This window comes from Cornus florida, unplaced genomic scaffold (assembly GCF_030987335.1).
Source record: "Cornus florida cultivar Cherokee Brave unplaced genomic scaffold, ASM3098733v1 CherokeeBrave_3.0.0_Hap2_Chr10, whole genome shotgun sequence".
Lineage (NCBI taxonomy): Eukaryota > Viridiplantae > Streptophyta > Magnoliopsida > Cornales > Cornaceae > Cornus > Cornus florida.
This window is the reverse complement of record NW_026775580.1, coordinates 60,366,369-60,427,316: the sequence shown is the minus strand read 5'-3', so window position 1 is coordinate 60,427,316 and position 60,948 is coordinate 60,366,369. Positions and strand designations below refer to the sequence as shown.

At 33.9% G+C, this 60,948-nt stretch overlaps 4 protein-coding genes across 4 annotated transcripts; 3 read left to right on the top strand and 1 right to left on the bottom strand.

Moving 5' to 3' along the window:
• Nucleotides 1–747: 747 nt before the first annotated feature.
• Nucleotides 748–7,391, top strand: LOC132276002 (serine/threonine-protein kinase PEPKR2). The gene is made up of 4 exons (XM_059777244.1): nt 748–986; nt 1,118–2,001; nt 5,259–5,555; nt 6,666–7,391. Exons 2-4 carry the CDS (start codon nt 1,239–1,241, stop codon nt 7,007–7,009), a joined length of 1,404 nt encoding a protein of 467 aa, XP_059633227.1. The 5' UTR covers nt 748–986; nt 1,118–1,238; the 3' UTR covers nt 7,010–7,391.
• Nucleotides 7,392–8,517: 1,126 nt separating this feature from the next.
• On the bottom strand, nt 8,518–12,906 carry LOC132276003 (bet1-like protein At4g14600). The gene is made up of 4 exons (XM_059777245.1): nt 12,688–12,906; nt 12,297–12,420; nt 9,793–9,849; nt 8,518–8,928 (listed from the first exon to the last, which is right to left on the bottom strand). The coding sequence occupies exons 1-4, from the start codon at nt 12,741–12,743 to the stop codon at nt 8,767–8,769; spliced, it is 399 nt and encodes a 132-aa protein (XP_059633228.1). The 5' UTR covers nt 12,744–12,906; the 3' UTR covers nt 8,518–8,766.
• Nucleotides 12,907–16,919: 4,013 nt separating this feature from the next.
• Nucleotides 16,920–19,242, top strand: LOC132278888 (uncharacterized). The gene is made up of 6 exons (XM_059780789.1): nt 16,920–17,395; nt 17,532–17,630; nt 17,737–17,778; nt 17,972–18,101; nt 18,835–18,936; nt 19,029–19,242. Exons 1-6 carry the CDS (start codon nt 17,165–17,167, stop codon nt 19,121–19,123), a joined length of 699 nt encoding a protein of 232 aa, XP_059636772.1. The 5' UTR covers nt 16,920–17,164; the 3' UTR covers nt 19,124–19,242.
• Nucleotides 19,243–21,549: 2,307 nt separating this feature from the next.
• Nucleotides 21,550–28,906, top strand: LOC132278637 (GEM-like protein 1). Its single transcript, XM_059780474.1, has 4 exons — nt 21,550–22,045; nt 22,190–22,291; nt 23,794–24,065; nt 28,438–28,906. The coding sequence occupies exons 1-4, from the start codon at nt 21,757–21,759 to the stop codon at nt 28,618–28,620; spliced, it is 846 nt and encodes a 281-aa protein (XP_059636457.1). The 5' UTR covers nt 21,550–21,756; the 3' UTR covers nt 28,621–28,906.
• Nucleotides 28,907–60,948: the final 32,042 nt, after the last annotated feature.

Genomic DNA, 60,948 nt, shown 5'->3' with positions numbered 1-60,948 from the left:
CATCCAAATTTCTTCCATTTTTCCAAATGAAACATTCCTAAAAAATAATATTTTTAGCAAAAAATTTTGAGATACAGGCCATCATTTTCTTAATTATTACTGTACATGTTTTTGAGGGTAAAATTGTAATTTGAACCACTTTTAGACTTTCTTATTTACATATTTAGCAAATATGCTGAGCATATTCAACACTTAAAATTTAGACAAAATCAAACAAATTTGAAAATTATTAAATTGAATACTTAAAATATTACTTATTTTTAAGTTTTATAAAACAACATTTTAAACAAATAAAATTGCCGAATGATTTTTATTACTAATTAATGAGACAAAAAAAATTAAAAAATAGATCTTAACCGAAGCAGAGTCGAGAATCAAAACGAGAACAAAAGTGTGAGAGCAACATAATTAAATTAAGCCGTGAGACTTTAAGCAAAAGCACTCACGGAATGTAAAAATATTACACATCTATCGAGAAAGATCGTGTGATTTAAAGATATATATGGATAATTTTATTTTTTAATTTTCTTTTACTTGAAAATGTTGAATTTTCGTTTATTTTCGCTCTCTCATAGCATCATAGAAAAGAGACTTTATTCTCATAACAGCTTGTTGGACAGTAATTATTAATTATCGGAATTAAAAAAAAAAAAAAAATACCAATCGGTGCAATTATTGGCAACGTAACAACGTTACTCATTATATTGGCTAAAAGTTATATATATATATATTAAATAGACACGTCTGTAATTGATAAACCCCATCCCATATTACAGTTCACATACACTACGATATTCAGCACATTTTTTTTATTCCTCGATTTGCATTTTTCCCTAGGCTGGACATTGGAGATTTCTAGGGTTTCTGATTTGGTCTTCGCTTTCTCTCTCCGTCGGCTACATTCGTCAATCAATCTTTTTGTTCACATTACGCTATTATCGTGCTTCAATATCTGTACAATTCGCGCAACTTTGTGCACTGTAGAGGTTCGATCTTTTGCCCTAATTTTCATACAGTTATTTGATTGTTTAATTATTTGTAGATCATCGATCGTTTAATATAGCTTTCAGTTCTTGATTTATATGTTGATCATGTAGTATATGTGGATCAATTTCAGGTTTAAAGAAAAAAAGGCAAATTTTAGAAGTGCAGTACAGAACGTAATTGGTTGATCGGTTGCTTTTTGATAAATTAGGGTTGGGTTAGTCTAAAATTGTGCATTTTGGATAGTAGAATTGATGAGGAGGAAAAGAAAAGGAAGTGAAATTTTGTGCCCAAACCAAAAAGAAATCTTACATTCAATCCATGATTCACGATCTTCGTTGACGAACTTGAAGTCTCATTATTCCTTAGAGGATTTTGCGAGATTGAAGAAGAGGTGTAAAGAACATGTAGTTGGTGAGGAGGATGTTGGATCATGTAAATCCAGGCTCAATGGGATTGCCGCAACAGCTCCTGCGTGTGGAACCTCGTCCTTGGTTTTGCCAGGGAGAGGTTTGAAGAGGAAGATAGGGTGTATTGATGCCGCCACGCAGATGGGTAGGAAGAATAAGATTGAGGATGACTATGTTTCCGGTGCCACCCTTGGGAAAGGTAAATTTGGGTCGGTTTGGTTGTGCCGGAGTAGGGTTAGCAGAATGGAATTAGCCTGTAAGACTCTGCGTAAAGGAGAGGAGACTGTTCACCGTGAGGTGGAAATCATGCAGCACCTGTCAGGCCATCCTGGTATTGTGACACTAGAGGCGGTGTACGAGGATTCAGAATGTTTTCATCTTGTGATGGAGTTGTGTTCGGGTGGACGGTTGATTGATCAGATGGGTAAAGTGGGTCGATATTCAGAGCATCGGGCTGCTAATATATTCAAGGAATTGATGTTGGTGATCAAGTATTGCCATGACATGGGGGTTGTACATAGGGATGTAAAGCCCGAGAATATTCTTCTCACTGCTTCGGGGAAAATAAAGCTTGCTGACTTTGGCTTAGCTATGAGGGTTGCAAATGGTAAAAATCTGTCATCTGTCTTCAACCATATTATGAATTTTTCTCATCTTTGATATCCTCAATACTTTTTAGAAGCATATTAAAGTTCATGCTAAAGTTGGTTTATATACTAAATGCGTCTATGCAGTGAGTATTTGCTTCCTACCTTCCCATCGTAGGTGGTTATGTATTGTTTTTGGCATCATGAATAGTTTCTATTCTTGGCTTCAAATTAATTTGGTGTTGTTCATTCATATAATTATTTTTTTGTGCTTTTGGTTGTATCTTTGTAATGTTGCTTTTCACGGTTTCTGTCTTTCTGACTTTATGTCTGTCTGATGTTGGGTAATGCATTTATGTTTTTTTCAATTAGGAGAAGTATCCTGTCCATTTTTTTTTTCTGAGGAACTAGCAATACAATGTTTTACTATCTTGTGGATAAAAGTTATTTCAAGTAGAAGTGTCTTCCATTATATACGGAAGAGCAAGTAGAAATGCAAAGTTTTATGACAATGTGGGTATAAACTTCCAGTATGTTTGTTGGTGATTTTCCTTGACTGATTCTTAATTATCCAAGTAGTTGGGAAAAAGGCTTTGTTGAGAGTTGAGTTGATTTTATGTTGAAATAAATTTGAAATAGCTTGCGGATCTTTTTTATTATATTCTCAAATTCAATCCATCATTTAAGAAGCTATAATTCTTCAAATAAGTGTGTTACTGGAGAAGTTGTGTCCCCTTCTCTTACCATGCTGTTTTATACCACATTATGTGACAGAAGAAAACTTTTCATAATTTCTTCTATCTGTATATCCATGATGGTATTAGGGTGGGGCACACCAGAGATAAAGATGATAGCAGGATATCCTCTCTCTCTCTCTCTCTCTCAAACACACCCATTCCCAGCATCTTCTATCCTTTTAACTTGGGAAAGTGTAACAATTGGTCTGGTCTACCCCTAAATTCTCATTTCATTACCCCTAAAAATTTGGAATCGTCTTGTCCTGATATTCAAGATCCTCATTTCCTAGTTTTTTTTTTTTTTTCTTTTCTTTTCTTTTCTTTTTGTTCTCTCTTCTTTTTTGTTGTTTGGAAGAGGCAAAGATGGAATTTTAAGGCTCATGTGAGTTGGAGCCTTGGAGGGTTGAAGTTTCAGAAGGTTCTAGTTAGCTTAAGAAAATGAATCTGACTTCTATAGTTTGGGCTTATAAGGGATTTAGTAGGAAGAGAGTCCAAATTTCATCCAAGTAATAAATCTTAAGAAAACTGTTTAAGTGCCACTGCTGATTGAGATGGTAAAAACTCTTGAATGTTATGTGACTTATGTTTGACAATATGGGTTTCGAGTGAGAAAGAAAAGTCCATTTGCGTACATAAAGCTAGATTTTGGGTCTGTACCCAATCCACTACTAACAGCACCTCAATTTGATGGGACGTGGGCCACTTGTAATGGCATATGGTCTTTGTCCTGGTTTTATAGATAGTTATTGGTCGCTCGACTCCCTCCTTTGAATCAGGCTTCCACTATTAAGTTAAGGCTGTAAAAATTAGAAGTTGCAGCATCAATGAAGGCAATTTGCAATGCCTTGCATACTGTTTGGTGCACCATTTAACGGGAGAAGAAAGTAGAAAATAAAGATGAGAAGAAAGGAGAGCATAAAAAGGAAATTGCTTGATATTTCATTACTCACGGAACCTCAATTTGATGGGCTATGGCCTGCACCGTTTGCGTATGGCCTATGTCCTGGTCCAAAGAGTTGTATTAGGTCTTCATTCAATCAGGCTTCCACTATTTAGTTAAATCTGTAAAAACTAGTAGAAGTTTCCGCACCAAGAAAGTCAAATTTAAGTGCCTTACACACTGTATGGTTCAGAATTTAATGGGATAAGTGAGTAGGAAATAATGATTAGAAGGAAAGAGAGCATAAAATGGAAAAGGCTTGATACTTTCATCAGTTTGTTGGGTTTGTTCCTTGTACGACCATCCTGTACTTCTCCTAGACTCCAAATAACCTCAGTTGTGAGGTGATTATTTTCGTCATTTAGTGAACCTGGAGAGATGTTTCTTCTCTGAATTACTCTACTCCCCGTAGTTTATCTCCTTTTTGGACAAACCATATGGTGGAATTGAGAGCTTGAAACATTTTATCTTCTTTTTTCTCATCTCTGTGAGATGGTGTGTTAAAAAACCAGAAAGTGGCTTAGTTTGTAAGGATTTATTATTAGGCTGGGTTATCTACAAAAAACAATTTGGTATTCCATTGCCCCCATTAACTGCTATTGATGGTTCTCTTTGGAACTAAACAACAACTGACCTTCAGACTTTATGAATTTAAGTACATGCATATTGTGTAATGACCAGCTATAAAGTTGATAAAGGTAATGTTGCTACGTATACTTCAGGAAGTAAACATTTTCTTTTCAAAATTTGAAGTTTGGTGCAATTTGTCTGAGTGTGTATGCATTTTGTGCATGCACTTGAATACTTGCGTCAGTCTTTTAGTTCAACAATTGAATTTGTTAAACAAATATTTGTCATCATTCTTTTAGTGTTTATTGCTTGATAGTTTATTTTGAATGATACAAGTGTTGTAGGCAACGTATAATTTGCTTCCAAATTGTAGCATTTCCAATGGCTGATTGTGTTTGTTTTTCAACCTACTCCTCTTCTTTGTATTCATCTTCTCTACCCCATTTGATAAAAGTTTTGAGAATTTTTACTATAATATAGATAATCCTTTTAGTTTCCTAATTTATGTTGAAATAAGTAATGTTTGTTAAAATGTTTTGAACAAACTTCAGATATTTATTGAATTTGAAGAACAAATTTGGCCTCTAAGCAACTTATTGTCACAATGGGCCAGTTCTAAACTCAAAACGATTAGTCACTTGTGGGGTTTCCAACCCCCATTTATTAACCCAAAGACTGCCTGTACGCATCCAATGTGTGACAAAACATATCTATGCAGCTGTGACAAGCTCAGCTGGTCAGATCCTCGCATCCTCGCAAGGGGGATGTACATAATATTTCCCGACCCACATGGTCCCAATGGACCAAATTTACACCCAAAAGGACAAGTCACTTGTGGGTTTCCAACACCATTTATCAACTACTTCCCGATGTGAGACAGAACACGTCTATGTGTCCGTAACAATCTGCTTGCATTATGCATACTCTGGGGTTTTCAATTGGAATTATGACCCTTCTCTTCTCGAGGATCTATGTTATGTTCCTTTTGTTTGTAAGTTATTTTGTTTCTGATTTATGAAACTGATTGCAGGTCAGAAGCTGGCTGGTTTGGCTGGAAGTCCGGCTTATGTTGCACCAGAGGTTCTGTTAGGAGATTACTCTGAGAAGGTTGACATCTGGAGTGCTGGCATCCTCCTACATGCTCTCTTGGTTGGTGTTCTCCCATTTCAAGGAGACTCACTTGAAGCAGTTTTTGAGGCAATAAAAAATGTGAAGCTAGATGTCCACACAGGGATTTGGGAGTCTGTATCTAAACCTGCCCGGGATTTGATTCAACGAATGCTCACAAGAGATGTTGCTGGAAGGATAGCAGCAGACGAAGTATTAAGTAAGCTTCTGATGCTAGTCAAATCTCTTAAATGATTTTCAAACTGGGTGCGACTTTACTTTGATTTGGATACTACTTGCTTTCTTTTCACATAATCGAGTAATTTGTGAAATAATTATGAAAATTTAAATCTGTGTTTATTTAATCCGAATATGTCCAAGGTGATGAATATGCTTTTAATATTTCCTTGCCCACCTACTCATCTGTGATCCATTTTTTATTTTTAAATAGGGAGAATTGTACAAAACCCGACTCAACTTTCTTCGATTGGCAAAAAAAAAAAAAAAACCCTTCAATTAACGGAAAACTAACGAGGGGGTTACGGAAGTAAATGGTCGTTAATGGAAATATGAAAATTACTAAAATACCTATGTCCTGTTAACGATGTTGTTTTGGTGTATTTCTTAATCTCGACCAATGTGAAATTGTCTGGTTGGCTAATAGTTTTTATTTGTCAAAAACGACATCGTTTTTTAATTTTCATTTTTTTACCTCACCATTGTTCTCACATCATGCCTAGTCTTAATCTCACAAAAACAATAAACCCTTTATTATCTCCATCGTCGTCAAACTCAAAACACACGATCGATGACAAAACAAGCTGAGTTTTTGGTTAGTTGAGAGGGCAAGGTTTTTTGTTTTTTTGTGCCAATTGAAAAAATTTGAAAGGGGTTTTGTGCAATTCGCCCTTTTAAACTTCTGAATGCTATCAATGTCGATTCTTACTATTCACTAAAGTTTTTTTACCATGTTAGGGCTAATATTTCTGTAATTTAATGGCTGCATCGACAGCCCCCTTTCTCAGACTTGGGTTGAAAATGTGATGTGGCCATTATTGGTGCAGAAATAGTGAAGTGTGCAAGTGTGTGTGTGTGTGTGTTTTGGAGTAATCTCTTGAATTTTAATTATTATAATAATTATTAGTATTATTATTTTCCGAAAGTTCAATCAAACACACACCAACTATATATTTTTGTTCCCAACGGGGCTCGAACACTCAACCTACCCAAAGGAAAAATTACCATAATCATTAACATAGAACTCCAATTTGTTTTTAAGTTTACTGGTCCTACTCTACTCAATCGACATTGAAATTTGCTGTTGTTTCAGGACATCCATGGATTTTATTCCATACCGAGCGCACACTAAAGACACTGTCTATTAAGTCGAAGTTGAAGAATCAATCAGGACCATCCTCCCAGCTGCCAGCTCCTTTAAACACGATGGAATCGGTTGGAAACAGGATAGACAGTCGTTCTCTGCATGAAGGCCCAAGTTCAGTTTTATCACCTGATGATTTGGGTTGCGAGTCAGAAGAGCAGGATGACTGTGGATTGGTTGATGCCCTTGCTGTGGCAATTTCACAAGTGAGGATTTCTGAACCGAAGAGGAGCAGGCTGTGTGCTCGTACTAGCCCAATACGGGAGTTTTCTGATCTTTGCAAAGCTTTCTGATCCTACTACATTATGAGATCTGACCGACTGACAATTTCCAACGTCTCCGCGCGTTTTTAAGTTGGGGATCGAAATTAATCTGCCCTCTGCCCTCTGCCCTCTGCCCTCTGCCCTATTCAACTGTCGAATGATAAGTCACTGCTGATGCCTTAACCCAAGATGGAAGCTAGTTCCTTAATGTACAGAAAGAAGATGGAAGCTAGTTCCTTACTGTACAGAAAGAATTAGATGCTGACATTCAGTGTTTATTTGGTTTAATCGTCATGCAGTTTTAACCTAATAATTGTCATAATCGCATAAACTTAACAAATTGATGTACAAAATATGTAAATAGGATGTGCTGGCTGCGTAACATGAGTTGATTCATTGTTGCCTTGTTAAATTCAGTGTTGCTTCATTCTCTCTTAAAATTCCACAATAGGTTAAAATCTGAAAGAATGTGTGCCTTTTGGGATTATGATTCTTTTGCGTGATGGATGATCTCAAGCTAGAGATTGTAGTCTTTAGACTCGATAGCTCAGGCTCAGTTCGGGTTTCTAATGAATTTTAAGAGTGTGTTCAAATTAAGCTTGTATTCACAATCCGGATCGGTTCCATTCGGTAGCTTGTGAAGGATAAATTTACTGAAAAGCTTTTAAGCATGTCCATGCGTTAGACAATAATCTAGACATGATTTTTTATTATTATTTTTTTATTTTGGTGTATAATTTTCTCAAACCTCATTCACGGTCTGGCAAAAGTCAAACCTTGAAGTTTAATGATCAATTTGGCTATAAGCTTGGAGTGCAACTCAAAAAGGACCTGCACCGAGTTAAGAAATCCGGAATTATCTACATCTCCACATGAAGCCCAGACGAGGAACATGAATATGCTCTTCCATCCAGACAGCATTGTAATGTGCTCTTCCTGGAAGGATGCTTGGAGCACACAGGTTTAACCCCCAGTATGCTCGACGCAGATGGCAGTGGTGACCACCCATCCCGAAACAACATCCACAATACCCCTCTTTGAGCTAAGGCAAGGTTGGTCAGGTAGAAACCTCATTAACATCTGAAAGGAGGAAGAAAATCCCCTCTTGTGAACAGTACATTCTGTTCCGTCCAGTTCAGATCTACGTTACAAAAAGTTGGGATCTTTACTAAACATTCCAACCTTTTCTGTAACAAATTGGGCGCAACACGTCCTAGTGGTCCACTGGAAAGAATTTGGGTCCCAAAAAGTGGCTGAACAACTTATGATTAGCAAGCTGTGAAATTAATAAATATTTTTGCAATTTTTCTCTTCATCACAGTCAGCTACAGCGCTTTAATACCCCCAAGAGTTGCACTACCAAGCCACAGCTTGAATGCCATGTGCATATTCATTTGCCAATGCCATGAGCCAAAATTGTACAAACTAACAAGCAAACCTAAATATGAATGGGACATTTCTTTATAAAGACCATAACTCACAACGTAATTACCCAATATATATATATATATATATATATATATATATATATATATATATTCACAAAGTAGACATCAACATTACTCACAAGGTAAACATTCTTTTTCTGCGCAAAATTAAATGAAGAAAACTAAAATCAGACTTTAAAAAGACGTCATTACAACTTATAAAGCCATGGGGCTGGCTTTACAATAGATTAGAAATTCTCAGAAGACTAAAAATGCACTTTTGGTGTGGCAGCAAGACTGCCAGTTCTCATCTTCTCGAAAATTTGGATACTTCTGGTGTGGCAGCAAGACTGCTGGTTCTCATCTTCTCGAAAATTTGGACCACATGTAGACCACAAAAAAACATAGTAGTGCGAAACCAATCACATGGATCACATGGCTTGATCCCTGCTGGATGATGCTCTTATTCAATTTTCTCATGTTGTTCTTCACCCCTGCTTGAGCTTTGATCAGCGTCGTTTGCTGTTACAAACAACAAAACATAAAAGATCAGTACAGAGTCATTCCTTTTCCTTGGGATGAAAACAAAGTGCCATGTTCATCTGTTCTTAGGATCAACTGATTACTTGTAAAGTACCGTAACCTAGAAAAAAATAATCTACACATGCATAAAAACAAGACTCGTTAAACGAATGTATACAATGGGCCAAACAAATTGTTAGTTACTTCTCAAAAACTCAAGAAATAAATTGATCACTGCTGCAAAATGAAATTACTGCCACTCTAAATTTGAAGAATACAAAAAAAGCCCTTTATTGTTAATTCAGATTTTTAAAAAATAAAATAAAAAAAGCACTTTAACAAGGCAAAATGAAATTCAAACATGACTTTCCACTAGTTGGGCCCAGTTAGGAGACTCCCTCTTCCTGATCAATAATGTTTCTAAAACACTAGCTATGAAACTTTCTTGCAGCATACTTTAAGGTGAATCTTTTTGTTTTTGGTAAGCTGGAGCTAAAAAGACTTAAATCACAATCAAAGTGTTAATTTCATAACAGAATCTTGTAGAAAATGTAGAACGGTCCACGAAGGCAAAATGTTCTCAACCAGACAAGTTACAATCACAATTTTGGTATTTCATAGATCCAAAGTGACAAGTAATGAAGAACATTCACTCAAGTCACAGTACATCCACTGAGATGTCAATACGATAGAGTTGTACTTTCTGGAAATTCGTACTCTCTTGTTTTTATAGTTAAAGTAGTTAAAGTAATCACAGCAGGAGAGGTAATTAATCCCCTTAATGTCAGGACTCATGATATCCACAAATGTTCACCAAAAGTTGAAACATTTCACAAGTAAGGAAGGGTACAGTTAATAATATACCAGCTGACTGATAAAATCATTCTGAAACTTTGCTTCTGATTCTATCTCCTGAGCTACCTGCAGCAGTACTCGAGTTAGAGCTCAAAAAACAGAAAATATAGAAACAAAAATCCATGAGCGTAGCAGAACTAATATAGTAAATGCATCTCCTAAAGAAGAATAGTGATATGACTAATGAGTAAACGTGCATATATAAGAACAATAATATAAGACTTAAGGAACAAGGCTATACAAAAAAATACAAAGACTTGAGAAGACAAAAAATTAAAAAAATAAAATAAAAAAAATTGAAATAATGAGAATAAAAAAATGAATATATAATAAAATAGTATTTTTGAAGGAACAAAAAAAAAAAGTATTTAGAACAAGTAACATTTATTAAAAGATTAGAACAGCTGTAGTCAATCTAATTTGCTACAATGTCATAAAATTTTGCATAAAAATAAACAATGCAGTCCAAAAACACACAAATGATGCAACATACACTAAATAAAATCAATTTAGCTAACGCGACTGTTGTTGTTGTCATCTTCCACATCCTCCTCTTATTTACTATATTCTTCTATGTCATTGTACTGTTGTTGCTGAGCATTAGGTGGTGCTAATAAAAACTTTAATTGATATGAGTTGTAAAGTCTAACTGTGATACAGGCAAAAAAAATTTCAAATGCTCAAATCATCTCTCATAGGCTTTGTGACATTTTAATCCTGACATGAGTAATTTAAGCAGAACAATATTCAATTTCATAATTAGATATGTAATAGTAGAGAGGAGAGTTCTTAGATAAATGGTTGTAGGGAAAAGCGGGTGATTGGTACTTGGAGGCTACGTTACATGGACTCTTGAATAGCAAGTGAAGTACCCATGTCCTACCCACATTGCTTGGACATGGGTATGGGATATGTCCAACACTTTTGGTTGGACATGAACCTAAAAAAACATGTCCAATATTTTTTTTTGATAAGTAAAAAAACATGTGCAATAATACAATTTTATTATACTATTGCTTCAAAATGAGTGAAATGCCAATGTTGGACACTATGTTGCATAAAGACATTATTTTAACTAGAAAATAAAATTAAAAAATTAACTGATATGAATGTTTAGTAGTGTCCATGTGTCTTTTCGTTTGGAGATTTGACACAACTGACTAGTGGATAAATATCCACACCCGACGCACGTACCCAAGTCCATATAACATAGCTTGGAGGAAAATAAATATGAGATAGACATTTTGAACTTTTGCAGAAGGCGACAAAAGATGTTGCGCAATAGACTGCCAATACCAAGTCCACTGGAAATTTTCTAGCCTTGGTCAATCTGCCTGATAAGGACTGATCTAGGTCCAATTCATGTCCAACTCACCAACAACTCATATTAGTCTCATTAGATTGACCTATCAGATTCATAATCCTCTGATATTTTGAGTCCCGGTTGGCACTAATCCACTAATCACAAAAAACTACTATATTGATCCAGAAAACATTCAAATACTAAAAAATTGGGGGAACAAAACAGCTGTAGCTCCGGTAAATGTCTTGCAGTTAGGCACCACATCATTCCTCGAAGAACTGGTTTAGCATAGGTTTTGCAAAAGCAACGCTAATGTTTGATTCCTGCTAATCTTGGAATCCATAATCAAATACGGAATATTTATTCACCATCACGTCCTCCACTTCCTTATGAACTAGTATTGAGTATAATTTCCTAACAGAACACATACACCAAGCTCTCATTATTCACAGCTATACTAAATAACCCATCACTAAATGTCTTCCAAAACCATAACTAAGGTACTCACTTTCATGTCCTGAAAAGGCTTCAAATACGTTCAATACAATCTCTCAAAGGACAATGGCACAACTGACCCCAATATCCTCAAGACCACAAATCACCATGTTGTCCATGTCTATAATCATGCTTTCCAAATTACTGCCTTGTCTCCAAAAACTAACATTGCCATGAAGGAATCGCCAAAATTGCTAGTTTATGAAAACTTGAAATATTGCTGATATCAGTCTAATCCCAAGATAGCCAACTTCCTAGAGTGTACAAATAAATCCTAGCCAACAATATGATGGTTGATCTTGGTACTAAAAATTGAACTATAGATAAATAAAACAACTACTCCGTATAGACTACCACTGTTTAAAGGGTTTTTTACTCATAAATAATACTCAATTTAAAGGTTGACAAAATATTATCATGCAAGTACAATGGTAGGTCACATTTGATATAAAAATGATCTTCAAAAGTGACTTCGAGAGCCAATACTATTGTACAGTTTATGACACAGACATCCAACTTATATGCAACTAATAATAATAATTAAATGAAAATTCAGTGATCCAAACTCCACATTTTGGTTCCTTTCACAAGATGAAGATCAGTCATACATGCCCCAATTTTGTCAAATTTACAAGTTCGAATAAAATATATAGAGAACCTTAACACTTTTGCCAAACTTAAATTCTGAGCTATTATCTTATTAAAAAACACTTACATTTCTGAGCTGTCTAACTTGTTTACGGAGACCGCTAATCTCGTCGTCCACATCCGCGTGCATCGGATCAATCCGCAATTGTATTTCATCAGAAATAGCCGCAGGTCTCGTGCTAAGCCCTTCTCTGCGTACACAAACATTCATAACATAATTATATCTATATAATACACACATATATAGGAGCACGAAACATGAAGGAATTCATAAAAAAACTAACAGTTTGTTTAATGAAAGGTAGGGAAAAGAAAACGAAAAAAAAAAAGGAATCTGATTAGGTTAGGGTTGAATTTTCCGTGAAAATATTAAAGATTCTTCTTCATGTTCAGATTGTTGAGAATCAAACAGAGAGCATAAAAGAGAAATAATCATAACCGATAGAGGTATAGAGTACCTGGATCTGTAAGCAGCACCGTAAAAGTCACGGCCTCTGTGCGAATTGGTCGCCATTGAAGAAAGAGAAAGAAAATCGAAGACGATAAAGCTTCAGAATCGAAGAACGAAACCCTAGAAAGAAGGAAGAAGCGTACAGGACGGATGATCGAATTTGAAATCAGAGGAGGTGGCTGTCTGTTACGCGGAGTTGGTGGGTAATTTGAAGCTTCCGGCTTCTCTTATTTTCATTTATATATATATTTTTATTGTGAGTTGTTTGAACCAACGAATCCTTGCCACCTATTCATATTCAAGTTCGTGTCACACTCAGCGTCATCAAGGAGGATCAAAATTAAAATGGAATTTTTTAATTAAAAGTTGATTTTAAAAATGATGAGTATATTCCAAGAGAGATATAAGAAATATAATTGTCGATTTTATTTATTTATGCCTCAGTAGGAAAATAAAAAATAAATAAAAATTGAAGGGCAGAGAGAGAAAAATTGGATGAATTGGATATTCTGAGAGATTGTGAGACAATAAATTCATAATTTATTAAATTTCTTAAAAAATTATGCATATTACCATTTATAATATTGTATAATTTACATAGTATAATATTGTAATTTTAAATTGATATAATTTAGCATAGTATTAAAATTCAAAACTTCTATAATAATTCTAGATTTTTTATGTAAAATATTATAATTTAAAATTAATATAATTTAGGATAGTATTAAAACTCAAAACTTCTATAATAGCTCTAATTTTTTTTTTCATCTATTCAACCTATTCAAGTTCGTGTCACACTCAGAGTCATCAAGGGGGATCAAAATTAAAATGGAATTTTTAATTAAAAATTGATTTTAAAAATGATGAGTATATTCCAAGAGAGATAAAAGAAAATATAATTGTCGATTTTATTTATTTATGCCTCAGTAGGAAAATAAAAAAAAATAAAAATAAAAAAATAAAAAAATATTGAATGGCAGAGAGAGAAAAATTGGATGAATTGGATATTCTGAGAGATTGTGAGACAATAAATTCATAATTTATTAAATTTCTTAAAAAATTGTGCATATTACCATTTATAATATTGTATAATTTACATAGTATAATATTGTAATTTAAAACTGATATAATTTAGCATAGTATTAAAATTCAAAACTTCTATAATAATTCTAGATTTTTTATGTAAAATATTATAATTTAAAATTAATATAATTTGGGATAGTATAAAAACTCAAAACTTCTATAATAGCTCTAAATTTTTTTTCATCTATTCAACCTATATCTGGAATAAAAGAATTTATAACAGAGAAAGAATGATTCATCTCACCTTTCCTTTCTTTCCTTGTTTTCTCCTACCGCTTTAAAAAAAAAAAATCCCCTTCCTTTCTTAGTTCCTTTTCCTTTCTTTCTATCAAATAAAACATATAAAAACATTTGATCAAGTGTCTTTTGGTAGTTTTTGATAGTGGTGTGCAAACTGTCGGAGCATCAATTCGATTCCAAGCCATGGTTTTTTTTACCATATATATATATTTTAAAAAACTCAATAACCCACTTGAAAGATTTCGTTCATCAAAACAAATGCAAGTTTATATAATAGATTAAAAATAAATAATAAAAGGACAATACTTAGATTTCAGTGAAAATTTATAATATTCTCACTTATTATGTAGTCCAATTAAAATAAAACACATCATCTTTTGTTAAATAAGTCAGAAAATCGATCATATTCAAATGAGATCGAGTAAAGAAGGTTCAGTTATTATTATTTTTTTTTTTGAGGGTTCAACGTCTGTTCTCTCTCTTTCCGGCACCAACCTTCAGCCCTCTCTATTCACCGTCTTCTTCCTATAGGAACTCATTGTTTTTGCTCTTTATGTTGATGTGTAGCGCCTGTAAATTAAGGAACTCAATTAATCAAGAATTTGCTATATTATTCCTATAGGAACCTATTCATTTTCTTTAAATAGGCACCGAATATAGTGCACTATTATGTTTACATGAAATTAGCAATCTAGGGGAGGTGGCAGTCGAGATAGTGTGGGTTCACAAAGCAGCTGAAGGGTAGGTGGTAATATTGTGGTAGCACGGGTAAGGTGTTTCAGTCTGCTATCAAAACCAAGGAACATAGTTTTTGTGTTAATATGCATGTAAATCCTTAAATCTAACACATAATCGTTCATGGGAAGTCCTTTTCTAAAATAAAAAAAAATCCTAAATGTGTGAAAAAAGAAAAAGAAAAAGAAAAAGATCATACCTCCTTCAAATATTCTTGGCAATTGAATGATGATGTCCAGAACCAGAAACTTGAGAGGAAGAAGATGGTGGAGAGAGAGGGCTGAAGGTTGGTGCCGAAAAGAGATAGAACCAGGCGAAAACTGAACCTCCTTTACCCGATCTCATTCGGGTAGGATCGGGTTTATTTTCTCTTTCTTTATAAGATGACGTATTTTATTTTTATTGGACTAAATAAGAGGTGAGGATATTATAAATCTAAGTATTGTTCATAATAAAATATTGATCTAAGTATTGTCCATTCCTATTTTTGTGAAACAAATTAAAAAATTGAAAGAAAAAACTATTTGTCAGTAGTCTTATCTTTGTATGTAATATAAAAAAAAAACATATTACTTGTTTGTGGTTTATGTTTTTTTTTATAACCGGATTGTCCGTCCCGATTAATTCATTAGACCTGTGCAAAGGTTTCTACAGTAATTGAATAAAGATCCAACTATGTTCAATTCTGACATCATGGTCCAAATCTTTTCTAAATAGACTAACCCTTTAGATTTCATATTATGTTTGTGTAATATATGTTATATTAGTGTAATATATGTTATATATATATTTAGCTTATGTTTTGGTTCACTTTTAATAAATTTGAAATCGAAACAATAAATTAATAGTTCCTTATTTTGAATTCGGATTCAAAATTGAATCATAAAATAACCAAATCGAAATGAAAATTTGGTACAATTCCTATCGATTTTATACCAAGTAGTTTTTTGTGCTTTTGATACCCTCCCTAAAGAATTTAGCTGCCAATGTCGATCATAATTCTGTTGATGAGGGACATTGAGAACATATTGTCTCATGCTATTTTAGAGGTGTTGTTGATTGTAATTCCAGTATTAATTTGATTAATGAATGGTTTTATTTGCCAGAAAAAATTAAAATAAAATAAAAAGTAGAGTCTTAGAGTATGGTGTGTGAGCCTATCGAAAATAAATTATATAGTTTTTTTTTTTTTCTTTAAAAACTAATTGTAGCAATCAGTTTTGTTAAATATTTTTGTATTTAGTAGTATTTATTATACACAGAGAATTTTTTTAATAAATAATACAGACTCAACAATTAATGTCAAATCTCTATCTAATATCCTCCCATTCTCCAAAATGTTATGTGTTGAGTAGCAAAAAAAGTAAAATTATAAAATTCAGTCTTTCTTTTTCTTTATATATATATATATTTGTTATTCGATACTCACAAATTTATTTTGTTTTTATATGGAGTTGATCTTTGACATTTTAAAGAAATTGTACATATTTTTAAAATTCTATTAAATGGTCGGAATTTTTAGGACATAAGAATCTGGTTTTAAACCCTACAAAAGTCAAAATTTATGAATTTTCTATATAAAAAAGAACAGTTAAAAATAATATAATTTCAGAAGATTTTGGACTTTTAAAAAAAAAAAAAATCAGAAGGTTGACATGGAGACAGAGTCAGTCCAGCTCACTGTGAGTGCAATTCATACAGTTCAAAATTTTGCCAAGATACCCTCTTACTTAACCCAAATTTAAGCTTGATTTTGTTTCACCCACCCACAATTAAACCCAAATATTAAAAAATTTAACCCAAATTATTTTAAAATCAATTTTAAACCTTTTAAAACCTGGTCAAATCTTATGCCCTAATTCAAAATCCCTGTCACCCAAATTCAGATCTGTCTCTCCCAAATTCAAATCTGTGTCGTGAGGACACGCACTTTTTATTAGGAAAAAAGGGCAGTCAACCCAACGCGCTCACACTGCGTGGATGTAGTACAACTCATGTTTACACTATCTGATACACCCGCGGATCACTACCGTTGACCGAACCTACCATTTTCGTTCCTAGAAACTCCAAACTTTGTGGTCCGTTGCTTTTCGTCGGTCCACATTCCACAATTATCACATTCTTCACAAGCCTGACGCATCTCCTTCCATCATCCCATTCATTATCTATATATATATATATATCTATAAGTATATGGACAATAGAGAGAGAGTCGACAATCTCGAAGAGAGAGAAAATCAGACAAGAAACTCTCGCGCTCTATAAATTTTAGCGTGACTGCGCGAGAGCATCCAAAAAAGCGGAGAGCTGTGGGTATAATAGAGAGAAACAGAAACAGAGAAGCTAGGTCTGAAAGTAAGAAGGAAAGAGGAAACGGAAAGGAAAGAGGAAACGGAAGTCAATTACTCCGTAGTAGCTAGCCTGCAATGGGTAATGAAAATGGAGAGAGAGTTGAGAGGAAACCCAGATTTCTGTGCCTTCATGGATTTCGAACCAGCGGTGAAATAATGGAGAAACAGGTGACCACCAAATGGCCCCAATCAGCTCTCGAAAACATCGATCTCGTCTTCCCCGACGCCCCCTTTCCGTCACAGGGCAAGTCCGACGTCGAAGGAATCTTCGATCCTCCCTATTACGAATGGTTCCAATTCAACAAGGTGAGTCGGTAGTTCGAATTTTCGTGGTGTCAAATTTTTTTCCACCATTGTTCGAAATGACTGCATGTGTTTGGTAATGAATTATATGATTAAGAGCTCCGACGCTATCATTTTTTTTTTTTTTTTGATATTTCAGGAATTTACGGAATACACAAATTTTGATGAGTGTCTTGCATACATAGAAGACTACATGATTAAGCACGGACCATTTGATGGTCTTCTTGGGTTCTCACAGGTGCTTATTTTCATTAATTATTTTTTATTTTACAACAATTAATTTTATAATATAATATGTTTGAATATTTTTGATTGGTAATGAAATGTGGTGGTGGAAAATTCAGGGGGCAATTTTGTCAGCTGCACTTCCTGGACTGCAGGCGAAGGTACGTGGAAGCCGTTGATTGGTTGTATGGAATAGTAAAATTTAATTTCCTTAGTTGTATTATAGAGACAAAAATGATTAGGACACATTTGATTAGCTAACTTGGTTTGACTCGCTGTTTGGTCCCAGAAGAGTGGAGATTTGAATGGTGGTGGATTGACTGGCATGTTGTTGTTGTTGGTTGGCATTCACAGGGTTTGGCATTGACGAAGGTTCCCAGAATAAAGTTTCTAATAATTATTGGAGGGGCAAAGCTGAGATCACCGTCGCACGCCGACAAGGCATATTCGGCTCCGATGGAATGCCCCACCGTCCACTTCTTAGGTATTCCCGTCTTATGTGTCTATATATATGCATGTCTATATATATATATATATATATATATATAGTTTATTACAATTCAACATACTCGAATGATATGTTGTGACATGTGCCTATATATATATGCATGTCTAGATGAAAGAGAAGAGAATGAGACAATTAATAACTTATTTTTGTTTGTCAAGAGAGAAGGAAAATAATTAAAGTGTTAATTATGAGAAAAAATTAAATAATTTCAAAAATTTTATGATAGCTTTTTTAGTCTTTCCTTCATATTTGGAGGATAAAAATTTGTGAATAGGGAAAAATGACTCATTCATCCTTTTTGTTCTTCTTATCATCTCTCCACCCCCTTCCTTCCTTTCCAGTTCGCACCAAACTTTTTTTCTTTTAAAAAAAAAGGGTTTAGATGACATATTTATAGGGAGAATAAAATGGCTTGTAGTACCATTTTGCTTGTGAAGTTCGGAAAAAATAAAAAGGTTTGGGGTACCATACCTTGAAAATGAAACATAGATTAATTTTATCCTCAATTTTTGTCAAGCAAAATAAATTATTGTTTAATCTACATTTAAACTTTTGATTTGAGGGCAATTGCATGTATTGGGAGTTTGCAAATTATTTGAGAGTCCGGGTCAACTAACGAGTGGGTTAATTAGAAAATCTAACATATGTGATGTAGTTGGCTTTTAAATCCTTATGGTTTCACTGAGACCTGTGTTTGTATTGGTCACAGGAGAGACTGACTTCCTAAAGCAATATGGAATTGAACTGTTGGAATCATTTGTAGACCCTGTGGTGATTCATCATCCTAAAGGCCACACAGTACCAAGACTTGGTATTTTTCCAAATCTATATTATCATAGAATATATAGTTAATTAATTTGTATATTGTGGTTTATGTATTTATTTATTTTTTCTCTGTTTCAGATGAGAAGAGTTTGCAGATCATGCTAAGCTTTCTCGAAAAGATTCAAAAGGTGCTAACAATGAAGGAAGAAGAACAAGAAATAGTCTCCATTTAGGTTCATCATTATCTTAGGAAAACAAATATGCTTAAATGCTGTCATACTTGAATGCCTCTGGTATGGGATGTTGTGGTTCTTTCAAATTGGATCAATAAATTTTATTTATTTTTTACTCATTTTATAATGGACAATGATTTGGAGTCCAAAAGTCGGATTTATGTCATTAAGGTCGGTGAAAGATGACATCATCATGGTGTCATTAATGTCCATGATGTTCGATGACATCAACCATTACTCACATAAAATTAGTCATCCGAATTCCCTATCATTATTCTCTTATAATTTGTTCTACTCCCAAAAATAAATCAGATTCAGAGTTAGATAAATATTGATTTACTATATGGTTTTTAAGATTTTCTTATAAGTATTGTAGTGCAGAAAATCTTGGATTGTATACTCGTATTGATAGAAACCTTTCATTTTTTTGTTGGCAATTTGGGAATCCTCTTACCGTTCGAAATTTTTTTGGGAATTCTCAGCCCCATTTGGATGATAAGAAATAGAGACCTGTGACAAAATATCTTTACCAAGAAAGGAATAAACTCCCAGCCAAGCAATCCAATTTCAACGTCATTATGATTTATGAAGGATGAGAAACATGCTATTAAAAAAATGTTAAATTAAAATATTATGTCATGGGGGTTTTTAATTGTCATTCTGTGATCTGAGTCAAACCTGAAATCTATTTTTCTGTTTCTCTAAGGTAAATTTTAAAACTCAAAAAATTGTAGAAGCTAAGCAGGGATAACACTATATAAAGAAGATCAAACAGAAAAAAGAAAAAGGAGAACCTCGATAAGCCACAAGAGTGTACCCACTCCCAATTCCTTTGAAAATCAATTTGATTATGAAATAAATATATCATATAAGTATATAATCTTACATCCGGTGAATATTTTTATTTTTATTTTTGCGAGTTTGGCTATAATCTCCACTTGGCACGTTTTCTGTGCTCGTAATTTTCAAAACGTGTTTACACAGTTATGAGATGTTTACACAGTTAATCATCAATAACCTCTCTCTTAGGCGATTGCCAAATGTTGAGGTTGTGGAGTTTAAATCACAAGCCCGGTTTATGTTGTCGTTTCCTGAACCCTAGTCGAGGTTCGAGCTGTCAAGTCAACTCGTCGGGTCCACGGCAGTGCCCCTTGAAATATTTTTTTAGAGGTAGCTTGTGTTGGTCACGATAGAAATGGAATCATTCGCAACTGTGATAGCTTCGATCTCAATTAGCATTGTTAACCACATTCGATCGATCTTAGTTGTGTCAGCTTTGATTGCAATAAGAGTAAGGGTCGATCGAAACCTAGGAGTTCTAGGAGTTTCCCATTTTTTTTTTTTTTTTTTTTTTTTTAACACTTTGCCCGCTAAACTAAATTTCTGACTCCACCTTACAAGCAAGGTCTAGAAGTAACATAGTGACTCTCTTTTAACACTTCAAAAAGAGATAATACACATAACTAATGAGAAGTCTAACATAGTGACTCTCTTTTTGACACTTTAACGAGATAATACACATAACTAGTGAGTAATTTAATTATATAATTAGAAAATATGTATATTATATATATACATATTCGGCTCGGTTCTAAAGGTCTTACAATCAGAATTGAACCGTTAAGGAACGGTTGTTTAATTTAAGAATCAGAACTGGAACTGAATCGTTGAACAACTAGAATCGAAACATTAACTTAGTTTGATTCAGACGGATTTTTTTGTACACCTTTGGGGGTGAATGAGGGTTAATATATTCGGACAAAGCTCGGTTGTACTCATTTTTTTTTTTTAAAGGACAATTGAACTTATTGAATTGCACCTATTTATTAGGTAACCAAAACTTTATGAAAAGACCAAACCCAAACTTTAATATGGGTAGTGAGTAAAAAGTGAAAACCTGTTGTAGGCAAGGATGGCAATAGGGGCGGGTTTGGACTGGTGTACCATCTCTTGCTCTTGTAATCGTTTAAAAATTCCGACCTCGTCACCGTCCATTTCCACCTTATTCCTGCAACCGTTTAACATTTTTACTCCCGTCGGTACCCGCCTCGTCCCGTTTAAGACCATTATTTACTTATTATTGAAATAGATTTGCTTTTTATTCTCCCTTCATCTTCAGTTCTTCACCATGCAACATTTCTTCTGATCAAATTTATTTATTACTTTAATATGATTATATAGGGTACTTAATATATATATTGAGAAATATATATATTAATGAAATAAGATTACTTACCTAATTTGTCTATCTAAATAGCCCACTTCGCTCCCGCACCAAATTATTACGAGTTTTTATTATATCAAACTATCCCAGTCCAAATAAGTTAAACGATTTTCAAAATCGTAAAAAACAAAACGGAGCCTTATTCATATCATTCTATGCTGAACCCGCGTATTTAAAAGGTATACCTACGCGAATTATACGCGTTCAGTGCCGTAGGTTTCATTTTCACCTCCGCTTATTTTAAAACCTCTCTCATAGTCTCATATCCCAAGTTTCAAATTTCAAACACTCAACTTCAGAGGATTCAAAGATTCAATTCACCCACAAGAAGCAAACGTAGTAATCAGAACCTTCTAGCGAATATCAATCTCTTTGGTTCTTGTATTTCTCACATCGATCAAAGAAGACAATGAATCAAACCTCGCACCAACCAAACAAGTCCGACTCCGAACTCCACTCCACCGACTACGCCCCGTACCCGAAGCTCGATCCAAACGACGTGGCTCCCCCGCCGGAGAATTGGACCAGCGTCCCCGTCGAATCGCCGCCGACGCAGCAGCCACAACATATTCCGAGCAATCCGGGTGCTCCGCCTCACGAAGCCGCTGCTCCGATCGCCGGAAACGCTGCCACCACCATGCCGGCGGACTCTAACCCTTACGTCTCTCCGGCTCCGGTGCCGACGTCTTCCGCGAAACGTGAGTGTCAGTTGACTTCAATTCAAGTGTGTGTGTTGTTGACTGATCTGATTTTGATTTGTTCTTGAAGTTTTTTTGAATTTAGGCGTTTAAATTTAGTAGGGATGCATGAATTGATGTGTTGGTGATTTTGTTTTGGATTAGTCAAGATGGAGTCGGTGAAGGATGCGCTTGGGAAGTGGGGGAAGGCGGCGGCAGAGGCGACCAAAAAGGCTGAGGATCTTGCAGGAAATATGTGGCAACACTGTGAGTTTTTGCTTTCGGTAGTCTACAAATATTGAATCAATTTCTTAGAAATTTTTAAAGAGCTGAAGTTCTTAAATAGAGATAATTTATAGATTGAAATTTTTTTTTTCTTTTATTTGTTTGAATTTCAAGTGTTTAGTGATAATTGTAGTCTCATTTACTTAAAATTTTAAGTGGAATTATTCCTTTAAGTGGTATCCAAATTGTGTTATCAGACATATTTAATTGAATGAACATTTAATTTATTCAAACATCACCTGGAATTGGTGTTCATGCTCCTGAGTTATTGAGTAAATTCCTTGGAAATTGAACCTATGTGCTTTTTGAAAAAATTTTAAATTCCCTTGGCTGTATAAAGGAATCAGTAAAAAAAGAAGGAATGAATAATGTCATATTTGTTTATCTCTTCGTAATTGCATCTTATTCTGTTTGGTTACATGTGATTGATCCCTGCTTAGGACATATTGCCCTGGTTTACTAATCACAACCCTTTTTAGGAAACTTAGTACATTAAAGTTGAGAAAAGTGCAGAAAATGAAGTATATATGCTAAAGGTTAAAAGCTTGGAGTGCTTCATAAGATATACTTTCCGGACTGTGCATGGATTCCATGCCTGTGAAATGAAATGATCTGGATTTTTTTTTTTTTCGCAATATAAAGTTTGAATTCATTGTCTTTGAATATTAATCATGAGTATTGGGACAAAGAATTCTTGTCAAGAAAGGAATCTGGGGACTCATTTGACCTATGGGTTGATTACGGAAATCTTTTAAACAACAGGACATGGCAACGAGATACCATATGTGTATGGTCATACATGTATATGCATACACACACATACATATTTATGTATCTTAGTTTTGTGTTTATATATGGTCATTTTTTTAACAATATGTTAGCCACTGACTTGACTGTTCTTTACAATTATAACTCTTTTTTCCTGCACAAGTGAAAAATGTAATCTGACATCCAAGATTTGTTGGTTTGAGAAATGTCCAAGATGTAGTAGTGAAAACTGTAACTTCTATAATTAAATTACTGATGTTTAAAATGTGTAGGACATGTGTTAGGGAGTGTGCAATAGGTATTGGTTTCATTCATTTGTTGATGTAGACACAACTCTCTCTTGGAAGTGTTTTTGCTTCCTAGGATTATGCCATAGGTATTCATTTATAGGACATTCTAGAGGATGTAGCATGAATTTGAGGAATGAAAAATGATATTCACATGTCAAATCTTTTTAATTTTTTCCCTAGCCATTATTTTTGTCTATGTTACATGATCCGGGTACCTGTGTGGGACACAAGGATACTTGTTCATGGAATAACTTGTTTTGCTGTTACGAGTTCTCTTTATTTATCTTGATAATTGTAGTACTAGTAGTACTATACCATGCAAAATATAAAATAGATTTGATTTTATGCTCAACTATTGTCAACTACTTTGCCAAGATGTGATTAGTAAGCCCCCCTGTGACATATGAAGTATATTTCTTGAATCAGTGAAAACGGGCCCCAGTTTTGCTGATGCTGCTGTTGGAAGGATTGCTCAGGGAACGAAAATTCTTGCAGAAGGTGGTTATGAGAAAGTCTTTCGACAAACATTTGAGACTGTTCCTGAGGAGAATCTTATGAACTCATATGCTTGCTACTTGTCCACATCTGCTGGTCCAGTTATGGGAACTCTATACTTGTCAACCGCAAAGCTTGCTTTTTGTAGTGACAACCCTCTCTCGTACAAAGTTGGTGATCAAACTCAATGGAGTTATTACAAGGTACTTCCTATTGCACATCTAAATTTCTAGTTTAGGAACAACTTATAATGCCATAACGATATATATGTTATGCCCGATATAAATTTTCGTCATTAATATTATTTGAATGTTTTCAGCATATTGGGTCAAGCTCAGGGATTCTGTTCTGTTTTCCAAGTCATGTTACTTCTGAATATAGCACTCTGCACTCCTTGAATTTGACACTGAATATGAACCTGGATTATATCTGAGAGAAGATCTTATGCTGTTTGCTAACATAGAACTGCCCTTTCATTGTTGTCTGACCTTGCCATTGTTAATATAATTCTTAGGGATATGGGTGATATGATTCAATAAGTTGGCTTTAATTGGAATTTCTAAATAACACAGGGATTTGCAATTTAAAGAAAAAGAGTATTATAACTTGTCTTTTGCTCCTTTTTCTTAAAATTTAAGTCACTATTAAACATTTTTGGGGTTTTGGGGCTAAAGAAGGGATAGTTATCCTACTTGTCTTTTGCTTTTTAATCATAGTGTGAGTTGGTCATTGCTGATTGGTCAAAGAAAATAGAGAATGGCATAAATTGGGATTGAGATAAAATTCAGCTATTGGGTATTTTTAGTCAGCATGTTAGGACTGTAATTCAGCATGCAGGATCTGAACTGCAGGTAAGGTTTGCATAAGATGATTTTTTGCTGCCTTGTAGGTGTCTATTCAACCAAAAAGAGTGCACGTGTGGGTAATCTATTCAACCAACCCTCCTTATCTATTGCATACCAATTTGAATTCAGATTCGCTATTTTCGTTGAATTCAGATTTGCGTAGAAAGGAAAGATTGTACTAAATTTAAAACATAATTACAAAGGTAAGAAAATCATTGTCCATGGGCATAATCTAGAATAAAAACCATCCTTTTCTTTTTAGTAGAATTTTATGCTTGATGGATTGTAAAAATGATTATGTATCTTTCTCGTGGAAAAGGATTTGTTTATTAGGCCTTGATGATCGGACCATCTTTTGGAGCTTTAGATTTGTTATTACATATGACTATTAATGGATTTAGGGGAATTCCTCTTCATTAATAATCTATTGATTAGTAATTGGTGATCAAATCTCGTTTTGGAGTTCTGAAATTTGTTAGTAGCTAGAGTTATAGGAATATGAACAAATTTAGAAAGGAAAAAGATCCTCACGGGATTAATTTTTGGCTGCAAACTAACTATTTTTGTAGAATTCAACCTTTGTTTTGGATTGATGATAGAGATTAAGAAATTGATGATACAACTTTCTCTAGGCAAAATATTTTCTTATTTAGTCATTCCTTGTCAAATCATCTTTTGGAGTTTTGAGATTTGTCCTTAGAGGGATGTGAATATATGCTTTAGGGTAATTTTATTGTTTCCAGTGATTTAACTGCTATATTAGAAAAGGATTAGTTGGGTGATAAATTGACTCAAAAAATAGAAACAAGCTATTATTTTTATTATTATTCATATGTTGGGGTGTGGTGGGGTTTTGCAGCCATGGCTTCAGTTGCAGCCACAGGAGGTAAGTTGGTGCTTCCAGCATTCTCCATATCTTTCATCCTTCTCATTAAATGGAAGAAATATATGGGGAAATTTTCTGATTTCTGTCTGAGAGCTGGAACATTTTATGACCATATGAGGCGTGTAGTATATACTCGAGAAGGAAAGTTGAGGAAAAATGTGAAGAGAAAGAATAGTACTAGTGATCCAATTACAAAAGGGGCCTCAACATAGAGAACTGTGAATTCTGAATATGCAATGATTATAGATTGAACTTTATAGATTTGAATGTCAAAAAGGCTGTTTGCTCAAGCTTCAATAGAACATGCATTGAAGTAGACAAAACAAAGGTGTTCTATGAAGGGCAATTCAGTGCATCTTTTAGTCACTGCTAACTCCTTTGAAGTTTAGTGAGCAGTGATCTCACTATATATATATTTATACACACCTTAACTTTTGGTACTTATGGATGTATAATCCATGTGAATTAGTTGTCGCGGAATTGATAGGTGCTATTCGGTTAAATTCTCAAAATTTTAGAGGCTCCATTCCTAATGTCTCCTGTGATGTTGTGGCCCGAATTTGGTGTCGGGTTACGACTTGACGACCTATTGATTGAGCTTTGTGTGGGCCTAAGGGTATGCGGGTATATAAGGGCGTTTAAGGTTTAGAGTGGGATATAGAGAGAGACTGAAAATCGCAGAAAGAGAGAGAGAGAGAGAGAGAGAGAGAGAGAGAGAGAGAGAGAGAGAGCGAGAGCTAGGGTTTTGGGGGCCGAAACTTGTAATCTCTGGATTTTCGCATAGTGAATTTTTTCGCCCCGATCTTCACCGTGGACATAGACACGACTTACGTCGAACCACACTAAATCTTTGTGTGGCGTGTGTATTTTTTGTCGTGTTTCTTGATTGTTTTATTGGGCTCGCTGCGTCTATCATAACAAACTATCCAATAAAATGGAAAAAGGAAGAAGATATAGGTAGATGGAGATGAAAAATTATCGCGATATCGAAATCTCTGATGCATTTTCAGTGTGTATACATACATACAAGCAAATACAATATATATTTATATATATATATATAGAGAGAGAGAGAGAGATGTATTTTCAGTGTTTATATGTAAACACAACCAAATATATGTGTATACATATATATAGAGAGAGAGATGGATGGATAGATAGATAGAGAGAGATGGATGGATGGATGGATATATAGAGAGCTTAATTCTAGGGAGGGTTGGACAGTTATTATTAAACTGAAACTACATAATTATCTTTAGTTTGATGCAGCCTTATCTCCACATGCGGAGAGGCTAGTACTCTTACTCCTTAGTAGTATTACTAAATATATTAGTTGCACTTAATGTTTCTTGACTGTGCTCCTTTTTGATTTTATAGTTTTATCTGTCCAATGTCCATCAGTAATCACATTTTCTTCTTTACTAGAAACTTGTGAACGTATGTATGCATCTCTCCCTCTCTCTCTCTTTTTTCTTTTTTCCCTCTTGTTAAGTAATCACATCATTCTTGGTGAATTTATGTGGTTTTTGTTACAGCTAGACAAACACAAAGTAGATTAGATAACCATCTACTTAGCCATGCAATGTGAATGTGATTATAAATAAATCCTAGAGGCTTGATTATAAATAAATCGAGCTGCTCACGAACAGATTTCACTCCACTCATCTAGGGGCTTGTTTAGGCCCATTTGTTTATTATTTGAGCCAAACTCGAACAAACCTTTCAAGCTCGTTTGATAAACGAGGCAAGCTTGAGCAAGACAAAGCTCATCTTGGTTAGACTTACATTATATAGGCTCACTAACTGCAAATAGGGTTATCCTGGCAAACCCTTGTAGTTTTAATATCTCTATACTTGTTTATTACTATAACTTATGCTAGGTGTCATCCACAGATAATTTTTTTGGTAAATAAATTGTATATTTGGAGGAGTGGGATTGGAGGGTATGGTTGTCTTGGTATATGCAAAGACAACAGAGTGAGTCAAGGAGAATGAGATACAATAGTTTTGGAATTTGGGATGATAATATAGAGAAAAAGTGAGACAGAGAGGGACAATACTTTGCAATATGGAAAGATTCGAGAGAGATTAATAAACAAACGAGTCTAAATAAGATCTCATTTCTCTCGTCTCATCGCGCACCTTCTTTTTAGATCAGCCAATATTTTCTCTTGAAAATTCTTAATCTAGAGGTAAAGCCCTACCCTCATTTGTTGGATTCAATTGAGAGAAGGTTCTAAAGGAGCAAAAGGCACGATGAGATTTGGAAAAGCCCAGCCATGATGAGTTCTCTCTTTTAAGTATTACCTAGGGCTAGTCAATTTTAAAGATATCTCTCATAGATATGTATAGATATAGAGATATATCAATATACTGATAGCATATGAAATGAGCAGAATAGAGCCGAACACGAGCTTGACTGACAAATGCAGATCCAACCTTGGGCATAAATTTATTGCCTTAAATGTGCATTATCATTATATCATATTTGTAGCACTAGTTTCCTAAAACATTTTACACATTTGTATCTTAGGAGTATGTGACCATAGTTTTACCATTGCTGTTATCACATCGATGCTATCATCATCATATTTATTGCCACATTTAGTTAAATACCATTTTGCAGCTTATATATTTTCTGGTATGATCCTTGCTTTCTAATTTTGGTGTGCATTTTATTCTGCGCCTTCCACTGGCTCAATCTGATCCCTTCTAATTAACTGGAAGAAGAATTTTGTTTAATTTATTTTAGTCGTTTGCACTGGCGCCTCCTTTTCACATCTAGATGTACATCTACTACTCATCATCTTCATTAATCTCTTATAAGTTTCAATGTACAAATAGGTGGTCATACCATTGCATCAGCTGAAAGCAGTTAATCCTTCGACAAGCAAAGTGAACTCTGCCGAGAAGTATATCCAGATTATCTCTGTTGACAATCACGAGTTTTGGTTTATGGGCTTTGTAAGCTATGTCAATGCCGTCAAAACTTTACAAGGTGCAGCATCGCAAGCCCACGGCTTCTAATCTGCATGGACTGAAGTTTAGCATTTTGAGCGTTGCGTCGTAACGCATACAAGTTGATGTAGATAAAATACCTATGAGGACAATAATATTGTGATGTATGCTCTAGCTTGAAGGTTCTTCTTAACATGGTGCTTGTGTGTTTTTGCCCTGGTATATCTGGTATGTCAGAGAGTGACTGTTGATTCAAATATTTGTTTTTTGATGTCTTTGTAATTTCACACATTATTTCTACATAAGCATTGACGTTGGTAAAGATTATTTTATTATTGTGGTCTCTCTTCCTAAATCTACATGTCTTGTTACAATGTATGGTTCTGTTGTAATTCATACTATTTTCCCTCTATATATATATATATATATATTCTTTGTACATGAGTGGTTCGAATACTGATTTACAAGTAAAATATCGTGGTGTGAACTCGTGATCCATGACTTTCAGCAGGTGACATGTTACTCATGGTGAGTCGGGTGCAAATGAGTCGAGCACGAACAAGCTCGGGATTGGCTTGTTTAAACATAGAGGTTGAGCTCGTTCATTAAGTAAATAAGGTGAGTTCAAGCTTGATTTTTGAATTCATCTAGTAAACGAACTGATCCCGAACATTGTTAAGCCCGGTTTGTGTATGCTCATGAAGTGTGAACACTGTGCTTGTGTAAGTTGTATGTGTTAATAAACATTGGCGACGTTTGTAAATATATACGCTTATATAGATTTATGTAGGTTCTTGGGCTCAAGAACATAGGCTTGTATGAGTGGAAATGAATAATCTTGAACATATTGGCTTATGTGGATTTATGTAGGTTCGTGGGTTCAAGAACATGAGCTCAAACTTAGCCCGAAATGATATTGAAGTTGGGTTCTTTTTTTATATTAAGTGAGCCATACCTAGCTCAAGCTTTTCCAAACAGTGATGAGCTAAGCCACTCAACGGTATAAGTTTTTGTGTCGGATGATAAGTATCTGTCTCGTTACAAGTGGTATCAGAGATTGTTCAAGAACATAGCATGCTAAGCACGGTTAGGGAAATGTTGTGCCCGGGCTGTTACACTGTGCTTGGCCTTTTGAGCTCATCGGGGTCAGTTGAATCCACATATGAACGAGCCGAACTACAATAGACTAAAAGATCAGCTCTATTTTAGTTCATTGCAACTCTCGATAAAAGTGATTTCATTTTTGCAAGCTATTCAAATTTTCTATATTATGACATTCTGTAATCAATGCATGTTTTAAAGCTAAATTAAAAGACTAAAAGAACTTTAATTAAAAAACAGAAACAAAGAACCATTATGGTGTTTTCTAGAAATAATTTTAAAGTCTAAATTAAAATATTAAAAGAACTTTAATTAAAAAATAAAAAGAAAAAGACAAAAGAAAAAATCATTATGGTATTTTTTTTTTTTTTTTTTTCATAATTGGTACTCACACACATATATTTCTACTGAGACTTGAACCCTTGATCTCTCTTTGGAAAGTAAGAGGCTGATACCGTTAGGCCACTGACCGGTGGTATGGTATTTTCTTTTTTTTGTAGACACATCAATTTCTTGAAAAACATTTATCAGTTATGGGGAACCAAACTTTTCAACATTGTAGAAAAAAAAAAAATATTCAAGGATCAAAAACTGCTTTTAAAAATAAATTTTTTATGACCAGTTGAAAAAGTTTTTTTTTGTAGTACCAAAATCCGGGGACAACTTTGCTCTTTAAAATTAAGACACTTTTGAGCTGTTTTTGGGAGGTGGAACAAATATTTACTCGTATCAATGCCACTTTGTTACAAACTTTTCTGTTCAAGTGTCTTAACACTAGTGCAAGGTGCGATGCATAAAAAAAAAATTACATGCTCCGTGACAACAAGGTCCCAACCATTTTCACAACACGTCGTATAAGTAAAAATTTAAATAGAGTTGACATATTTATTTACGTATCGAATTGTTAATGGCCAAAACTATGCAATTCCGAACCATATAAAAATTTATCATATATATAGCCTCATTTTCATAGATGATATGAAACTGCACAGAATTGCTTAGGGAATGATGAGCCTATGAAGTGAAGTGCTCAAAGCAATATAAAAGTACTGGGCCCAGAGCTACCTGGCAATGGATTGGATAAGCGATAAGATCAAAACCGAGGACTGGCCCAAATGGGCCAAATATTTGTCGGAATTAAAGCTCTACAAAGTAGGGGGCCATTTGTGGCCCATTCTGGAACCCTGTCAGGATAGCTTGCCTGTCTACATCCCAACTAGTTACACAGACACACACACAACTTAAGGGATGATATGACAATATTTATTTGTACTTTGTAAAATGTGTATGCATACTGGTGCACATATTACCTACGGGTAAAATAAATATAAGACTGGTAACACAAATGTGTTTGGATCGCGATTCGTGTTTGTCTCCTGTTAGAGTATATGTATTTTGTTATATGTGTTAGACTTGCACCGACATGATTATTATTCGTGTTAAGAAATTCTAATACGAATATGACACGATTATTATACGGGTGACACGTTTAACACGACATGTGTAACCTGTTTAATATATGGGTCAAGACTTGATATGATACGAAATGACACGTTTGAGTCATTTTTTATACGAACACGATACGTTTATCTGATACGTTTATTTAAATGGATTGACAGGTCAAACACAAACACGACGACATGTTTAATTATCGTGTTAATTCAGGTCGATATGGTTATGATACGAATATGATTAAGCTAAATCCAAATTCAAACCCACTTATCCCGTATCGTATTCGGGTCGTGTCAAATATTGCTACCCCTAGTTACATGAACAATTATGGACTTGAGGGTAAAGGGGAAAAAATAAGTCTGTTTCTCTTGGCTCCATCTGGATACGCAAGATAGAAAAGAAAGGAAATGATAGTATTATTTATGAGAGAAAAAAAAGGAAATGATAGGATAATAATAAGCTTTATGCATGTTTGGACAGATAGGAAAGAAAAGAAATACAAGTATTCTTATTTGAATAAGATTGAGGAGAGAAAATAAAAGAAATGATAAAAATCAAATTATTATCATATCTTTTTAAATGTTGAGGACAATTTTGAAATTATGAAAATATTACTTAAATACTATTATTTGCTTTGTTATCTCCTCATATTTGGAGGGATAATGAGCCACCCCTCCCTATCATTCCCTAGAATTTCCTTTATCTCATTTTAACCTATTCAAACCCAGTCAACCTTATCCTTTCCTATCATTTCCCTCACTTATCCCTCCAAATCCCCCAATCCAAACGAAGCCTAAGGGTGTTTGGCTTCTATTTGAGAAAAGTTTGTTAAAAAAAAAATAAAAACAATAAAAAGGAAATTAAATAAGAGTTCAACTTTTTCATAATACATAATCCAACAAAAAAAAAATCTCTTCCACACTATAACAAAAATGGCTAATTCCATAAAACCCCACTACTTTAAATTTGATCATAAACCCACAACGCTTTAAAAATTGATCAAATGTTAGTATCCGGTCTGTTAACCGGGATGTAAAATGAAAATTTTGACCTTACTATTTAATGTTAAATTAAAAATTATTTTTAAAATTACAAAAATATCCCTTAAGTCTTCTTCTTCAATTCTCTCTCTAAAACTCTCACTTGTGTATTTGGGTTTGTTGCTAGTGAGATTGTTGACTGAATCCAAACTGAGTTAGGGTTTTCAGCAAGTACTTGTCTAGGGTTTTCAAACAAATTGGCTTTGACAATTGGTGATTGTTCAAGGGAATTGTAGTGGAGGGTGTGGTCTTTGCCAAAGACCACACCATCAGCGAGTGATGGGGTTTTATGAACATCGCCGATGTTCTTCATCATGTTCTGCGACTTCTCTGCCGAGATCGACCCGTTTTTGTCCATGTTGAACACCGAGAAAACCTCCTTCAGATTCTCCAGCACCTCGCTGGAGTCGATGTCCTTCATGTTCAGCTCGAGGAACTAGTTCAGGTAGACGAACCCATCTCCGTCAGCGTCCACCTTCCGGATCATCATGTGCAACTCCTCCATAGTGGTGTCGTTGCCCAAGTTGCCAATTATTGCGCCGAGCTCCCATTATTGCGCTAAGCTCCAACAACGAGATCTTGCCGTCGTCGTTTACATTGAATTTATTGAACACTTGTGTCAGCTCTTCCTCGATCTGGGCACGAAAGATGGAGTTCGACGTCATCAACGACGATTGAGAGGATTGGTGAAGAGCGCTCGTGATCGACACTGAAGTATTACTATGTGTCTTCTTGCGACCGAAGATTTCGTAAACCCATGATTATTTATTTTGAATTTTGTTTGTGATTTGTGTGATTTGTGAATTTTGTCCGTGATTGGCGTGATTTGGGTCAATTCATGGTTCCAGGTCGCTGCATTGTGCTGCAACCAATTTTCTGTTCAGACCGGTGACTTAACGCCTGAGTAAAGACTCCGGTAGTAACCAGCTGACCTTTTTCCTACCGGCGACAATAAAAATAAAGAAGATGAATAGTAAGAAAATGGTATTTTTGTAATTTAAAAATAATAATTTTTAATTTAACATTAAAAAGTAAGAACAAATCTGTCATTTTACAACCCTGTTAACGGGTCAGACACGGGGGCAATTTGATCAATTTTTAAAGTGTAAGAGATTTTCTAAAATAGGTTGGAAATTTATGATCAAAATTTGAAAATGATTGGGGTTTTATGAAATTAGCCCTAACAAAAAAGAAATTATGGGGAAAATAATTGTGGTCTAACATTATTCTCTAATAACCATTAACTGTACTTTTTAAAATAGAGAACGACTTTATTTCCATTTTGTCTTTAGACAGCAGCTACAGTGTCACTCAGAGATGTACAACATAATCAGGTATGGTTTTAAAGTTGAGATTTTAGTTTTTGGCTGTAATATTATTATTATTGTTTCAAGTACACTGGCTTAATTAATTTTGTTTGTAAAAGCAATTTACTAATATTTAATGGCATAGATTCTAAAATCATACTCATCTGCACAACTTTTAGTATTTATTATTTTAGCAACAACCTTAAACCACAATGAAGGAAGGATATACAAAATAAATGTAACAAAAATAAGAATTTACAATAGTCACTTTTATTTTGATTCCAGATATTTGAGATACACGTTGTAGCCACGTGTTCAAAGGGCATCTGGTTGGAAAGGTTTTTCCTTACCCCCAAAAAAAAAAATAAAAAAATAAAAAAATAATAATAATAATAATAATAATAATTCAATTGTATATTAAATAAGTGAAATGTAGATTTAAATGGAAAAGAAAAGGTATAATTAGGAAAAAAGGAATGCACATCAGCATTCTGTTTGTTACTACTTTTTTATCCTGTATGAATAGTCATTTTGGCAGTTGTGTTTTTTTTATTTTTTTGGGTAACAGTTTATGCACTTGTGTTTGTAATTATTTATCAACTATTTAATTAAAAGATTTTCTATTATTTCCGCATTTTGAAGGCAAGTTTTTAAAATATCAAAATGACAAACTTAGATTTTGATGGAATTGAAGTATTGGAATTGAAATTTGAATGTGAAAAAAAAAACAATTAAAGAGAATTGAATCAAATTTTTCTTAAATTTCATCAATTCCAATTTCATGCAACCGAACACACCCAAAGTGACTCTAAATTCAAGAAAAGAACCGAATTGAAATATTCAATACTAATAAGTGACCAATTGAGGGTAGTTTGGTAAAAAAATACTAAATTTTTTTATTAAATACTGTAAAATTATTTTAAGAATGCGAGTTTGTCCCTTGAAACTCTTTGGGGTCATCCTTCTCTCTCCTTACTTATTAAGTTTTAAATTTGATAACTATTCATCTTCTATTAGCTTTAGGGTTACTAAAAGTAATTCTATTTAGGTTTGGTCATTAAAAACTAATTCCCCATCAAAATAAAGGACCAAACCTAAATAAAAGACCATCATCATCAATGGTGTTAAGAAGAGAAATTTTAAGTCAACTTTTTCACTTTTATACCTTATAAAAATTCTTCTTTCCTCACAAAAGACCATCATAATTGCTTCAATTTATTTTTATTTTTTATTTTTTTAATCTTTTAAATACTTGCAATTGTCCTTAAACAGCGCGTATCAAGTTAGTTTAGGATGGTGAACGCTTGGCCTAGTGATTGAGCTGCTACCTGTTATTTTTTGGAGCCCAACTTCCAACCTTCACACTCCTAAAAAGTCAGGACCTATTTTTGTAGAAACTACAAATAAATAAATAAAAATTAAAACAGATGATTTAAATTTACAACATGTTTAAAAAAAATTTCTAATGGCTTTTGCAATTATGGAAGTTGTTTGAGGAAGTGGAAACCTATACCTATTTTTGATGAGCTTCCTGACAAATTTGAAATGACATTGCTGAAATACTGAAATATATGATGTTAAATGCATTCACATCTTTTACATTGTTTGGTCCTATTTCTCTTATAACACTATTTATTCTCTTAAAAAAAATAATAAAATTTGACAGAAGCTTGGAAATTTAAATAATTAATTATCTTTTAAAGACACAATTTTAAAGAATATATCTTCTCAAAATTTTAAAAATTATTTTATAAGATCATTTTTGTAGGGGCAGAATTTGGTACAATGAAAATAACGTGGCAATGTGATATATTGAGGTGTCTGACAGTAAGCTTAGGAGTGGTTTAAATGCCAGCTTGGTGGAGTAGGAAGGGGTCCATTTTGCAGTGGTAGCAGATCCAGGTAGGGTTTGATGTGATTCTCAGATAATTCAATCTTTACACACACACACACACACACACACACAAACACACACATATATATATATCATATGAAGAAAAACAAAATGCAAAAAAAAAAAAAAAAAAAAGCTGCACAAAAGCACGGAAATGGAATTCAAAGCCTGACCCCCCAAACTTTTTCTCGTTTTGTCACCATCCTTGTCCCCTTTTCCTCTCTCTCTCCTCCCTTCCTGTGCTGCAGAGTCACAAATAACACAAGCAAAAGAATCTTCTGTAAGATGAAACTGTTACCAAACCGAGAGTGAACCAAACGGCACGATGTCACATAATAATGTGACATGATATATATATCTATCTTGTTGTATCATATAGTACATGATCAAAATGTTATGGAATGCCCCGCAAAACTTGTTTTTTTGCCTTTGGGCCTGTTTATAAATACAACCACTCTCTTACTTAGCGTATACTGTATACACACACACACTTCTATATATGTATAGAATTTTTATATATTGATAGATTTTGTACATTTTAATGAATAATTACTTACATAAATTATTTTTAATATTAAATTATTAATGAATTCATTCTTTATTTTCTAGACTTCTTTAGCTAACAAATATACACGCCATGTGATCATATAACTACCTACGTGTAGCAGTTTTTGTGGCCCTATCATTGACGGTTCCTATTTTGCCAAAAGGCTTGTTGAGAAGGAGAGTGAAAATTCACTTATCCAATTAGTTCATTCTTTATTTTCTAGACTTCTTTAGCTAACAAATGTATACGCCATTTGATCATATAACTGCCTACGTGTAGCAGTTTTTGTGGCCCTATCATTGACAGGTCCTATTTTGCCAAAAGGCTTGTTGATAAGGAGAGTGAAAATTCACTTATCCAATTAGTTGTGAAAATATTTATAAATTATTGTTGTATTATTAGAGATTTTTCTTTTCATTCATTTTTTATTTACAATTTGCCTATACTTGATTTTTTCTTTTCAGAATATTGATTTCAATTCTAAACTCAGCTGTCTGTATATATATTGTGTGGGGCTTTGGTTCACCCCGCCCCCCCCCCCCCCCCCCCCACACACACACACACACACACTCTCTCTCTCTCTCTCTCTCTCTCTCTCTCTCAAACACACATTTACTCATAGTATTTAGGATAAATTCCCCTTACTTTTCCTGAGGGTTGTCAATATTTCACTGAGAACTCCTTTATGTTTAATAATCCCACTTATCTCTCTTGTAGTGTAGACATGCATTAGAAGGACAAATTTGACCTTTTGGTCACTGACATAGAGTGACATGAGAGTTAAGTGGGAGTACAGGAGAGGTAAGTGAGATTACAGAGAATATAAAGAACATCTATATGAGATATTGACAAATCTCATGAGAGGTAAATGAAATTTACTCTAGTATTTTTATCTTAAGGTAAATTGCTCTCCTCTCTTTAAATATCATATAATTATATGAACTTCCCATGTCAATTGAAAAACTACACTGACCTTCTCTAATGTTGGTGCTTTATTAAAGATTCATTGTACATTAGTTGTTATTACGAGCAAAGAATGAAATATGCTTATTTTTTTTTTAAGCAAAATTAAGTTCCAAATATAAATTTCCCTTCAATTTTTATTTTTTATTTTTTTAATTTAATCTAACTTCTGATCAACTAAAAAAAACATTGAGGGAAAAAAAACATAAGACAACACTTGGTGTCAGTGCCATGCACCAAAAATGTTCTCGGTTGTCAATTGTAATTTTTGAATCAAAAGACATACCTATATATAAATCATCTCGATTGTATGACGATGAGTGTAATTTACCATTTTTTTATACATTGCTGAAAATAATTAATTACACAAAAATAATATATTATAACATATTTAAACTGTTCTATAAAAATGATTTAACTTACATTTAATCGAATATAGTATTAGCTTATTATTGTTTGAACATAAAAGAATGGGTTAATTTCACTGACACTCTCAAATTTCTCCAAATATCACCTTGAAATACCTTTCAAAAAATATTATTACTCACACCCCAAATCACTTTTGCATCACTAATACTGTCAAAATGGGTGTCGAATGACATTTTTACCCTCATTTTTTAATACCTTTTAATTTAAAACATTAAATTTGTATAAGGACGAAATTACATCCATCACCTTCACCCTCACTCACACACTAGCGCCGGCCACCTCTCACCACCATACAACCATTGCGATATCAATTAACTTTTTAACTAATCTACCTCTTCTTTCATCTCCACTGCCAAATTCACTAGTGGTCGCCCTTCATCACCAATGACTTTTATTTTTTTTATTTTAGTTATTATTATTATTTCCATAAATAGTTCTTTTACTTTTCCTTTGCTATGAAGGATTTGGAAAGAAAAAGAAAAATAGGCAAAACTTGGAAGGTTATACATGAATTTTCCTTATTTGTTGAATGTAGTGAGAAAGTAGAGAGAAAATAGAGTCCTATATATATATATATATATATATATATATATTCATCTATATATATACACATATACATATGCGTATGGCTTATGGTGTTTCTCTGGCGGTTCAGTTCAATTCATCGATGAAAATTCCTAGAAATTTCAATCTGGAATCCAAGCGGAGTCGTAGATGCATGTCTCTGGATTTCCTATGGCATCTCAATTGGTTTCTTTAATTTGTCATCGCAATTTTGGTCATTGCCTTTGGATTTCTTCACCTAATGAAGAACACGGTGTCGAAGTACTTCGTCGTTAACGCCAATTTTGAGTTTTCCAACCACCAAGTTTATTAACCAAACCCAAATTTGTTCAAACCCTAATTTGCTCTCTTCATCGATTGAATTCATAAACCCTAATTTTTCATTTAGGGTTTGTTCCATTCTCTGTAACATCAACACGCGCCAAACTTCCACCTCTCAAAAATCCAACAAGAACAACCAGAAAGAGAATGAGATACCCTGTTTCCATTTTCAACTCTTCCTTAACTATAATGTCTTCCACCTCCAGACATAATAATCCATCAGAACAACAAATCACACCACCTGTTCTCAACAGATTTATAACGAACCAAAAAGATACCAAAATAACAATAATAAAATATATAAAACTTCAGCATGACCACTGCAGAAAAAGTCCCTCTACAACCTGTTGAAATACATAAAAATGCAATGGTCTCACTGGCCTTAAAACTAACCTATCCTGTCCCAATGCACAATACAATTATTACATCACATTCCAAAAATGATTACATTTACAAAATATTAAAGTTCTATTACAAAAGATAGCAAAAATAAAATAGGTCTCTAATCTCGTCTAAACTTGTGATAGATCGTTGTCCGCCACTTCCCTTCCGTGTCCTAAAAAATGTTACTAATAAAGGAGCGAGCATAAGCTCAGTAGGAAGTGTCTAAGACACACTTCTTATGACCCCGTGAATCCACGTATAGAATAGAAAATAAGAGAACGAGATCATATTATACCGGGATGTATACCATAACCACAACATCCAATATAAACACTTATACCATCTAAGTTACAATCATGCTATGTATGCCAATGAAGTGCAATGCCATACTCATGTCGCTCCCCATTTCCGAAACATTTCCGTTTCAACATCCAAACCGTTAGTGTAATCCGACCCAAGGCACCTCCAAGGCGTCATGAGGGAGGAGTTGGCTAGTTTTTCCCCGACCACATGACACTTCCATAGCATCGTCAGGGTAACTCAACCACACTAGAGTCTCTCTCTAATCCCCCTCTACACACTAACACCACGGACCACTAGGCGCCTCTTAGGCGTCCGGGTTTTCGCAAACGCTTTTAGAAAACATTTTCCCAAAATTTAATTTCCTTTGTTTTGAAAACACTTTTCCCATTTCTCTTTCCAATGGATGCAAGAATGCTCCATGTCTCAAATCATCAATTCAACAATAAAATTTTCACACATACTATCCAACTTAATTTTTTTTTTTTTTTTTTTCAAAACACATAACTTATGTTTTCAATCAACATCAATTTAACATGGTAAACATTTAAAACACAAAGTTTAACTTCACATAAGTATATATAATCACTACACAACAAGTAACAAGTAGTCATGTATTCCATAACCGACATTTAAACTAGTTTTGCAAGCGATTATACAAATTGAGCATGCTTAACATCAAATTAAATAAGAAAACTCATAAAACACAAGAATTTATGTATTAGAACACCCCTACCTCAAATTGTAGAAAAACCCTTAAAATGGTTCTCAAAATTCGAAATCCTAGGATGCACAAATGCTGAAATTGCTTACACCCACTTGTAGATCTTGCCGCGCTCTCCGTTTTGCTGCAAACAACACCCAAAAATTTTCAAAATTGAAGAAGAAATCAAGGATTGAATATGTGAAGAAAAGAAAAAAGAGAAATGAGAAAAAGAAGAAAAAAGGGAGAACTTATGGGAAAGAGAAGAAAAATGAGGCCAAATGTGGTCTCTTGGCCATTAAATGTATTAGTGGTGGGCCCCTAAAAATATAAATATCCTTTTGCTTTAAATTATTCACCAAAAAATTATATATACATATGCTCCACTTATAACACAACCATAAATAGCATTAAACAATTTACTTAGGCACAAAAATAACAATGCATAGTATTCAAATAATCCGGGACACAACTCCCGTACACGACAATTTCGGTAGTGGGTCTCGCTCGGGACTTTCCGGTCCGAAAACGAAAAAATGCCGAAATGACAACCGGTGCATTTTCAAGAGTCCTGAACTCAAGGAAATGTCCCACTCAACTGTCCGACACACCTGACATACCTCACGGTGTTCGCCACCCAAAACGTGAAAAGACGAAAATGCCCTCATAAAAATCAGAAAATTCCAGAAATTGAAAAATAGTAAAAATTGGAAACATTACATCCTACCCTCCTTAAAAAACTTTCATCCTCAAAATTTACCCTCCTTAAAGAAGGAGGTCCAAAGCCACACACCTTCCTGATAAACACCTGACCAAACCGCAGAGCTAAGAATTCAACAACCTTGTTACCTTTGACACCCGATGCCAATAGGCAATCACACATTGTCGTCAGAAAAACCCAATGTTCACCACTCTATGAGGGTACTCACAACATCACTCATAACATCATACACAAAACTCGTTGGATTCTACGCTCGACTTAAAACCAATACTGGTCTCTTCCACACTGCTACACAAGGCTTCGAAGTCGAAAGAAAAACGGTCACATGACCCCTGAACATAATAATATCCTATCTCAGCCCATCTTTTAAAGGACACACAAAATCCTAAACAAGGAACCCTATCCATCACACAATCTAGCTTGAACTCAGATCTACACTTTTCAGTCAGACCAACACTTGCCATCCAACACACGGTTACACCACTACATAATCATACAACGACCACCAACCACACCACTCATCAATCATTACACTTAACAACCTCAAGATAGCTAAATATTGAATCTTCCAACAACTATACAATCATTAGTCACCAAAACAATAAAACAAATTATCCTGCACCCAGGTCACAAATCCTCAAAATAAGATCCTCAATAATTAATGATCGCACTGCTAACCTTTTATCAAACACTTAGTACCATCTAACACCCCTCGTCACCCGAGACAACTTCCTGAATCCACACCATTATACCGATGCAATGCCTAAAACTATTCTATTGCTATTCGTAACAACTCGAAACGACTATTGACCTTTGACCTGACATCGTGCTAAAGAGGGATTGATTTAGGAGAAATGGTTGGCCAGACAATTCTCATCCTCGATCCGGTCTCAACACAGATGTCGTCCCTGTCCTCAGGTCCAAACCTCAAACACACGCCCATACAGTTCACAAAACAACCAAGAGATCCACTCACTATCCACCCATTGTTCCACATAACCTCAACAACTATACAGTCACATATTAACATGCTAAAAGCAACACGACAATCATTCCTCGATCACACCATCATAACAAGTTAAAAAAAACACGACACCAAACGTTACAATTATCGACCAGCACTAAAGATCCCTAATTTCCGCATAACCTTATTCGATTCAATTCCTACCCCATCAAAACACACACAATGCGATAATCTCATGCCTAAAACCTCAAAACCAAGGTCAATCATTCCTACAGTTCTTCAACAAAATCCCATAAACACACTCTAGTTGCAAAACATTCAAACAATATCAACACTTGTCCTCAAGACACTGCTAGAATCAATCACCTCTAAAAACATCTAAATACATGAGTTACATCACATCACCTAATTATCCTCGAGCTGCGATTCACGACACATTTCCTAGCTATCACCCCTAGTACTAAACATTGAAAACACAACCCATATTCGGCAACCCGTGCCTCACATTAGTCAAAACCACTCTCAAAACAAACACAACAAAAACCAAAGACTCCACCTCCCTCCGTGGGAGTGAGTCGACCACTTCAATCAAGACCTCAATCGATAAACTCTAACAGCGTAACAAACCATTCGTAAATCCGTCTGCCTACGGATGCGCACAACTCCTAGATGAAGAACAAGTCTCGCGATAAATGACGTCCTTGCCAGGACTAGAACAAATGGAAAGGGTAATGAATCCCGCTCTCACAAGAGACTGACAACTCACACCTAAATGCACCCGATACCCTATCACATGCTACTCATTAATCGTCTAACTGTGGATACCCAATCTCACCTGAGATGAAATGAACTCCTTACACACAAGGAGAAGAACCAACTGGAAACACATATGGGACTACGAACGTAATTCTAGGCGACCTCGCCATTAATGAGCTGTCATACACTGTCAACAGAGAAACCTCGCATACGATACACCGCGATACCCTTGCTAACCAAAATCAATCAGGTAAGAGCACCGACACTCATGACACACTAATACTAGAAACAATCATAGCCCTTCTGACACCACGTCCCGTTCTACCTAGAATCAATTACTCCCAACTGATAACCTCTACGCCATAAAATGACACTTTACCATCCACTTTATCTCTACTTACCCAGGCGACACTGCCTCGATCACCATGCGCACAAGACCCGTAACCTCAGTCACAAAAACCAATGGCTCTTCAAAAGAAAAAGATGCCTACATTGTAACATCTCTCTCTGGTTCTAAAGACTTAGCTGACCACAATTGCCTCAATTGGCGCACAATCCCATCACTTACCTAACAACATACAACAAACAACTTATAATCCCCGAACCACATTCGAATCATACCTTAAACTGTTCTGCTTATCATCACACCATAACACCTTCATTGTCACTCATCCAAATTAACAATTCAAACTTATCATTCCACTGGACCATCAAACCACTACCAAACAATTATTCTTCCAACATCCTTAAGATAACACCATCATAACAATAGAATAAACACCATTCTCGATACTCCCCACAACGACCACTATTTACCACTAGAAAGAACCTCCATACGGTAATGTGATGTCGATAAATCTTTTAAAAAAAAAAAAAAACAGAATACTCAACACTCAACTGTCACCTCAAAACCACCAATGATGCAATCCATCATTAATGCTTAACCGGCTACTTAAACCACTCTTTCTAAGCAATGTACGCACATAAACAAGAAAACTTTATACCCTAGGTTCAACATCACTACCTCCCCTCTTCACCATTCTTCAGAACACCCTTGGCCCCAACAAAAGTCGAATGGGGCTACCAACTAGACCTACGAGATCACCCTCGTCCCAATCATTCTAATCATTAGTCTACTTCTTCGGATCGTCAAACAACTAACACTTCAATGACCCTATACTACTAGCCTTACCATGCAACCTTGGACTACACAGCTAAAACTGACCACTGTACCTCACCTCGAGACTCTCTAGACAACCGTGCTAACCCAAAACCCCGCTCATCAAACGAGCCATGCAATTGGCTTACCGAGAGTCGATTACCCACGATACACTCCTGTAGTTTCCCGGAATGGAAATCACCTCTCAACCAACCGTAACCAATACACTCCCTTAGACAATACCAGAACACCGGCGATACACATCAATAATCTACAAACTACATTCGTGACTCAAACAACCTCTGTCACACTTACCACAATCGGTTTTAAAAGAACCTCAATACTAAACCGTGACCTAAGTCACAAACCCTAACCTCTTAAAGTCATACCTTTCTCCCTCAAAACCCTTACTCGTACACTTGACCTCCACGGTCACAGGAACCCATTCACCGATGCATGAAACTCACACACAACAAAGACACTATACCATAAAATATGAACCCGTTCTAAAGTCGTGCTCTAAGAACCGCATAAATGCAACAAGAAAATCAGGAGGACCCCACTCTGGATGGCTCAGTCCACGAGCTAAAAGACCAAGTAATTCGTTCAATAAGAACTAGCTTCCAACAATTCTAGAGTAACCGAGCTCCTCGTCTACTCAGGTCAAAACTCACACAACCATCATATGCTCGATCACATAAACACATAAGAATATAGGTATATATACACAAGACATACTCATATATTTATATACATAATAACCGAAACATAAACCTTGATACGACCGTGTCCTATCACATAAGTTTTAAACAATAAATCCATTAAATTATTATGTGAAATTAAACATTCATTCCATCCTTATCATCATTTCGTATAATACATACTTGCACAATCCGTAATCACAACTTGCCATGTTATCATGTATAACATGCTTTTAAATATATTCACATTTCATTTACATAGTTGGATTATATAACTACTTCACATGCATGGTCATGTAACACAATTTTTTGCATTTAATCACGTAAGCAATTAGCAAATAGGCATCCTTTCAAAATTGTAAACACGTAAACATGTGATCATATAAGCAAATAAAGTAAACAAGTAGGCATGCTTCTCAAACATTTAAATACTTTAACACATAGCACATAATTATGCAATTCAACTTCCCCATGCAATCCCAAGTAGGCCTCTACCAGACGTCCTAATGGTATTCGAACTATTACTCTGATACCAAATTTATAACGACTCAAAAAGATACCAAAATAATAATAATAAAATATATAAAATTTCGGCATGACATTCGCAGAAAAAGTACCTCTACAACCTGTTGAAATACATAAAAATGCAATGGCCTCACTGGGGCTTAAAACTAACCTATCATGTCCCAACGCACAATACAATTATTACATCACATTCCCAAAATGATTACATTTACAAAATATTAGAGTTCTATTACAAAAGATAGCAAAAATAAAATAGGTCTCTAATCTCGTCTAAACTTGTGGTGGATCGTCATCCGCCACTTCCTTTGCGTATCCGAAAAAATGTTAATAATAAAAAGGTGGGCATAAGTTCAGTATGAAGTGTCTAAAACACACTTCTTATGACCCCGTGAATCTACGTTTATAATAGAAAATAAGAGAACGAGATCATACTATACCGGGAATGTATACCATAACCACAACATCTAATATAAACACATATACCATCTAAGTCACAATCACGCCATGTATGCCAATAAAATGCAATGCCATGCTCATGTCGCTCTCCATTTCTGAAACATTTCCATTTCAACATCCAAACCGTTAGTGTAATCCGACCCAAGGCACCTCCAAGGGGTCATGAGGGAGGGGTTGGCTAGTTTTTTCCTGACCACATGACACCTCTATGGCATCTTCTAGGTAGCTCAACACACTAGATTCTCTCTCTAATCACCCTCTACACACTAACATCACGGACCACTAGGCGCCTCCTAGGTGTCTGAGTTTTCGCAAACGCTTTTAGAAAACATTTTCTCAAAATTTAATTTCCTTTGTTTTGAAAACACTTTTCCCATTTCTCTTCCCAATGGATGCAAGAATGTTCCATATCTCAAATCATCAATTCAACAATAAAATTTTCACACATACTATCCAACATAATTTTTTTTTTTCAAAACACATAACTCGTGTTTTCAATCAATATCAATTTAACATGGTAAGTATTTAAAACACAAAGTTTTACTTCACATAAGTAAATATAATCACTACACAACAAGTAACAAGTAGTCATGTGTTCCATAACCGACATTTAAACTAGTTTTGCAAGAGATTATACAAATTGAGCATGCGTAACATCAAATTAAACAAGAAAACTTACAAAAGCACAAGAATTTATGTATTAGAACACCCCTGCCTCGAATTGTAGAAAAACCCTCAAAATGGGTCTCAAAACTTGAAATCCTAGGATGCACAAATGCTGAAATTGCTTACACCCACTTGTAGATCTCGTCGTGCTTTCCGTTTCGCTGCAAACGGCACCCAAAAATTCTCAAAATCGAGGAACAAATCAAGGATTGAATATGTGAAGAAAAGAAAAAAGAAAAATGTGAAAGAGAAGAACAAAGGGAGAGCTTATGGGAAAAAGAAGAAAAATGAGGCCAAATGTGGTCTCTTGACCCCTAAATGTGTTAGTGGAGGGCCCCAAAAAATATAAATATTTTTTTGCTTTAAATTATTCACTACAAAATTATATATACATATGCTCCACCTATAACACAACCACAAATAGCATTAAACAATTTACTTAGACACAAAAATAATAATGCATGATATTCAAATAATCTGAGACACAACTCTCGTATACAACAATTTTGGTAGCGGGTCTCGCCCGAGACTTTCCGGTCCGGAAACGGAAAAATGCCGAAATGGCAACCGGTGCATTTTCAAGAGTCCTGAACTCAATGAAATGTCCCACTCAACTTTCAGACACACCCTGCATACCCCACGGTGTCCTGCACCTAAAACGTGAAAAGATGAAAATGCCCTCATAAAAATCAGAAAATATCAGAAATTGAAAAATGGTAAAAATTGAAAACATTACAAGATTAGCGTCATTAATGGGCTGATGGGTGTGCGTCCGACAGAGATCTGGTAGTGGATATGAGAATATGTAGATAGTTGGTAGCGGTTTCGCTGTTAGTTGTTGGGTGTGATAGTGGTGGAGGTTACTGCAAGTGATTGTGGGGTGAGGTGGCGGTGGCTGTGGCGGTTATAGGATGGGGATGGTATTGCCGCCATTGTGGTGGTGTTGCGGCGGCTATCGATTCCACTGGTGGTGGTGTAAGAGGTGGTCACTGTGTTTTTTTACGAGATTTTTGCGTATTGAGGGTCGGCAGCCAAGTAAGTTTGCTCTTATCTTAATCAAGTGTTGGATGCTTATGGAAGCTTGGGGTAGTAAAAAGTGGATTCTATTTGTCGTTACTTATCATCATAGAGCAGTAAATATATATATATATATATATATATATATATATATATATATATATATATATATGAGTATGTATATATAATTGTAAACTTACAAAACATTTAGGAATAATTTAGTCTTTTAGTATATTTATAATTGGGTTAAAGAATTTTTTTTTGACAAAGTTAAAGGGCATTTAAGTCATTTTACATGGTGTCAGAGGTTTGGAGGTGACGGTTGGGGTATGAGTGAAAAACGGAACAAACGTTTGCAGCAAGAGTGATACTAATTTTCGAAAGTTGTTTTAGTGTAATATTAGACAAAACCTTATGGGGTGTCACTGAAATTAACCTTAAAAAAATTACATGATCCCTATTAATGCAATTTTGGTATTGATCATTAATATAAATACTTTTAATAATGGACTATCTCATTTTGTATTGAAATTTTCATTATATGTCGAAAGCAATTGACATACATAACAATTTACTAAATCTTAACTAAAACAATGTTATTTTAGAACTTTTTAGTGCAAATCAATTGCTCCATTAATGTTAACAATTTTTTTTTGGGTTAGAAGGGTATGACTGTATATATAATAAGAGAATTTACAATATACATGATGTCCTTAGGACTTAACAAACCAAAAGGCATAACCAAAATATAACAACAAAGTATCACTCTACATGCACTACATACCAAACTAAAATAAAACAACAAAGAGTACACTTAGTGCTAACACCAAAATTAAACTAAAATTATTCAATATTGCACATCTGTAGTAGAATAGTTCTACAGGAAGAGTTGGTTCAGGTCCTTTGTGGTCCAAAATATTCTGAGCTCTGACTCATTCTTCAATATGATAGAATCATAGAAGCAATCCTGCTCCTGATGCAACTCTTGATTAACTTAATGATATGCTGAGGGAATGCAGTCCTATTCTTGATGGCTCTGGAATTTCTCTCTTGCCAAATGAAATAAATAGCAGCAAAGAGCATGGTGTGCTCTCGTGATATGTAACGACCCAAATCCGGAGGTTCGAATCGCTATCCAGGTCCCTACTTGGACCCGATGACACATAAGGGCAAAATGGTCATTTAAAGGTAAATATGAGAAATAGTTGACTATAAGTAGTTAAATAAGTCTCTATAACATCACATTAACCATCTAAGTTCACTATAATGACCCAAATCCAAAGATCCGAATCGCTATTCGGGTCCCTACCTGGACCTGAGGACACACAAGGGTAAGATGATCATTTCAAGTTAAATATGGTGAAAGAGTTGACTATAAGTAGTCAAATGGGACTCTCTAACATCATATTAACCAACAAAGTCCATTCCATAAGTTTCCAATGGCCATGGGTATAGATTCCCACATTTAATCATTATCGTTTTGAAGGATTCTTTAACACATCTTCAATAAAATAGTTATAACTCTTGGTGTGTTTGAAATTTGAGGATGGGGTTGATACCATTGGAAATCTGAATTCGAGCCGGTAAGTTTAGACTCAATAATGATCCAATTTGGATTTAAAATGAGGGAGTTATTGCTATTCAAAGTTTGGGTTACCAATTACTAAACAAGCAAGAATGCTCAATCGATCGAGCCTAACTCGATTGATTGAGTTCAAACTCGAATGGTGGGACAAAGAGCATGAAATTTAAGTTTTTCTCAATTTTTTTCTAAGTATAAAAGACTTGATTGATCGAGTAAAACCCAGAAAGTGGCCATGGACCTCCAAAGAAACCTTGGTTGGTTCCTACATTAAAATTATGACAATTGACACCTCCATACAATTTAAAATCTCTCCAAAACAACCATAAAAACATATATACACTTCCAAAATAACACCCATACATTATAATGGTTCAAAATACATCATTAAACTTCATATCATCCCAAAACTTTGAAATATGAACATAGTTGTCATCCTCATCACTTACATGTCGAAATATATACAAAATACCATCCTAAAAGAATAAGTTTACAAGTTAGAGGCCATTAAGGTCTTAATTACAATGCCTTCCATAAAATAAATGAATAATGTCATCTTTACAAAAAGAATTGGCATGGCTAAACATTGTTTACAAAAATTACAAAGATGATTTTTTCCTCCTCCATACCCAAGACACTGTGTCGTCCACTACATCCTTGCCATGTTCTGAAAATATTAAAGGAAGGGGTGAGCATAGAGGCTCAATGGAAGAGATGCCTAAGGCGCCAACTTTAGACTCTCTTGAGTCAAACAACACACGAAAGAAATTAAGAAGAATCGGGATCATACATTGGGGATTTTATGAAATCCAAATCATAATTCAATTCAAACATTTATACGATTTCTCATAAGCGTGCACGAAAATGTAATATAATGCATAGCTATCCCGACCTTGGTCCCAAACCGACCCAATCCAAATCGAAAACTGCTAACTAATTTTACCGAGGCGAGATTGATTAGCTATCCCTGATGTCAAATACGACAACCATTTGGGAGCCTAGTAAACAATGTTACACGTCCTATAATCGGCACGCGCTCCTTCTAGGTCAAGTTAGCATCAGACTCACGAAATCCAATTCTTTTATAAAATCCATTTCACAACCTTTCTACTTTAACTCACTTGTCATACCCATTCAACCATAAATAAAATAAAAAAGCTTGACTACACAAATAAAGCAAGAAGACTCACCATTACCATCAATCAAAGGGACAGAAGAGGTATAAAAGTTTGACCGAACGGGAAATTCCTGAAGAGACATAGGGCGCCAGGGACCCCCAACCTTTACAATTTTCTCTTTCCATTCCTTATCAGAATAATTAAGGTTAGAGAATAAATCACGGTTCATGCGGGTATGAAAGTGATATCTACCTTCTTCATCCCTAATCCTATTGAGCGAATAACAGAAGAAAAGATCGGTGAAATTCAGGGACATCCCTTTGACCCGATTCAAAGCCAAAAGACATGAAAAGATATGAAAGAAATTAGGGTTTATTTGAGAAGGGGCCAAATTTAGAATTAAGAAAACCTGAAGGTAGAAAGGATTCAACAGAAAACTGAAGATAGATAAGTGATGAGCCGAGAAAAGCATCTCGCCCTCTTCAAGACCCTCATCGGTACTGCAATTCAAGTGGTGAGGGTACTCATCAAGGGAAACGTCTTCGGGAATTTTATTTTTACTCCTCAATTGAAGAACGGAAACAGTTTTCCTATCCATTACATCAGCGGGAAGAACAATTGGACCCTCAGTAGAGCGCTGACCACTTATATTGACTTCAGGCATTCCTGATTAGGATTCAGAAACCCTAGCACTCAAGGTGCGACTGCTGCTCCCTTGACTCATAACTTTGAAATCAAACGGGAAAGAAAAACGATATAGAGAGTAAAGAAAACTGACTTTCGTGAAACGGATGATATCGCTGTAAGGAAAGGACTTCACGGATGCCAAATACCTTTCTTAGTGTACAACCCGACAATGACAATGCGACATATATATAGACACAAAGAAGGTGAATGTGTAAAGAGGAAAACGGTTGCACGAAACTCTAAAGATGCAATCTCCGAAAAAAGATAATGATGAACATTAATATTCAAAAACCGCTTAACTTCCAAAGATAGTTACAATTCCATATCTGAGTCAAATTCATAAAAGGAATTGAGGCAAAGTGTGGAGGAAAATTTTCCCACCACTCATAAAACGCTACATGTCGGCAGAGAACAAAGAGGCTCAACCATATACACGGCCCATGGAAGAAGCCTATTGCACAAAGGTCCAGTAGGAAAAGGCCCAACACCCGAAGTGGCCTAAGGATTAAGATCCACTCCAACAAGCCCATTTTTTGGTTGCAACCACATGCAGCTGGCAATAATGACCGAAAATAAATGATATGCAATTATGAAAATTTAAAGCCATATATGTAACGGTCCGTAACGACCCCAAAGAATCCTGACTGTAATAAGTATAAATACAAAGGGCAAGACCCGAAGAAAATCATCTGATTCTTATTGCAATTAGCCTTTGTTCTTCCTTGATCTCTTTCTCAATACTCTGTGTAACAGTTTGCATACTTTCTTGATTAAGTGTTTAAAGTGTTTGATCTATCAGATCGAATCATCATATTGGACTGAAATTTTATACAGCTACACTAATTAAAAATAATTTAAAAATATGGTAAAATAAAATAAAAAAGAGAATTCGTTTGACCGACGTCACGCATTTAAAAAAGAGAATTAGTATAATACACATTTTTTTTTGGATAAAAGAGATGATATTTAACCAGATTTCTGTTCATGAATGTACTGCTTTAAAAAAAATAAACATTCATGTCTCTATTTCATTAACAAAAAATAAATTTAATGTACTACTTCATTTACATTAAATAATATATATATATATATATATATATATATATATATATATTAGAAGTTCAAACAAACCCCATATACACTTATGTTGAATGCTTAAGACTTTTTGTGTGATTTTAAAAATAACATTGACCTCTCGGTTAGTGTGGTCAGATTACGAAATGCTTGGAATGACAAATATACTCATTATACTTTTATTAATTTTTAAGCTAATTTGCACCCACACCTGCTGAACTTTTGGTCCACACCACTCAACGTATGGTCGGTCAACATACTAGTTTACATCGACACTCTCATAAAGTTTCAAAAGTATTCATATACCCTATCTACTTGAGAAAATGACTATTCTAACCTTTGACTTAGTCAACAAATACATAAAAGTATAAATTACTGATATAATCTCAGGAAGTGTGAGTGCAAATTACCTTAATTTTTAATATAAAATATTTATCCTTTTAAGCTTTATTAAAGTAAAATTGAGTTTTAAATAAATTTCAATCGTCACATTAACAAATAATATTGACAAATTTTATTATAGAAGTGATCAAATATTATTCAGATCAGAACTACATGAGAAATTAAAATTATTTTGGCATTTTATAATGAAATTTGTCAAAATAATTAAAATTTTAGTTATTTTTTAAAAATGTTATTAATTTTAGTTTCAAGACTCCCAAAAAAGAAAAAAAAAAAAAAAAAAAAAATTCCAATTCCATAGCAATGTATATATAATACTCCCTAGTACTGTAATACATAGGAAAGGGAAAATAGTGTGTTGTCCTTATTTAAAACGGTTCCCCGCCAGCTGACACGAGGGTGACTGACGGACTTTCTCACCACCTCGCCCCCACGCATCACTACACCGCAGGCACTACACCTATTGAGGTTGGACACTCTTCCACTCATCTTGTTGTTGTGTATGTGTTATATATATATATATATATAGTTTTATACACAGAGTACCGCACACATCATCTATATCGTCATCTCCTCATCCTACGCTCTCTCTCTCTCTCTCACACACACACACACACACACTGACAACAGGGCTTCCCTTTCCAAGTCCCAATGTGTAACCTCTCTTCAAGGCATGAATTGAAGGACCACCATTTCTTGGAGCGTGTTAACAGTACTAACCAATAATATGCTCTCCCTTCTATATCACCACGCGTCCATTGCCACTCACCATTTTTATACTACAATTCAACTCCTTGCTCACCAATGGGGTCCAATAATTAACTTCTAAAATATATATCTATATATATAATTAATAATTTTAATCATGAGAGGGAGGAATTTATTATGGATTACCATTCATTTAGAAATGAATTAATATTTATTAATTCAATAACATTACCTTTCAAGTCTATCTTATCTTTTCAAAACCTGATTTATCTAAGAATATAAATCCTTTACTGTTACAACATCAGATAAAATGTTTATTAAAGAATATATTTGGTTTGCTTGGTGCACCATGAATCGAGCCATTACAGTCCACCATTTCCGTGTGTACTGTGCCACGGACAGTTGTGACATATTTGCTCATATGGTTTAATAATGAAATCTCTAATGCCCTCGGAAACAGCCTGCTGTGATGTGTGCACTGAGTACCTACTCGTGACATACTTGCTCAAACTTGACTCATCTAAGAGCATGTATCCTGTTATAGCAGATGATCTCTACTACTCATTTAATCATGCATGAGGTAAAAGGTAAAGTGTTTATTAAAGAATATATTCGGTGTGCTCAGTGCACTATACAGTACTGAGCCATCAGAGCCATCTATTCCCGCGCATGTTGTGCACGGACAGTTATACCGGGCACACCGAATACCTACCCATGTTTATTAGAGCTTATTTTGTAAGTCACTGCCACGAAAAATTGTAAGACTCTACCTCCGAAAATGATTTCTCAAACACCCTCTGTGACATATTTGCTCATATGGTTTAATTTCATGGTCTAGTGACGAAATCTCTAATGCCCCAAGTGACATACTTGATCGTATTGTTAAATCTGTTAGCCTGATAATGAAATTTCAAATTAATGCCTTACATGACATACTTGCTCCAATTGTTGGCTTGACAAGGCATGCTTTTGTCATGAATCAGGTTGAACTTTTAGGAGGATGGCCTAGATTGAGACCATTTGAAGTGTGATAAAAACCCTAGATTTGAAAGGGTTCTAGATCTAGGTTGTAAAGGCATTTGCTCCCTTGCCCATGTATCTTCAACCTGTGAATGATGAATGGAGCAAAACTTCAATATCCATAGTAGGGCCAATTGGTGATAGATCAAGATTTTCTTTGATAGGTTGGTCATCAAATGGTCCTACCCCTGTATACCATTACCAGCTTTTTGTCCTCCTCATGAGTATGCACTTCACCTAATTAGTGCACCATGCTGTGAACCTGCATTACAAGTGAATATTAAGTTATAGTATATTGTTTGTTTTGCTTGCTCTTTTCAGTATTCACGTTGTTATTTAAAATGTGTTTACACAATTGAGGGAGGGAAGAATGTTCACATGTATAAATCTCAACAATTTCTTTCCATAGCAACGTGGGACATCACATTTTCAATTTCAACATATTAAGAAATTTTAATAAAGTCCTGGTGTCTCATGAAGTATTAAGTTTTAGGATCGATTCTTCTTAAATTCAAATAATTTTTTAGAAATTACATCTGCAGACATAGTAATCAAAACTTTACCCGATCCATGCATGAGATACTTTGCAAACTAAAAGATAAAGAATAAAATGTCAAGTACATCCATTTGTCTAGCATATAGCACATAGCTATCACTTTTCACTGGTATTTGGCTCCATCCAAGTGGCATATTCTTTTATGAAAATAACACTTATTATATCATAATTAATGTATGGTCCATGTTTTATAAGCACAAGCAAGAAGTACATTTTTTCTTGAATCATGGATGTAACAAACTTGAATGTGGAAAAATTACTAGGAAAAAATGTTTGGGAAAATCTGAAGTGTGTCACTCCATTTTTAAGTAGCTTTTCTCTTGAAGCATATTATCTAAATTAAGGGATTTATTTTCCTAACTTTTCCCTGGAATGAAATGGAAATGATTAAGATCAGAGAGTGTCCTAAGTGAATGAAAGCCACAGCATTGTCTTGTCTTAATCATTAAATTACCTCTTCTTAAATTCCTATGAACTGGTTATGAAAATTATACTGATATGTGAACCGTGTGGTTTGCCTTCTTAAATGGGCTAAGTTTACCCAGAATATAGCGGCGTTGACAAAAATTTAAGAAATGAGTAATTGAGGTCTCGCTTTTGAATCGCAATCCTCACTTAAATAATACATGTGTTATGAGGCCGATACACGTGCTCAAAAAAAAAAAAGGGCCAAGTTACTAAAACACCCAACATAAAAACAAATGTGACATTTTATTTCCGATTTCAAGGTGATATATTGAACTTCAGTACATATATATTGGTGTGTGTGTGTGTGTTTGTTTGTGTGTGTGTGTGTGTATATATATATATATATATATATATATATATATATATATATATTTCAATAATTGGGGTGTGGCACACCCACATGGATTGGGTAAAATTCGGATTATGTGCGGTGACGTAACTCATAAGAAATTGTTTGCATTTAGGAAGAATCGATCCTGAGATAGGAAGTACGGATGCTTTTACAAGTATCGGATACATGTTGGATACCGGATTTTAAAATATTTTAATTTTTAACACGTATCCAATACTTCGATCATGTATCTATATTTTTCAGATATATTTTTAACAAGTTTTGAATATTAAAATGTAACCTTTTTTTTTTTTTTTTTTCTTTTTTTCTTTTTCTTCTAATTGGTACTCACACACACCTGTCTTTTCTGAGACTTGAACTACTGACCTCTTTTGAAAAGTAAGAGGCTCATACCGTTAGGCCATTGGCCCGTTGGTTATGTATTGTGAAATGCACTCTACTCTTATGTTATATTAATGATTACATTTTGATTCATAATATTACAAGAAATTAATCAAAAAGTATATTGTTTTTGTATATATATTTGTTAACAAATATATATATATTTGTTGTATCCCAACGTACTCGTATCTTATATTTTTGAGAATTGTTGTATTGCTGTATCCGTATCATATTGCATTTACACCTTGTATTCTATCCGTGCTTCCATTGACCTGATACTTAATGAGGTACCATGATCCAAAATTCATGTTTTACAAATTATTATTATTTTTTTGTGAGGTAAATACTCAAGCACTTTTCATAAATGTCCACTATTGGACTTGAATATTCTTTCCAGTTTTTCATAAATACCCTTCTGTTTTTTTTTTTTTTTTTTTTGGTAGAAAAGAAGTTATACCATTTTAGCTATTGCAGTGATGGGCTTAATTAATTAATTTTCAATTAATTGAAAGGTGATTTCATTTTCAGTTTATTCCTTCCCATATATTTTACCTGGCACACCCATCTCATAAAACTCACAAACTTGCAATGATAAATGAAATAAAGAGGTTATAGGTTTCATCTATAGTCAATTATAGTTCTGAAAAGCAATAGCTTTAGTCTACCATATTTTTTTTTCCACAAGTCTTTGTCCACCCTCATGTACTTGAATAGTGTATTATATGGAATCACTTCATATTATTTAATGAAACAAATGAAGTAGTTTATATTCCAGGTAAGAATTAATCATAATCCTAGAGAATTTATTCATATTCTCTTGAGAGGAAGATGATACTGAATGGGCAATTCAATGTCAAGGCCAAATATGATTGAAACTATATATAATATTTTCTTCGGCAAATTTTATTTACTTTTCTTAAAATTTGTCAATATCTCAATAGATATTTTCTTAGTTTCGTAATTTCATTTATTTTCTTTAAAATTGTTGTTTATGTAATAGATTTTTCCTACGGTTAGTGTTAGTGCACTTGACGAAGACAAACATAATGCGCTATGTCAGTTACAGAAAATGAATAAAAGGTCGATTTTGCCCTTCTGATTGTCTAAAATTACATCATATAAATCGTGAGCAAAACAATAAAATAATACACTATTGTTATCAGGTTGAATGATTGTCAATCAATGGTAGATGACTAAAATTATGAAATCAAAAGAGAGTTCATATGGGATATTGGCATACCTTGGGAGAGAGAAGTAAAATTTACCTTATTTTCTTTAATGTTTTTAGTTGCTTTCACGGCAAATAAATATAGATTTGAAGAAGCAGCAACAAACATAATGTGGAGAAAGCTGAATGAGTGTATTCACAGTACTGAAACAGCTAAAAGCCTGTTTATTTCAGCATAACCTATCCTAGCCTTCTGTTTTTTATTTCTTGGACAATGTCAATTCTATCATAAAACTAGCAAAACTTTGAAATCAAGGACAAAGTACAAAGTTTGTTGCAATTTCTTGGGTAATTAATGCGATGGAAGTGCAGAGCAATAATGCATGTCAGTTGTGTTGGAAAACACTAATTACTTTGTGAAACAAATTGAGGGTGTTAAAAATGGTAAGAGTCAACCGACTCATCTGAAAAAAAATTACAGTATTATTTTTATGGTCCGGAATCATTAGTTGTGGGATAATTACCTTTAGAAACGTAAGTAATTGTATCAATTTATTAATAAACGTTTTTAACAAAATATCATCATCATTTCAATTGTCTTATTCTTGTATGAACGTGATCCGCCACATAAATTCTCCATCCTCATTCTTTTTGAATTAATATCATAAAATTCAATTTTGTTTTTTAAAAAAATCATATAATCCCTCAGAGCATTTTCCTATGACCTCTTAAATAAACTCTCAAACTCAAAATATAACATATGAATAAAAATAAGGCACTCAAAGATCTTTCATATTTTGAGATTTTCAAATCTATTATCAAATATAGCAGCTCTTAAACTCAAAATATAACAAGTTGATGGAAATAGGCACTCCAATGAGCTCTCTTAAAAGACTTCTTATATTTTGAGATTGTCAAAAGTTGTTAAAATGAAAATAAGGCACACCAATGGGTTATCAAAATATGGAAGGACTGTTGTGTCAAAAAATAAAATTTTGGATGAAATGTACTTAAAACAGAATTGCAGAAATATAATATTTTGACACTGTAACTCCTTTCAAAATATAAATTTAACATGAAAATATAACATTTTGTATTAGAGATACTCTTATCAAACAAACAATCTCCTGAATTATCAAAAATTATTATGTTGTCTCATTTCCATGACGGAACAATTAAGTTATTGCGAAATGACTATAATACTTTTGATAATTTATTAATATTTTATTAAACTGATATTATAGTGTGAGAAGAATAATTTTATCATTACAAATTATAATATTATTTTGATAAAAAAAAAAAAAAAACAATAAAGCCACTGTTGCAAGACAAAGTACAAAGTTTATTGCAATTTGTAGGGTAATTAATGCTAGGGAAATGCAGAGCAATAACGCATGGCAGTTGTGTCGGAAACCACTAATTAATTTGCCAAACAAATTGAAGGTGTTGTCACATTGGTAAAAGTCATCCGAAACATCTGAAAAAAATTACAGTATTATTTTTATGGTCCGGAATCATTAGTTGTGGGATAATTACCGTTAGACACATAAGTTATTGTATCAATTTATTATTTTTATTTTTTTAACAAAATACTTCCTCCGTTTAATTGTCTTATTTCTATATGGATGTGATCTGTCACATAAATTCACCATTTTGCATTTTTATTAGGTTAAAATCATAAAATTTAAATTTGTTTTCAAAAACGTCATATAGCCCCTCCCTCAATTATCAAACAACCTCCTAAATTAACAAAAATTATTACGTTGCCTCAATTTCGTAACAGAATCATTAAATTGTTGCGAAATGACTATAATGCCCTTGATAGTATATTAATATTTTATTAAACTAAAATTATAGTGTGAGAAAAAGGTAATTTTGTCATTATGAATTACAAGATTATTTTAGTTAGAAAAATGATGCAATTGTTATACGTGATTGTCAATTGATATGATCCCGTTAGTTTTAGATGGAAAACTAATGAGGTGATGGTGATATGATAGATTTTTTAAAATAACTGATAGTTTCTGAAAACAAGAGGGGGATTTTATGATGTTAGGCCTTTTTTATTTTATTACCAACCATATCGCCCACTATGTAACTTTTTTTATGTCATTTTTAATAATTTCATCTCATGTTAGTTTTGATTATTCTTTCTGTCCCTTAATTTCTATAAAAATTAAACTTTCTCTTCTCACTAGTGTATCTAGGTTTCCGATATATGTGCCTAAACTATCAAAGCCTACTCTTCATATTTTTTTTTAGTTGGTACTCACATACACATGTCTTCACTGAGGTTCGAATCCATGACCTTTCTTTGAGAAGTAAGGATTTGGTACCGCTAGGCCATATGCATGTTGGTTACTCTCTTATTTTCTCGTTGATGAGTGCTACACTTAATATTTCTCTTAATTACATTTTCATTTTTGACTTCGTCTCTTCTAATAACTCCGATCCAATCATCTATCTTAACATTCTAATTTTTCTCCTATACTTACAAAATTGGGAAATATGATTGAAGTAGAATTGAGAAAATGTACAATATTGGTAATACAATAATCATATGAAATTTAGTTAGAACAGGTAATAAAACATAAACTGGGAGATAATTGTAAGTGAAGTTTTTCGGTTGCTTTTACAACAACATAAATAACTTGAAACTATTGTTCTTGAATGAAAATTTTGCAAGAATCTAAAATTTCACTAATAATCTTTACACATGGAAAATCTGAAAAAATTTCAAATTTTATTAGAGTATTCTTTTTCAAAAAAAAAAAGCATATAATTCGACAATGGCATTTGATAAATTGTCTTCAAAGCAATGCAATAGCTGCACTCCATAAATTTGATGATTATTCTTTAACTTTTAATTTTTTTTTTAAAGATGACACTGTCCATTCCTCTTCACAAACCTTTATTTTTCTTAATTGAAAATATATATTAATGAATTAATTGTTTCACTGTTTATAAAAATGTCTAGATTAAATGTTCTATTATGTATTAATGCCAAAGCTTGTTTATCATTCATCACAATATTACAAATCTGTGATTGTGTGCTGACATTATTTAAACAGTATTTTGGTGCCTTTATTTTGATTCTAAAAGCTCTTTCTTCATTCCGAAATTGATATTTTAAAACAAAATTAACCCTAAAAGCTTTAGGCTTTGAAATTCCAGACTTTGTTCTGTGGTGGAGTGGTTTTCCAACAAATAAGCATCTTTGGTTTAGAAGATTCATGAACATGTTCCACTAAAAAAAGGACACAACTCTCTATATGTTTGAAATTTAAAAATGAGTCTAGTACAATTTGAAAAGCTACTTCAAGCCGGTCAATTTGAGCACAAAAATGACCTAATTCGAATTTAAGACGAGAGACTTAGGAACATTTGAATTTAGCATTCAAAACCTGAAAAGCTCAGCAAAGTACGCTCAAGCCCTTTTAAAGTTGACAGATTAATATATAATGTTTGTTTTTATAAATAATTTAATAAACAACATTCTAAGGGTGCATACCAACGGTCTAACCAATCGAAACCAATTTGAAGCATCCAATTTGGTTTGGTTGTACGATCAATGTTTTGATTTTTTTTTTTTAAAAATAAAAGAGATGAAACCATTGGATAAACTTTTATTTTCATGATTTAGAGGTCAAAAAACCGAACTAATCTGAACTATGATTTTCTATGTACATATGTTTACTTATATTTATTATTTTATTGGTTACTTAATTTTATTGTCACAAACTTGTCTCGCATTAATCAAGATTATATGTATCATTTTAAATTGTTCTCTTATCCCATTATTAGTATGTTACTAGTGGATTTTAGAATAAGAGTTATCATATCAAATTATTATCATGCTACTTGTAGGTTTTCGAATTAGAAATGCAATATCAACTAGGTAGTAGAGGAAATTTTGACCTGTGACAAATGTTGAGTAAGACTTGATTTAGATTAAACCTAAAAATTGCACTACCATCATTTCAAATTATCTCAATCCGTAAATACGATCTGATTCAAACAATATGCTGGATCCAAATTCAATATTCTAATAGGGTCAAGTGCAGAAATACCCCCTAATATATATTATGCATGGCACTCACTTTAATATTGAACGAAAATACACTTCAAATAGAAATCCGATATAAAGTAATTCTTTAATGTCTTTTTTGCCTTTTTATTCTTTCGAAAATACCCAAAGGAGTGTATATGCTTATTATGTGTAAATTTAATACTTTTTAAAGGATTTAATTTCTCTCACCTTTACAAAAAGAATAATAATAAATTTCCCCTAATGTTGTATTATCTCTCTTTGAGTTGAGAATTATACATTTCCTAAGACTTAATGCCACTCATAAGTTAAAAAGTTCTAATCTATGTATTTCTTTTATTGGTTAAATAGAGATAATATATATATATATATATATATATATAAATTTTTTTTTTCACAGTTGTCAAATTAATGGGGAATATATCATATGGAATGAAAACCTTAGTTTTTTTTATAATTATATATAAGAAAAAACAAATTATTCTCAATTAAAATTTAATATAGTTTTCATTTTTATTAAATATATAATTAAAAAATTCAATTAAAGATAGTTATTCATTATATCTATAATATAAATTTATTTTTTAAAATATTACAATTTGCAATAAATTTTCAAATATATATATATATATATATATATAATTCTTTACATAGCAAAAATTACGTGTTCGAATTCAAAACAATAATAGTTTTTAAGATAAAGTGCAAAAAACACTATGTTTAGGGTGCGTATTACATCCCTAATGTGCTAAACCACGTCATTTCTCTTTGTATTTATTTTCGTCATTTTAAAATATATATATAAGGATAATTTAGACAAATTCTACTTTGAATGTGTCAGAAATAATTTATTTATAATTTTG

Coding starts and splice junctions, on each gene's coding strand:
- LOC132276002 (XM_059777244.1), top strand. CDS start 1,239: ATGAGGAGGAAAAGAAAAGGAAGTGAAATTTTGTGCCCAAACCAAAAA. Junction 2,002..5,258: donor AGCTATGAGGGTTGCAAATG/GTAAAAATCTGT, acceptor AACTGATTGCAG/GTCAGAAGCTGGCTGGTTTG. Junction 5,556..6,665: donor AGCAGCAGACGAAGTATTAA/GTAAGCTTCTGA, acceptor CTGTTGTTTCAG/GACATCCATGGATTTTATTC.
- LOC132276003 (XM_059777245.1), bottom strand. CDS start 12,743: ATGGCGACCAATTCGCACAGAGGCCGTGACTTTTACGGTGCTGCTTAC. Junction 12,421..12,687: donor GGTGCTGCTTACAGATCCAG/GTACTCTATACC, acceptor TTGTGTACGCAG/AGAAGGGCTTAGCACGAGAC. Junction 8,929..9,792: donor ATGATTTTATCAGTCAGCTG/GTATATTATTAA, acceptor TGTTTGTAACAG/CAAACGACGCTGATCAAAGC.
- LOC132278888 (XM_059780789.1), top strand. CDS start 17,165: ATGGGTAATGAAAATGGAGAGAGAGTTGAGAGGAAACCCAGATTTCTG. Junction 17,631..17,736: donor GTCTTCTTGGGTTCTCACAG/GTGCTTATTTTC, acceptor TGGAAAATTCAG/GGGGCAATTTTGTCAGCTGC. Junction 18,937..19,028: donor CCACACAGTACCAAGACTTG/GTATTTTTCCAA, acceptor TCTCTGTTTCAG/ATGAGAAGAGTTTGCAGATC.
- LOC132278637 (XM_059780474.1), top strand. CDS start 21,757: ATGAATCAAACCTCGCACCAACCAAACAAGTCCGACTCCGAACTCCAC. Junction 22,046..22,189: donor GCCGACGTCTTCCGCGAAAC/GTGAGTGTCAGT, acceptor GTTTTGGATTAG/TCAAGATGGAGTCGGTGAAG. Junction 24,066..28,437: donor CTCAATGGAGTTATTACAAG/GTACTTCCTATT, acceptor ATGTACAAATAG/GTGGTCATACCATTGCATCA.